The 71,194-nt window shown below is 43.8% G+C and overlaps 5 protein-coding genes and 1 long non-coding RNA gene across 7 annotated transcripts in view; 5 read left to right on the top strand and 1 right to left on the bottom strand.

The window, feature by feature from the left end:
- LOC309693442 (uncharacterized protein) overlaps positions 1 to 7,225 on the top strand; it is a 7,385-nt gene extending 160 nt beyond the window's left edge. Inside the window, exons 1-4 of the mRNA XM_082512644.1 lie at positions 1 to 271; positions 512 to 671; positions 5,213 to 5,388; positions 5,573 to 7,225. The exon at positions 1 to 271 is cut by the window's left edge and continues 160 nt beyond it. Coding sequence (XP_082368770.1) covers positions 122 to 271; positions 512 to 671; positions 5,213 to 5,388; positions 5,573 to 5,956 — 870 coding nt within the window. The 5' untranslated portion in view covers positions 1 to 121 and the 3' untranslated portion in view covers positions 5,957 to 7,225. The remainder of the gene's footprint in view (positions 272 to 511; positions 672 to 5,212; positions 5,389 to 5,572) is intronic.
- Positions 7,226 to 10,024: 2,799 nt separating this feature from the next.
- selenop2 (selenoprotein P2) lies at positions 10,025 to 14,595 on the top strand. Of its 2 annotated transcripts, none has more exons than XM_082514809.1 (5): positions 10,025 to 10,109; positions 10,719 to 10,977; positions 11,679 to 11,891; positions 12,210 to 12,318; positions 13,377 to 14,595. In XM_082514809.1, exons 2-5 carry the CDS (start codon positions 10,751 to 10,753, stop codon positions 13,653 to 13,655), a joined length of 828 nt encoding a protein of 275 aa, XP_082370935.1. In that variant the 5' UTR covers positions 10,025 to 10,109; positions 10,719 to 10,750; the 3' UTR covers positions 13,656 to 14,595. The 2 variants fall into 2 exon arrangements, with proteins under 2 accessions (XP_082370935.1, XP_082370936.1); XM_082514810.1 differs by having other exon boundaries at positions 10,723 to 10,977.
- Positions 14,596 to 14,706: 111 nt separating this feature from the next.
- elovl8a (ELOVL fatty acid elongase 8a) lies at positions 14,707 to 22,299 on the top strand. The gene is made up of 8 exons (XM_082512646.1): positions 14,707 to 14,785; positions 17,883 to 17,949; positions 18,059 to 18,234; positions 19,005 to 19,085; positions 19,771 to 19,827; positions 19,917 to 20,031; positions 20,149 to 20,276; positions 22,009 to 22,299. The coding sequence occupies exons 1-8, from the start codon at positions 14,780 to 14,782 to the stop codon at positions 22,174 to 22,176; spliced, it is 798 nt and encodes a 265-aa protein (XP_082368772.1). The 5' UTR covers positions 14,707 to 14,779; the 3' UTR covers positions 22,177 to 22,299.
- On the top strand, positions 20,204 to 49,094 carry LOC309693446 (gastrotropin-like). The gene is made up of 5 exons (XM_082512648.1): positions 20,204 to 20,276; positions 47,807 to 47,922; positions 48,031 to 48,206; positions 48,311 to 48,400; positions 49,017 to 49,094. Exons 2-5 carry the CDS (start codon positions 47,856 to 47,858, stop codon positions 49,065 to 49,067), a joined length of 384 nt encoding a protein of 127 aa, XP_082368774.1. The 5' UTR covers positions 20,204 to 20,276; positions 47,807 to 47,855; the 3' UTR covers positions 49,068 to 49,094.
- LOC309693450 lies at positions 37,976 to 42,161 on the bottom strand. Its single transcript, XR_014272648.1, has 4 exons — positions 42,005 to 42,161; positions 39,705 to 39,852; positions 38,167 to 38,257; positions 37,976 to 38,002 (listed from the first exon to the last, which is right to left on the bottom strand). It is a non-coding gene; the product is annotated as an uncharacterized lncRNA (long non-coding RNA).
- Positions 49,095 to 68,238: 19,144 nt separating the features above from the next.
- LOC309693332 (uncharacterized protein) lies at positions 68,239 to 70,184 on the top strand. The gene is made up of 2 exons (XM_082512439.1): positions 68,239 to 69,622; positions 69,711 to 70,184. The coding sequence occupies exons 1-2, from the start codon at positions 68,918 to 68,920 to the stop codon at positions 69,834 to 69,836; spliced, it is 831 nt and encodes a 276-aa protein (XP_082368565.1). The 5' UTR covers positions 68,239 to 68,917; the 3' UTR covers positions 69,837 to 70,184.
- The last annotated feature ends 1,010 nt before the right edge of the window (positions 70,185 to 71,194 follow it).

Raw genomic sequence — 71,194 nt, forward strand, 5'->3', positions numbered from 1 at the left:
TCTCGTTTTTAGAGCGTGCACGCAGTTAGTAATGATTAAAAGTCACAGCTGAGCTGTACTGTAAGCCAAGCTAACTTAACATTTAGCTGTGCTGTTGCTGTTTGTTGTGACTGTGTGTGCAATGGGTGGCTGCTCCGCTCCAAACTGCTCCAATTCAACCAGCATAGGCAAGCAGCTGTTTCGGTTCCCCAAAGACCCTGTGCGGAAGAAGAAATGGGTGGTGAACTGTCGACGGGACTTTGAACCAACTCCTCACTCCAGACTCTGTCAAGTAAGTTTACAACATAGTAATAGAAAAAAAGTAGAACCAAATCTAAACAGACTAGAATCATGGATTAATTGAATAAATAGAATTAGGATTTATATATTTATTCACCGGATAATTATCTTCTGAGTTCAGCTAATTGTCAATCTTTAACCTTTTGTCATAATATCTATAATTCATGTCTTTTGGTTTTTCATTATTTTGATTCAGTGTATGTCTTCTTTGCACTTGCTTCATTTCTTTAAGGACCATTTTGAGCAGAGCCAGTTTGAGGAAATAGCCAGGTCTCCAGCTGGGGGGAAGAAGCTGAAACCTAATGCTATCCCCACTCTGTTCAATGTTGGAGAACCTCCCTACCCCGCATTCACGGTTCCCTACATCCTGCACCCTTTGAAACCTGAGCCAGGTACTGGAAATCTAAGGTGTAAAGTTGCTCTGGATCCTTTTTACTCTGATTAGAATTGAATTCAATGGATGGATTTTTGGTGAACTACAAAATGCTTGCTGTGTATGAAAGGTCACGACACTTACTGTATAGTTGTCTGTTATCTCTTACTTTTCACATCATGAACTGCTGTAGAAAGCATTTCTATTGGAAAATACAGTAAAAACAGCCCAACAACACATTGCACATAAGCAGTGTTGTCTGGTTGCTCGTAAATGTAGATGAGCATTTTGCAGAAAAAATAGAAATGTCTCTCCTAAGCTTTCAGACTTAACTAAACTAAACCACATCCCACTTCTAAAGAAAGTAGAAGGCGATCTGACTAGATGGAAATCTTTACCCATATCACTCATGGGAAGGGTCGCCACTATAAAAATGATGATCTTGCCAAAAATAAATTACTTATTTTTGATGATCCCTAACAAACCATCACAAGATTGGTTCAGATCTCTGGATTCATATATTTCCAAATTCCTTTGGAAAGATAAACCCCCGCGTATTAGCTTAAAAACGCTACAAAGAACCAAGGATAGAGGAGGATTAGACCTGCCTAATTTTCACCAATACTTCTTAGCCAACAGGCTTCAGTTCATCTCAGAATGGTTAAAACATACCTTCTTAGTTGAGCCCTGGCTAGATGTTGAACAGGCACTATGCAAGGATCTAGAGATTTCAGACCTACCATTTATTAGCTCAAACATCAAAAGACATGAATGCTTTAAAAGTATCAACATCAGCTTTTCTCTAACAGCATGGTGGGAGTTTCTAAAAATAACGGAGTCTTCATTAATCCCATGCAAACGTACACCTATCTGGAATAACCCTGACATATTACAAAACAATAATATGATTAATTTCCCAGAATGGAGTTGTAAAGGAATTAAATACTTAGAACATATATTAGAGGGAACAGAATTTATTCCATTTGACAGACTAGTTGAACAATATGGGATCAACAAGAAAAGATTTTTAGAATATCAACAAATTAAATCCATAGTAAAAAAGAAATTTAACCTCAGTCAAGTTGAATTACAAACACCACTAAGTGCGGCACATTTTCTTACTCTTAAATCCCCCAAATTATTATCTAAAATATACAGAACACTTTCTAAATTAGATGAATCAATATCCCTTCCTACTGCAAAGTGGGAAGCAGATTTATCAGTCAACCTAGACCAAAACTTCTGGTCTCAGATTTGCTTAAAAACTTTTAAATTAATTAAAAATCCCAGTCTGCAATTAATACAATACAAAATACTTCATAGAGTGCACTATACAGGTCATCGGATGTTCAAGATGGGCTTTACATCTTCCAACAACTGCTCACACTGTCAAGGCAATACACCAGACAATTACATCCACGCTCTTTGGTTCTGTCCACCAGTGCAAAAGTTTTGGCGCGAGATATGTGAAGACTTATCAAAGTGTCTGAAATGTAACATTCCAACTTCCCCCTTAGTGTGTCTACTGGGCAGCTTAGATAATGTCACTTCAGAAAAGAATATAGCCCATATGATCTTCACTGCCCTATGCATAGCCAAGAAAACAGTCCTCATGAACTGGAAAAATAAAAATAATCTTAATTCTAACCAATATAGAAATTATCTATTAGATTACATTAGTCTTGACACAGCCTCTGCCACCACATTAGATCAATTGCTCTGGGCCCCTTTTATCAGCTCCATCACCTAGTGGGGGTGGGGGGTCATAGTTTGGTCCCGCCTTCACTGTTGTGATTGGTGAGGGGGTAGGGACAGGCTTAGGGCGTCGGGGGGTTCCCCGGAGGCATCTTCCTTGGGGGGCTCAACCCGGGGTAGCGGTCACGTCCGGTTGGGGGCTCTGTTGGCTCTCAGGTGACTGTTTCCTCACGGCTGCGTGCAGCGGGGCTAGGGGAGGGTCTGTGCTGACGGACGTGGGTTACTGACCTGGCAACCTGGCTGCCCCTGGGTGGGTCCGGGATGGGCGTGAGGTTCTGGGGGCGCTCCGTCTCTGGGCTGGGGCCCGGGCCGGGCCTCGGGGGCTTGGGTCCTGGTTGGTGTGTTGCCGGGGTTGTGGGCGGGTGGGTGCATGGGGGCCCGGCCCTGGAGCAGGGTGCCGCCGGTGCGTCGAGCCGCCTGGGGGGCTCTTCAACTGGTGGGGGGGATGGTCACATCTTGCAGGAGCTTTCTTCTCTTCAGGAACTCTCTGCAGGAGGGGGAGATACAGGAGAGGTGGAGGAAGATCTCAGCCTGGGCGTTTACCGTCTTATGTAGTCTGGAAGATGTGTGGATGGTGGGGTGGGTGCAGTTTTCTCTGTGGTGGGGTTGGGTGGACTGTCCAGGGCTCTGTGGAGCCGGGGGGCGCTACTGCACTGGGCCCCGGTCTGATGGGCCTGGGCCCCCCTTCCCTGGCGGGTCGCGGAGGGTGGGAGTGCCTACTGGGGTCAGCGGGGGAGCTGGCCCCAGGGAGGGGTTACCTGCCCCTCCCTTCCTTCCCTCCCCATCTCCAGCTGCCTCCCTCTTCCCGCTCCTCCACAACCACCCACACATGCAGGGCCTTGGAGTGGGGGTATGTCACCAGGGTGCAGAGGAGGCTACCCCCCCCCCCCCCCCCCCCCCCCCCGTCCCCTTCTGGCTGCCTCTGCCTCAATTTTATCCCACAACTTAGACATTCACATTATTCACACTCTCATTACACATACATATAGGATCTTGGGGGTGGGCACAATCACGGAGTCCAAATCACCATCAGGGTGTATACCTCACCCCTGACGTCGTTGCCCACCTCTCAATTTTAAATACACTTAGTCATTGAGGGCTAGCAGGAGGGACTATGCGCTTACCTGCTGCTCCTTGGCAGGTAGCTCCATGCCCTCCTGGGTTTTAATTGCACCTTAGAACACATATGCATCAACACTACAATGAGCGGGTGGAGGGAGGTTTGGAGTCTTCTCCCACCCCCATTCTCTGCGGCCTGCTGGAGCGGGAGGGCTAGTAGGAGGAGTTGGCCGTCCGACTGCGGTCTGGGGTGTGGGGCCTCCCTGCTGCTGCGGAGTCGGGGTGGTCTGCCTCTCCCCACCGCAGGGAAAAGGGTAACACCACCTGGGTCTGGGTGCAATTCCCCCCTCCAGGGGCAAGGGTACCTAGACCCGGTTTGTAGAGTACGCTTGGGGAGTGTGATTGTGTGTACAGCGTCTCTTTATGTCTGTCTCCACGTTGGTTGAGTGTGGAGTGAGTGCATATGAGAGCATGAGGGTGGGAATGGATGTTTGTGTCTGTGTGTGCCTGTATGTCTGTGTCTATATGTCAGGTTGGGTATCAGACGCCACCTCTCTGGGGACACCTCAGGCCCTCCAAGGTTTGGAGGCCTATCTCCACCCACCACCACTTCCCCTGCCGGTGGCGGACTCCCTCAGGTGTCGGTGTGTTGGTGGTTCTTTGTGTCTGGGGGTGGGCGTCCGGGTACACACCGGCTCACTCCTTGGCGGCCGCTTGTCGGGGCCTGGGGCCTGGGGCTCGCTCGGGCCCCTTTGGAGGTGGGGTGCCCCCGGCCTCTCGGCCTGGGGCTCGGTCACTCAGGCACAGCTGGGGGCCGGCGGAGCTCACGGGCGCGTCACTGCAACTCCCCCTGACTTCTGCTCCGCGGCTGCTGGGCGAGCCCTCATCTGGGACTCTCCTCAGCTCTTACTGGAACAGTGGCGCGGCTGCCCCTCTGTTGGTCTTCCATGGTCTCTTGTGTTCTGGGGGCCTCTGGATGTCTGGAGTTTTGATCTCCTCCATACCCGCTTCACACCCTGGAGGACGGGGCTGTGGCCCCCCCACACTCCCTAGCAGATCATTACATGGAGAAACCTTTGGAATGCAAGCATGCTGATCCACACAGGTATGCACACATGGGTATTCACAGACGCGGACTAAAGCTTTCTTGGCTGCTGCCTCAAAGCACACTGTGCGCTGTCTATCTTGCGTGCTGCACAATATCGTTTATTATTTAGTAAATATTGATATCTATGACTAGCTAGTTTATTGTGATGGTGCTTTGTTTTCTCTATTATTATGTTGCTCTTTGTTGTTTGCTGTCTCCTCTGTTTGTTTTTTTTGTTTGTTTGTTTTTTTTTTTCTCCATACAGGTGACCCAGGAGTTCTTTTTTTTTTCTCTCTCTTCCCCCCCCTTCTCACCGTCTCTTCTCCCCTTTGGTTTTCTTTCTTTCTCTCCCCCTCTTTCTCTCATTCATTCCCCCTGTCCTATTTATTAAAAAAAAAAAAAAAAATGACAAAGGATGAACTGAAGCTCTGCCATCACGTAATGTCGCATACTGCTGTTTCTGATGTCATTTATATAAAAAAAAAAAAAAAAAAAAAAAATAGAAATGTTTGTCTCAACAGAAAAACCCAGAAGTTCTATGTACAGTTATTGCTCCATGTCTGCAGAAATATTTAAGAAGATATCTTCTTGTTTGGATGTTTTTCTACTCTAGTTCTCAGAAATTTAATTGCACTTTTTTCCCTTGTGTTTTGGTGTAGTGGAGAAGGAGCTGAATTTCGGGGATCATGGCTATGCCAGACGCACCCCTTTGCCTGGCTTAGAGGAGGAAGATGCGGACAGAACATCTGAAGATCAGCAGCCCTGCACACATTGCCAGCTGCTTAGGAAACAGCTGGAGCAGGAGATGCAACACACTGCAAGGCTACAGAAAGAGGTAGGACAGCTGATGACTTCCCCTGCAAATCAAAGCCTGGTCTGTTGGGCTTCTTTTTTTTTTTTTGGAGAGCATTGTAAGGTTTTATTGCGTTATGCAAATTATTATGAAAGTTGTTACAAAATAATGAGTGTTATGTGCAATAAAATGGCCCAAACTAACCATACACTCCTGTTTCTGTCAGGCTGAAGAGATGAAGAAGCGTCTTTATCGACTTGACCGGCTTGAAAAGGGTCTTCAGAATTTTCTGTATGAGGATCAGATCCGAGCCCTGTCACTCACCAAACGCTCCCGACGTGCTGTCTGGTCTCCGGAGACAATCCTGAAAGCCCGGAATATCCGCTGTGCAGTTGGCACCAAGGGGTACGAGTACCTGAGAGAGATTGGTTACCCGTTACCCTCCTATAGGACTCTGTGTAACCGTTTGGAGACTAAGATCATGGTGACGACTGATATGAGCTGCGAGGAGCTGGCAGAGCTAGGCCTGGGGCTCATGGCCACCTGCGACAGTCCCCCTGAAGTTGGAGATAATGATGAGGAAGAACTGATAGGTGTTTTGTCTTCTTAGCAGTTTGTGTGAATTGCTAAAGACTAAAGCTGAATTATTGTGCTTTGTATCTCCTCCTTGAATGACTTGACGTGAATTTGCTTTTGTTATGTCAACTGGTTGCACTCTCAAATGCTTATATGCGTGTGATCAGCTGATAAGAGATGCTCAGGCTAGCCTACAGTTTTACTTGTAGTATTTTCTCCCCACCCTGCTGTTATCCCATCTAGAATCAGATACAGATTTTTTTTTTCAGGTCCCTGATGCCAAAGAGGTATTGATAAAAATATAAGCTTTGGTGTTGGTGCGTGGCATTAAGAGAATCTATTTGAAACAGCTTAAATCTCAGCTTCCTTTAGCTTGACTAAAATGCAGAATAGGTGCTCGGCAAAATCCAACTACCATCATGAGACCAGAGGTGGTAGGGGAAACAGTGAAGCTTATTACAAGTGAAACAAGACTTTCCACCAGAAGACTGCATTTCCTGCTTTGGAGCTAGATGTTTACTAATGAGTTCAACATAGGGGAAGATTGGGTTAAAATCAAGTGAGCCCTTAACAATGATAAGCATACACATTGAGACGTGGGGCTAAGAGTATAGTGTGCATTAAAATCTGATATGTCATGAGTTGTTAAACAATTCTCGATATAAAAGCAACTGAGAGCAACGAGCACCAAAAGCAAAGGACACTGATACGGCAGAACAGCAGGAAACAGGGATGGACCTCTGAAAATGCTGACCCACTGTGAGCTTGAACATGTGCAGAGCATGTGTACCATGTAGCTTGTTACTGATTGTAGTTGAGAATTGTTTAGAGGAGTCATTTGCGCAAACCCTGACAAGTTTGATGCTTGTGTTTTTAAAGTCAAGTGTCTCTGAGCTTGGCTGATATTTCCTGGCTCTGTTTACATGTATAATAAAATTAGCATTTGGAATATTTAACTTTATTTAAGTTTCATATAGACACATCTCATTACAGAGTGTTCCCTCGACATTGTGATTTTTTTTTTTTCTTATTTATTTTCAATCTTTTTGTTTTGGTTTGTTTTTTGTTTTTTTGGGTGGGATGTAAAGCACATGATTTATGTCTTTAACCATAACATGGGTTTAGTATCAAACTATATTGTTCAATCATACCTCTCCAGTTTAAGCATTAATAAAACTGAATTTCTGTACCTTATTTTGGTCACATGTACACAACTGAGACCCTCGCTGTTTTTCAAGAAGGTTCCAAAAACGATGTATGGAAAAGGAAATAAGAGTAAATCCTGCACTGGTGAATAACCTAATTTTGCACTACAGTGTAAATTTCACTCTGAGAATTTCCCCTTTGCTCTGTTTTGAAGTGTTCAAATTTTCTGGATAGTTTAAGTCAACCTCAAAATTTATACAGAAGCTTGAATATATACATACTTCAACTAATATTTTATTAAATGTCCCTTAGCAAGTTGTACCTCAACCAGACAGCTTTGGTAGCTGTTTCCATTGGTACGGACATGACTTTTAATCCACAAATTGTCGATACTGTTGAGTGTTTTGGGAAGGCCATTCTGGCAGCTTAATGTTGGCCTGCTTTGTGTGTTTGAGATCATGTCATGTTGGAACAACCAATTATGTCCATGTTTCAACCGTCTAGCTGTTAATTTGTGATGTTGAGACTCCAATACATTTGGGTCCATTTGGAGGCAGTCCTCTCTCATTATTCGGTCCACTTTGTGCAAAGTACCAGTACCACTGGCAGTAAAACAAACCCAGAGGATGATGCTACCATCACCATACTTCACCACTGGTACAATGTTCTTAAGTTGAAAGTCTCTCCTTTACTCCTCCAAACATACCTCTTGTCACTGAGGCCAACAGGCTCAGCCTTTGTCTTGTCTTACCATAAAACCTTTCTGCAGAAAGCCTCCATTTCTCATTCATGAGTGAGGCTCAAGTTGCTGATTTTGAAGCAGAGGCTTCTTTCTTGGTTGGCATCCACTCCCATGGCAATGTAAAAATCTCTCCTCTGTGCACAGTGACCCCGGTGTTCCAGCAGTTCCCAGTTCATAGCAAATGCGAACATTAGTGGTTCTTAACCAGTTTCCTCTCATTTGAGGGGGACAGTTTAGGTCTACTATCAGACCTTAACAAAGCAGTCGACCAACTTCTACTTTTGATAGTTGTTTGCGAGGTTATTATAGTTCACTTAAACTAGATGTGGAAACACACTTAACAATTTTATTAACTGAAACAGAAATAAAAACTTGCAAAAAAAGATTAAAGTAACATGATTTTGTGAATTTGGAAAACTAGCTAAAATATAAATAAAAAAAACAGGAAAATACTTAGTTTTGGTACGTTACTGGTAAAACTCGACTATTGAGGTATTGGATGGAGGTCTGTGGGTTTTTTTGTGATACTCATTTTCCTAAATCTTGCCTCTGATATATACCCTTTATACAATAATAACAAAAAAGACTACAAAAACTAATAAAAACTCAATTAAATTAAAAGCGAAAAGTTAAAATAAAAATAAAACCTAATTTATAAAATACATAACTATAATACCTGAGTTCCTGAGACCTTCTGGCCAATACAGTAAACATTACCTTTGTACACCGGCAAAGAGAAACTCCCAGTTGTGCTCAATTATGATCCCCAACAAGAAGTCGAAAGACATTGTAGAACCTTGAGCAATACTTATTAAAAGATTTAAATGAATGCATGTATCTATTTGAGCCTGTATGTATAATTTTGATCCTGTGTGGATCAGAGAAAATCCAATAAATTTAAACTTGTGCACCGGAATCTTTTTTTTCTAAAAGTCATTAAGGTAATGCTGTAACTGTAAGATCATCCGTATAACAGTTCAAAGAAGTCGTTAAAAGCCCCAAATGACTATGACATTCATGCTCATGAGTGGATGGAAACTTCTGACTGCAGCTATACACGTTCTCCATGTCAGGCAGCTCACAGTAACAGTTAACATTGGATGCTAGAATAAAAATGAAAGCATATTAATTTACTAGTGATAAAACTTAAACCCAAGTCTCATTAAATCCCACTGTTGTAACTTAATCTCAGGTCATGTGTGTTACTTTTCCCCACATAAAACAAACAGCTACCCAGGTTGGACTTTGAGCAAATCGGTAACATAAAAGCCAATATATTTATTTACATTGCAACTGGCTTGTTAACCTTCAATGGCAAGAAAACTTTAAGTCAGTGTAAACAGATGATCTTGTATTTTTCTACATTTTTGAAGATTAACCATCAACTTTGCAAAGTTCACACAAAGCATGGTCTTCGTGCTCATCCCTATTTATTGATCAAACAGCTCTTTTTAGTAAATTTTTTCAAGTTGAGTCTTTCATGTTGATTATCACTGATTTTTGGCCTTTGAGCTCTTTCTTAAATGGTGCCCTGTGTTTGTTTGTCATGGTGGCATTCACCTTTGCACACTCTAAAGCTTGGCTCGCATAGGTAGGTAACTATGATTGAGCAGCTGAAAAACTGCATGTTTACTGTGTTCACCAGCTTTTTATAGTGTAATGTGGAGTTAACATCTGATATTTAACACCACACACAAAGTACAACAGAGGTGGGTGGTAATGTTTTCGGTTTTAAAGAGTAAGAGTGGGCTCAGTAAAAACCTTTGGATACCCTTGTAGCACCAAGGGTAGATTTCATTCTCAAGGAAAGTCTGCACTAAATCTCACTCATCGTAACTAAATCTAAATTATCCAAATATTATTTTTACATTTTTTCTCAAAACCACATGATCTTCACATAGTGCTACAGCCTAGATGAGTCCGTGCTATAGCCTAGAAGTCGAATTACCAAAAATGTGCAGGGAATCGAGGAACCATGAATATCATGTTTCATATCGGTCCACTCAATAGTTATAACCACCTAATCAATAACTGCTTGTTCAGTCAACAAGGTAACCAGAATTTTGTGGTAGTCCATTAAATTAATAAAGAGTGTGATTTTACTCAAATTTACTTGCATTCAAATAAAGTCCTTGTTTAGTTTCTCTCTCTCACACATACACTCTCTCTCTCTCCCCCCTCTCCTTCTGTCTCTGTCTCTGTTTGATTTGGGGGAAGTGCTAGTCAGCCTCAAAGGCTTTAAAAACAACAGGGGTTTACTGTCTGCATGTGTGGGTCGCAGAACAGAGAAAGAGAAAAGGTAAGATCATCTTTTTGGGCTTAAAGTGTTTGTTTTTAAGGCTTTAAGTCTTTTGTTCTGAAGGTCAAACATATTAACTATTGTAGGGGTGTATTTTGTGGAATTCCAACTAATGCAGTTTAACCACAGAGATCTGTTCCTGTCTTGTACACTTTAATACTTGTTATACATCTAAACATTTAAATTAGGAGAGGAAAAGAAATGGCGACCCGAAAAGGCTTTAATTATCTAACAAAAGTGATCCAGATCACGTTGAAACAGAGAGACAGTACACTCTGAGTCTGTCTCTGTCTGTCTTTGCTTTGATGCTTGCATGTTCTCCATGTGCCCCAAAATACCTCTGTGCCCGCTGTTTACCCCGGCTCTTTTTGCAGATTATCTTCCCATGTAAAGACAGACACAATGATTTGCTCTTTTAATTATTTTTGGATCAGACTGAGCGCTACTGATTGAACCCCAGACTGCCTAGTCTGCATGTGCTATCTCCTTTTCCCTGACTTTGTGCCACAAAGCCTTGGAAAAGATTTTTTCTCTTCACTTCTTCACATCAGGTGCAAAAAAATTGTTGTTTTTGTTTTTTCAATTATTGCACAATGTCTTTCTTGTCAGGTAGATACAGTCCAGGCTGCCAGGGAGAGACAATGGGCTCTCTCTTGATGTTGTGGCTGTTCGCAGCATTGCCAGGCCTGCTGTGGGCCTCACACAGCACTCTGATTGTGGAGGGGGACAATGATGCCTCCAGGATCTGCAAACCTGCCCCCCAGTGGGACATTAAGGGATATGCACCCATGCGAGACCTGTTGGGAAACGTGGCTGTGGTGGCGCTGCTGAAGGCTGCCTGACAGTTCTGCCTCAGGCAGGCATCCAAGTAAGAAAGTTGTAATAGTTAAAACTCCTATTTTTAAGTTTTATTTTGAAGAGTAAACCCATTAACCAGTTGTATGTATTTTTTTACTGGCTTCTTAATAATACAATTTTCTCTATAGTCTTGTTATTTTCTGAAACACTATTTCCCGATAGTCCTCAAATTTGTATTTTAGTTTAAAAAAAGTCATTTTAAATAGACTTCTAGATAGCATGTTGTTAAAGGAAAAACAGAAAAGGAATCCACACCATCTTTATACAGACCTTAAATCTCTCATGTGTTTACTGAAATTGCTCGGATACAACATTACAGTATACCAATATTAACAATATAAGAAGAATTATGTATTATTAGACCATATAATCCAAGCTGATTTTTTTGTCTTATTTTGAAGAGTAAAATTAAGAAAAATGTAAAACAAACATGATCTTTGTACAAAAGGTGTTCTTGTGGAGAGACAGTTGCTCAGAATTCCTCTTATAAGCCTCTGAACATGATTCTGCTGCACAATTAGTGTAGTAAAGATTTATCATCCTTTTATTTTTTTTCTCTTAAAACTTGAAGACAGACAAGCCCTCCGTGTTCCTTGAGTCGAGGCTTTGACGTCCTGTGATTCTAGAAAAACCTTTTCCAACTGTCCAGATTAACAGCGATGTGAGATTATACCCAGCTCTCTATCTTCTCTTCCATCTGTTCATCCGTAGAATTGGAGGCCTGCGTGATAGGCTGAATCGCAGCAACATGACTGAGGTGTCTTTCATAATAGTAAATGAGCGTGACGCTCATTCCAGAGCAATGTATTGGGAGCTGAAGAGAAGTGCTCCCACCGGGGTCCCCGTGTTTCAGCAGCAACCTCTTCAAAATGACGTGTGGGAGGCTCTGGACGGAGACAAAGATGACTTCCTGGTTTATGACAGGTGAGATGAACCTGCCCTCATGACATTTACCTCATATTTTTGATTTTATTTAGGGCAAAACACTTTAAATGTTTGAACTTTGCTTTAAATCATGCATGTGAACGGTTACATAGATAGCAGGACTTAAAACAGGGTAATGTAGATAATGGTATGATGTGTACATGAAGGAGTAGAGGAGAGAACATGTATAAAACCCCATGCAGACGGAAAAAGTTGTTCTTCCTTTAGTTCCACACACATTTCATATTTATATGCATCATGTGGACGTTATGAATTTGAGTTTCAATTCTCCCTCTCTTTCTGCTTCATTTTCTCCAGGTGTGGTCTCCTCACCTTTCATATAGTGATGCCTTACAGTTTTCTGCATCACCCATTCGTAGAGGCTGCAATCAGAGCAACTTATCAGAAAAATATCTGTAACTGCACTGTGAGTGATCAGTGGAAAAATGTGTGCGAAATGAATGAAGTCCAATGTTATAGTTCACAGAACTAATCAACAGACCCGGGCGTACCCCGTCATTTATCCTATGACATCTGGGATGAATGGATGCATGGAAGGATAGATGGATGAAGGAATGGAAGGATGGATGGATGGAAAGATGGGTAGATGGTTGGATGAATGGATGGATGAATGAATTCATGGAACGATAGATAGATGTATGAATGAAAGTATGGATGGATGGATGGATGGATGGATGGATGGATGGATGGATGAATGCATGGATGGATGGATGGATGGATGGATGGATGGATGGTTTAATGAATGAATGGATGGATGGATGGTTTAATGAATGAATGGATGGATGGATGGATGGATGGATGAACTGAAGGATGAATGGATGGATGGTTGGACGGATGGATGGATCGTTGGATGAATGGAGGAATGAATGAATGAATGAATGAATGGAAGGATAGATAGATGGATCAATGGATGGATAGATGGATGACTGGATGGGTGGATGACTAGATGGATGGATGAATGGATGGAAGGATGAATGAATGGATGGAGGGATGGATAAACTACACAATATTTTTATGTTCTGTAATGTTTCCTTTTCATAGTGAGGAACTGGCAAGGAATTGTTGGTCAGCTTCACATTAACTTGACTGGGATTTATTGGTAGATTGGCCTCTTGTAGTTAGTTGAGTTGTCTTGAGTTGGCCCTAAATATTGGGAATAAAACTGGTTTGATTGAAAAAAAAAAACAGGAAAAAGTAGAAATTGGGTTTTAAGAACAGCAGAGCATTTCACAGAAATGAGGCTGACTAAAAACAAGGTAGAGATTATTAATCAGAAACATTAGCTAATGTTAATGATAGCTAATAGCAAGTTGATAACATTTTACTACATCAGTGTTGTGCCATTACTTCAATATGCTGCCGCCAAGTGGCCGAAATAAATGTGACAATTGTGAGTGTGATGCAGCTTTAACTCAAGAATAATGAGTTAAAGCGTGTGTGTGACTGTGTATTCCTCTTTTCCAGCATAATTCTACTTCATCTGTCGGTGGTAACAACATCAGAAAGAATAGCACAGCTCAGCTTGTTGACGAAGGTTCAGAAGTGGCAGACACAGCTTCTGGAGGGACTCACCACCACCACCACCACGACCATCATCATGATGACCCCCCCTCTCATCAACACCACCACGATCAACATTCCAGTCACCAGAATCAGTCGCTACATCAGCAGGATCAGGGTGATTCTACTTCTCATCACCACCACCACCATTCCCCCCATCAGCAGCACCAACATGATCATTAATCTGGCAGCAGCACTGATAACTAACATTTGTAATTTGCTTTAGTGTAGTTTGATTAGAATCTGAATGTTTTTTGTGCATTTTTATTTTATTGTATTGTCTAATTAAGCAGTGATTATACTGTGGTTTGTCTCCTGGCATTTCCACACTCCACATCTCTGTGTGGATAAAGTAACCATTCTCCACCATCTCCTCACATTAATGAAGTCCGCAGTGTAAAAGCTGCTTGCAGAAAACTGTGGATGGATGTGTGTGGTGAGATGGGATGGATCAAGAGTTACTGTCACCCACACAGAGCCAGGGGAGGGTGTGCAATGCTGCTGAGCAAACCTCTGTCAGATTACTGTTTAAAGGGGATATTACTACCATTAATAGCATGATTCATGATGAATATTTGTAGTGATTTGTGTGTGCTAATTGTTCTTTGCTGCAACTTTTCATTTAAGGAATACAGGAGGTTATTTAAAACTGAGTATACTAATCATATGTAATTATTAGACACTGTGTTGCATGTAGAAGACATTCATAGTATTCGCTTCTGTTTGACCCACCTTATCCACTACAGGCTTAGCCCACACTGTTATTCACTGCATGTTTGCTGTGTGACTCATGTTTCTTCTTATGAATTCAGAGTGTGGAAAGAAACTATAAATTGTTTTGTTTAAAAAAGCAGATATAGAGACCAAGTGATTTTTATTAAAAATTAACATTAAAATTGACTCTTCTGTCTTACGTCTATGGTATGTGTCCTTTTTAACTTTAGTAATTACAAAAACCTGGCAGTAGCAAGGCAGTGTTAAATGGATTCAATTAATTTAGTTTAACTTCTTCTTTTCCCTTAAACCAATGGTCTGTTGCTAGTTATGTAGACACAGAGTGATTTATTATTTTATCTATTAAGTGAAAATTCAAGCTGTATATTGAATTTATTTGACATTTTGTATCATATGATTTTGAATTTTCTTCAGTCACACTTGCAGTAGCATTTTCAGATAGGATTTAGCTGGCAGTTACACACCGTAGTACACACACTGATTGACTCAGTCCTGCTTAGGACTTGACTGAGATGCCGCATGCTCTGACAGGACAGAGCTGAAGAGAGAAATCACAGCTATAGACCATCACAATGAAGGTAAAGTTAATGTTATTTTGAATGTGAATGTTATTTTCAGCTGTGTTTACTGTAGATTCTCCTCACATTGTTGGAGGCTGCTGTGGTTAAAAGCTGTTATCTTAATGATAACTGCTGCATAAATGAAGATGCATAGGCTCATGCTGTTATTTTGAAATACTGTATATTTCTGGTCTTGAAAGTATCTTCTTGTAACTTTCCCTTCAGTACTACTCTACACGTTAAACCTTAGCACATAGGAGTTCTGTTCAGCTCTGTTAGGGATTGTTTTCCGTAAATCCTTATGAGGACACAGGTAAGGCTTAACTGCTTAGCCTAGCTTTGGCCACACAGCCTGCTGCTTCTAAATAGTGCTTTAACTTACATGAAGTAGCAGAGTGCATTTAATATTAACAGACTGTTAAAGAACAAATTTATCTCCTCACCGCTGCATATTATTGGTTATTGATGAACAGTGTTGGTCAAGTTACTTGAAAAAAGTAATCAGTAACTAATTACTGATTACTTCCCCAAAAAAGTAATCCTGTTACTTTACTGATTACTTATTTTCAAAAGTACTTACTTAGTTACTTAGTTACTTTTTAAAAGCAGGATTTACAACCTGAAGAGGTGATAAAGCGATAGATCTTTCAGTCCAATTCTACTTTTTCTGCATAATCCATCATACAAAATGTAATCAAATGGAAAAGTCTCTTTTTTTAACTTGTTTTATCAGTTCTAATCTTTTAACTTTATGCATCAAGCAAAAATTTAATTATATGCAACATTCTCTGGCTTGAAGAAATTAGTTTAACATTTAAACCTATTTTCTGCACATTCCAGCACATAAAATAAAATATTTTTTGTGTTTACACTCAGTCTTTCAAATAGATGCAAGTAAAACACAGCAGAAAATAAATAAAATCAAAGACTAGCGGTCCTTTTGCTCTATTTTCACCTGTAAAGCAGGAGTAGGGTAGGCGGAGGTTTACCCTGGTGCAGGTGTGCTACAGCGGTCAGTGGAAGAATCCGCGAGTTTCTCTGTGAATTTCCCATTACGTCGTTGCGCACTCGGTGCTTGTTTAGGGGTTTTTTTCGCTGTAAAAATAAGTTTTCTTCCCACGCACAACGGACACTAATCGTTTTGTCACTTTTTATGGAATCAAACTCAAAGTAAGGTCAGTACTTCCACGCTTTAAACGCTGCATGCTCATACTCTCTCCCGTACTCCATATATCATCCATTGTTGATCTTCACACAGCTGTTGTCACAAACGTTGCACTCACTTATGTCACTGTCATGAGACATTCTCGCAAAAAATCACGGTTTTAGTAACGCAGTAACGCAGCGTTCCTACGGGAAAGTAACGGTAATCTAATTAAGGTTCAAGGTTCAAGGTTCTTTATTATTTGTCACATGCATAGTTATACAAGTATAACACACAGTGAAATGTAGCCTGACACGCTCCTCGACATGTGCAAAAATTGAGGGGGGGGGGGGGGGGGGGGGGTGTAGAGGAAGAACATTATATATATATATATATATATATATATATATATATATATATATATATATACACACACACATATAGTATATACACTGGGTGAATGTGCAGTAGTAGCAGCAGCAGGTGAATTCTGTACATTAATATGAATAGATATCTGACTATTTTACAGGATAGACAATATAAACATATTTAAAATTAAAGGAATTGAAATGTACATGGTGCCTTGCTCCTGTGTTGATGGTGATGCTGTTGGAGAAGCACCTGCCCACCCATTACCGTTTTTGCAATAGTAATCCCTTACTCCCCACTCCCATGAGAGTGCCATGCAAAGTCATCAGCTAAGGCTAGCAAGCTTGGCTAACAAGCTGCATCCATCAGCAGTATAGGTGCAACACAAAGACATGAAAACTGGAGCACCAACTTGCTGTAGCCACATTATTTAGCTTAGAATTCCAGTAAAAATACTATTAAAGGCACCAACACTACATACATGCTCAAATTCAATACCAGTATAGTTGCCAGGCTGGATACCTGTTATTTTAATGAGTGACATTTTAACATGGTAGTCTAATGGGACTGATACTCTTTGGAAGTCATTAGAAGAACTGCACTTTCGGACTCTTCGGCATTGGCTTCATTGATGGTGGATGAAGCATGTGTTAGCCTGGAAAAAGAAGGGTTGTTAATTTATTTCCATTCTTTGATCCCATGGCAAAGTCCAGTAGGAGGTTTATACAGATTTCCCCCTTCTTGTATTTTTTTTCCCTTTTTTATATATATAATAGTGAAACTAATGAATCAACTCTTCTGAGACATAGCAGTTCAGAGTAGTAGTGATCCAGTTTATCTGTAAAAAGACTGTATATTTCTTAAGTTCTACCCAAGCCTGAGGCAAACATGCGCAACACCACAAGAGGAGTCTGATGGTGAAGTAAAGAGAAACACACCTGCTGTGCACGCAACTTTCATCTTCAGACACTAGATGGCAGCACTGTAATACACACCAGGACACGTGTCACCCTGTCATCCACATCAGTCAGCCAGTCATCAAGAGGATTATTAGTCAAGAGGATCCATTATCAAAAGAGATACGTTTGGATTAGTGCACATAATCCTTAAATTGTAATCCAGATTATCTCCTGGTAGTTTAATCAATTTTGCAGCGAGGTGTTGTTTGTTGCAAAGTACTTTTTGAGAAGAGTACTATTTATGAGCGTGCAAAGTGCTGGGAACAGTTAGTTGTACTGATATAAAAAAGTTTATATGAGTACATTTTGTGGTTTGTACCAAAAAACCGGCAAATGACTTTATGTGTAGTCATCATCTTATGATGAGGGTTTTGAAACCAGACCTCGTCCAGTCCAATACAACAAAATGAAACTTTAATGCAGTGACAAATCATGTTTGGCCTTTGCAGAATGAACAAAATATTAGAAAAATCAATAATGTAGAACATTATAAATGCCATATAAGCAGGTGTGATCATTATACCAAAAAAGGTGTTTGATGTTTTCTGTTTTTTTGTGAGAGACTTATATTATTTCATTTTAAAACGTTAGTGTTTGCTTCAGCTTTGCAAATCAAAGTTTCTCTCGTTTTTTTCTGTTTCAGGATTTTCAAGCGCTCACTGTGTGGCAGAAAGTCCAGTTATTTTACCATGGGATTTTGGAAAAAGGAGGCATGTAAATTAATTTACCCATTTTTTTTCTCAGAGATTAGCAGTTTATTTTTTTCTAAAGGTCTTTCTGCTTTTCTCTCACCTTCTTGTCATTTAGACAAAAGGACAGACAACTGGCTTCTGGTCTATTCTCCTGTGCCAATTAGCTGTGTCTTCCTGTGTTACTTGATCATTATATGGGTGGGGTCAAAGCTAATGGCAAGGAGGCAGCCAGTCAACCTCAGACCTGTCTTGATAGTTTACAACTTTGCCATGGTCTGCCTGTCTGCCTACATGTTCTATGAGGTAAATACCATACTGCTTGAAGGAACTATCGGAAAAGACAACGGGGAGCGGGAATTCAGAGCAGCTAAAAGGAAGTCAGTATAGGATAATACAACTTCCAATGACACTAAAACCACCTGCTTAATGTTGTTTAGATGTTACTCATGGGACCAAAAGAGCTCTGATGTTTTGGGGGATGGACATAGAACCACTGGGGGTGTCCTTCAATCCCTGCTGTATCTCTTCTGGGTCCAGTTATACATAAATGCCAACAGAACCTTCCACTCTTCTGAGATAATCACTGTAACTCACTTCACTTCCCAGTGGTTTCAGTTTGTAGCAGTTTGTAGCTGGTGGATTCTAGTACTTGCATGTCAACTCTCTTAAAACAGTTATTGGCATATAAAACACACAGAGCAAATAGATCATAAAAAAAAATAAACCGTCCAAATGGCTGTCAAAGTTTGTGAATCTGTAAAATCCTAATGTGAGCTATAAAATAGTTTAATATAGGTAATTTTGGACAGAAACACCGCCTAAAGCAATCCACATCTGTCGGAGTGTAAACAGACATGTTACCATCGGCTCTGTTTGGGAGTCTGTGCTGCGCATCAGTGGCTACATTTTCACCGTGTACAGCATGATTTAAAGATCAAATAGTCCCGCATGGTTCATGTGTCCTATTCCTTCACGGAATATTTGGTAAAGGATTTTTACCTATTTAATGAAACGTCATTTTGCTAAATGAAAGAAAAAACAAGCAGTGATGAGAGCATCTTTTCTCTTTACAGTTTACAACCTCTTCCTGGTTGGCAGGATACAGTCTGCTGTGCCAGCCAGTGGACTACAGTGACAGCCCATTGGCCATGAGGGTAAATGTTTTTCACTAAATTAATTTTGACATGTACACTACTGTGAAAAAACTGTCGAGCCATTTCTTTGGATTTTGTTTCTGAGCAGCCAGACTGTTTTGCAGAGCAATAGCTCTCCAGGCTTTCTGAAGTTTATCTTTGAACATTGGCTGCTTTTTCACTTATTTTCAGTCCAGTCCTTGTACCTGACCATTTTCAAAAGAAAATTTGTTTTTTTAACCCACTTAACGCCAACTGATGAGACAGTGTTTTGTCTACACATAATAGACAATTTAGCAAAGAGCCAATTTTAAATTGGATCCTTTGTTACTGACATCATGTCATAATAGAAGAGGTGGCAGGCCTAAAAAGCTGTCTACATCAGATAAACAGCATTTGACAGTCCTGTCTTTGAGAAGTAGGAAACATTATAAGAAAGTATCCTGAGAGAGTTGAGGCTGTGTTTAAGAATAAAGGTGTTCATAAAGTTGGACTTTGCAGCTCATTGGAATTGTACAGAATTGTTTCCATTTATGTTTGCATATTTCAGTAAATCTCTAAATTTCCAATTTTCATAGAGAACTGTAAAGAATGCTCATGGCTCAATATATTTTACAGAACTGTGTATATATATATATATATATTTAAAATTGTTTGAACTGCAGTGCACGAAGGTTAATAATGTACTTTTTATAATTTTGGACAGATGGCCAGAGTGTGCTGGTGGTTCTACTTCTCCAAAGTTATAGAGCTCTGTGACACTGTGAGTTTCAAGCAAGCTTATACGAGCATGTGTTTTCATGGCTGCAAGATGCTTCTGCCTAACTGTCTTTGTGTGATTCTGTGATTCAGATATTTTTTATCCTAAGGAAGAAGAACAGTCAACTGACCTTCCTCCATGTCTACCACCACGCCACAATGATCTTCAACTGGTGGGCTGGGGTTAAATATGTGGCTGGTGGACAGTGTGAGTACAACCCACTAGTCCAGTTTTACAAAATGTTGTGAATAAGAGTCTTTGAGCAGCAAACAGAAATATTCAAGAAGATAATATATGGTTCTCATTCAGAGTGTCTGTCTACAGCTTTCCTGATAGGTCTGATTAACTCCCTCGTCCATATAGTGATGTACATGTATTACGGCCTGGCAGCTGTGGGACCAAGCATGACCAAATACTTGTGGTGGAAACGTTACCTCACCACCCTACAGCTGGTCTGTATGCATCTCATTCACATTCATTTTACAGTGATCATCCTCTAACTTATAAATGATCTCCTCTTAATTTTTAGCTCCCTTTTATGTTTTTGGATAGTTCATTATGATTCATTAAGCCGTCAGTCTGTATTTCTATCTGTAGCATAAAGGCAGTCACCTTCCTGATTCTGCTATTTGTACTTTAGAAGCTTGTACAATAACAACAACTACTAAGCCATCAAAGTTGATAATCCTGAAAAAGCCAGAACTGGCTTTATGGGGAAAAAATATAAAAAGTGGTGGATGTTTGTCAGTTAGAAATATTTTCTTTGTTCTCTCACACTTAAATAAGACCAAAAAGTCCTTATTCTGATAGGCTTAGTCATCACCAACGACGACTTAGATCTCAGAGGCTTAATAATTTGGTTTTGATGAGCTTAACGTGTAGGCTTCCTGATTGGTTTGTCATTGTTCTGACTGACTGCTGGCAAAACGAGACAGATTAGCAGCACTGATGCTCCTCAGCTAACTACTGGACCATCTGTTTTCTACTTATAGTCTAATGAAAAGACAATGCATCCTGTATTTTTTTCTTTCCCTTATGGCTTCAGCTTATATAGGTCAGTATGGTGCCTGACTGCCATTCTGTGACATGAATTGCACTGACCTTCAAAACGACCCCCAAGCCATCATTAACACTTGTCTTTACAATTTAGTTAACTGAAGCTGAGGTAGTTCACTCGTGACTAGCTTTATGAATCCAATGGACACCTTCACATGGTGACTTATTTTCTTTTTTTAATGAGTACTTTTGCCCGTGTTACTCTCTGCTGACAACCCTACTCTGTTTTTATAAAAGAGAAAGAAAAAAACAGTCATATTGCATAGTATCTAAATGATATGTATATGGTTACACAAGAAATATCAACATATGTTACTGAGAAACGACCAAAAAATCACCACATACTGCAAGATAACTAATCTTTACTATTTTTGTTTCCATGTGAGCATCACTGGGTGTAAGATTAATAATGACATTATCAATATTACATATAATTTCATTCCTTTTTACGAGTAACTAAAGAATAACTTTGGAGTCATTTCCATAGACTGTATGTAAAAGATGGGCTTAAGTAAGCATTCTTTTTAATGGCCAGCAGAGGGCAAACTTCTCTGGTTTCTGTAAAGGTCAGTGGGAAAATAACTCTTGCTTGTCTTTTCTGGGACAGTTTATGGTCTTAACCACTGATTTCCAGTCACACTGAAGACAACTCAATTTTAACTCAGGTTTTTTTTTATATAAAATATAATATTATATATAAAATTGTAACTTATGGTCCAGTGAGAGAGTAAGCTTGCCCATGTGTCTGGCATGTCACTACCCTATAAGCAAGTAGTGCCCCTCTGTTTCACTCCTTTCTTGTCGTTTGAAAACAGAAAGGTAAAAGAGCCCCTTCAAGACAACCATTCACTAATTCATTATTCATTATTCACTAATAACTTGGTAACATCAACATGGCTTTGTCCATTTTCTATATACAAGACTGTGGATATTTCTCCAACCACTCTACACCAAATATACAGAGGAACTTGCTGAAAGTGTTCAAGCCTTATAGCTCATATAGCAAGTATGAAAATTGCCTAACTGTTATCCCCTACTGCTTTCATCTCTTACGTGACCATCCTCTTGTAATTTTCTTGTACTCAGTGCCCTGGAAGTCTACCATCATGCTATTGTTTCTCTTTACAGCTCCAGTTTTTCATAGTGACTATCCATACCAGCTACAATCTGTTTGCTGACTGTGACTTCCCTGACTATATGAACATCACTGTTTTGGCATATTCTCTCAGCCTCATCATTCTCTTCAGTAACTTCTACTACAGAAGCTACCTCGTCAAAAAGAACAAGAAAACTTAACTCAAACTCAAAACTGTTATGAGAGAGGGAAAAAAGTAAATAAAAAGAAACAAAAATCCATCTCTGTTTGTTTGCTATCCTGATCATTTAATTTTAGCGACTGTTTGGATGGTAATTCTTATTATGTATGAAAAACGGGATATAAACTTACAATATAATGTAACACCAGACAGGTGAAGCATATTTACCCCCATAAAGAGATGTTTGCTTCACAACAGTGCTGGTTACATTCATGTGCAGTGAATAGTCCTATTTTTTCATCTAGCAAGATCCCAAACACACTTAATACACGTTAACTGTGTTTCCTCCCCCAGCTGCTATTAGAAAAATACTTTTAATCTCCATTCGAGGTTTTACACCCACTGGATGGCAGTCCATACAGTTGTTGTCCATACAGAATGGCACTCCATGCTCTCTATATATTTATTCTACTTGTGTTTGCCTCCAAAGTTCCCAGCACATAATCCTCTCTTACCGATGGGGAGACACCACACCCACCACCTACTTATCCACCCCATCTGTCATGATGTAAAAATATAACTGGGCAGACAAGCGAGAGAGTTCCATTCTCCAACCTTTGCAGACAGTAATGAAAGGACCATTAAAGGAAGAAATAGATTAGCCAAATATGCAATACCTTATAATAAATTCTCAGACTAGCATATCAGTTTTGACTCTCCTATGTTTAAACTCAATAGAGATGACAATGAACATGAAAAAGTTGCTAAATCAACATTACAAAGGCAACATCTTAGCTTGTTATTAGTGATATAGAATCTCACATTTTTTGTGTTTTTCAAAGGAATATAACAGAAAAGAAGCAGAAGGGAAACAATTGCTTGCTACAAAGGAGAGTTTTAAAATGCAAAGCGGATCCCCGATCAATATTAAAAATTAGAAATTATTATAGCCACAAAATTGCATTAGGCAGCAATTGATCACAGGCTTTTTAAAAATGATCTAGCCGCAGCTCTAAACACTTTAATGAAAGAACAAATGATGCTTTTAGTTGCACCATCGTTTCTCCACATGCCTCTGTTATCAGCTTTACATTTTCACAATTAAACGCCTATTTATGTCCAAGTATGGTGCAGTTTCAGTACATATATTACCATCTGATGATGGTATTGTAACCCAACCAGTGCAGGGGCCTCCCTACACCCCGGACTCTGCGTTGTGTTAAATTGTGTTGGATTGGGGTGCACCGCAGAGAGACCAGTCGGACACAGGTGTTCAATTTGTGGCTCGGACCGCGCCGTTTATTCGGAAGCAGGGGCAAACACCACTCCAATTCTGCTGCTGGCCCTTCGCAAATCACAGCAAACACTCCATGACTATCAACATTGCAAAATACAACAACACATATACGCAGAATACACATTAAGTAACAATAACCGTGCCTTCTACAACATTCCACGGTCTCCGCGATGAATACAACACAAAACTGATGCAGTTCGCCACTGGCAGTGCTTACCTTCGCAAATCACAGCAAACACTGACCCAAGATGGCGCCCGCGCGAACAAGAAATCTAAAGTACGGTGTCCTGCAGAGGACGAATGGCCAAAATTGCTAACATTTACACCATATATGCAGCTCAACAGCGACACCTTGTGACTTATTCCAGTCACTACCTTACATCCGCCTCTCCTTTAAGTGATGGCGTCCCAGTCATCAAACAAAACAAAATAAAACAGAACAGTCTCACTATGTACACAAGAATAATGGTGGTGGAAGATGTGCAGTGTAATGTGAAAATGTCTATGTGTGTATCCTATGTGTTTCCTGCAGCCCTTCTTGCTTTGGCCCTCTGCCACAGCTTCCATCCCCTTTCTATCTTCTCCTGATCCTCCCCTGGTTCGTTAACTCTCAACCCATAAGTCAGTCTCTTTGGGGGATGCCGACTCCTCGGCAAGTTCCTCCTTGGTTCTCTTGGTCTGGGAGGTGAGTGGGTGACCCTGGCAGTCTCATTCCCCCTCCAATCTTCACTCTCTTGTGCTGCCCCTGGGTCCCTTTCCTCCGGTCCTGTGGGGGCAAGTGATCCATTTGCTGCTTCAGGTGAAATTCCCTCCACACCTCCTTCCAGGCTATCAGTCTCCCCGTCCTCGATCATGTCCGACTCTTCATCCTGTCTGATTACTTCACCAGCCTGCTCTCCACTGTCCTCAATCCCTCCTCCATGAACCTCCTCCACGTCAAGCTCCATTTCCTCTCTTGCCTCCTCTCCCACCTGCTCCACGGGAAGAAACATACACTGCGTGAGTAGGTTGTGGTGGACCACTCTCTCTGTATCACCATTTTCCGATCGCACCACATACACCGGCATGTCTGGCTGTTTCTTCACCACAATGTATGGACGTGACTCCCACTTGTCTCCTAGTTTGCTTCGCCCCTCCACATGACACACTTTAACCAGGACTCTGTCACCCGGGCTGAAGCTTTGACTCTTTGCTTGTCGGTCATAGTATCTTTTCTGGTGACCCTTAGCCTGGCGAGAGGCCTGATTAGCCTGTGCGTAAGCCTGTGACAAGCAGTCATGCAGGGTCTGGACATAATCGCTATATCCCCCCGACCCATTAGTGGTTGACAGCCCAAAGACCAAGTCGACAGGGAGCCGTGGATGCCTGCCAAACATCAGGTAGTATGGTGTGTACCCTGTCGAATCATGGCGGGTGCAGTTGTAGGCGTGTGTCATTGCATCCACATATTCGTGCCACCGGGGTTTCAGGTGAGGTTCTAGCGTCCCCAGCATGTTCATGAGGGTGCGGTTAAACCGTTCAGTTGTCCCGTTGCCCTGTGGGTGATAGGGCGTGGTGTGGGTCTTAGTGATGCCGGTGCATTTACACAGCTCCTTCACCACAGCACTTTCAAAATTGCGCCCTTGGTCTGCATGCAGTTTTGCTGGGAAGCCAAACCGACAGAAAAAGTTTCTATACAGCACCCTAGCCACTGTGCTGGCTTTTTGGTCTTTAGTGGGGTATGCTTGCGCATAGCGTGAGAAATGGTCAGTGACCACGAGGACATTTTCGATACCACCTTTTGATTTCTCAAGAGTCAAAAAATCCACACAAACTAGCTCCAAGGGGGCACTGCTGTGGATACTGACCAGGGGGGCCCTGACCCCTGCGGTTGGAGTTTTCCTAAGGCAGCACCTCTCACATTGTTCGCACCAAGCCTTGATTTCCTGGAACATCCGTGGCCAATAAAACCTCTCCCTTATCATGTGCAATGTCCTCTCAAAACCAAGGTGGCCTGAGTCATCGTGGAGAGCAGTCTTCACTGATATACGCAAATCCTCTGGTAGCACCAATTGCTCAACTACTCCCCTTTGGCTGTCTTGGACGCAGCGGTACAGGATGCCATCCCTTACCGCTAACCTTCTCCACTCCTTTAAGAGAAGGCGCACGTGTCCTTCGGCACTCATTCGCTCACTGCGGCTCGGCTTCTGGTTCATACTCTTATAGTGCAAGACAGGGCCAATAACGAGGTCTTTTTTCTGCCCTGCACGGATCTCCTGTTTGGTCATGGTGGGCAGGGATTCCATCCCCACATCCCTGTAAGGCTCAGTGGATGTAGGTGGCCCGAGTTCCAGTTCCTCCCCTGTAGGCGTGCCATGGCCAGTGAGGCTTTGAGTATCCTGGGTAGCCTGTGTCGCACCATGCCCCTGTTCGTCGACACCCACCCACTGAGGGCATGTCTGTAGGATGTGCATGACCTCCTGGTTAGACATGCGAGAGAGGGCGTCAGCGTTCGTGTTGCTCTGTCCCCTCCGATACTGGACATCGAAATCGAAAGCAGCCAGCCTAGACACCCACCGCTGGCCTGCGGCATCCAGCTTCGCTGATGACATAACATACTTGAGAGGGTTGTTGTCTGTCTGGACAGAGAATCTACGCCCATAGAGGTGGTCGTAGAATTTGTCGGTGACCGCCCATTTAAGAGCAAGGAACTCGAGTTTGTGTGCAGGATACCTTGTCTCTGCTGGGCTCAAACCTCTACTGGCGAAGGCTATGACCCTCTCAGCTCCACCTTGGATCTGAGCTAGAACGGCGCCCAGACCCTCCCCTGAGGCGTCCGTCTGCAGAACGAAGGGCAAGCTATAGTCAGGATATCCCAGCACTGGAGCGCTTGTCAGCCTTTCTTTTAGGGTCTTAAATGCCTTCTCGCATTCATCTGTCCACAAAAAGGGTGGGTCGGTAGCCAGACTTTTCTTTCCCCCTCTCCTTTTCTTTCTGGGGTCACCAGCAGTTAGGCAGTACAGGGGAGCAGCTAGGGTAGAGTACCCACTTACATACCGCCTATAGTATCCAGCGAATCCCAGGAATTGCAACACTTCTTTGCGATTTGTGGGCCTCACCCAGTTTTTCACCTTGCTGATCTTCTCTGGGTCTGTCCGGATCCCCTCAGCAGACACTAAGTGACCCAAATACTGAACCTCCTTTCTCACTAGGTGGCATTTAGAAGGCTTTAACTTCAAGCCATGCTCCCGAAGCCGATCGAACACCAGCTGCAGTCTTTCCAGATGCTCATCAAAGGTTTTGGAGAATATGATGAGATCATCAAGATAGATTAGGAGGTGGGTGAAGTTCAAGTCGCCAAAGCAGCAGGTCATGAGTCTCTGAAAGGTGGAGGGAGCATTCTGCAGTCCAAAGGGCATACGATTTGCTTCAAACAGCCCCATAGGGGTGCTGAATGCCGTCTTGTGTTTGTCATGCTCCGCCACCTCCACCTGCCAATAACCAGAGGTGAGGTCAAGGGTGGAGAAGTATCTTGCCTGCCCTAGAGCCTCCAGGGCTTCTTCTATTCTGGGGAGAGGGAAAGCATCTCTCGTGCTACAGGAGTTCAGTTTCCTGTAGTCAATACACAGCCTTAGTGATCCATCTTTCTTGGTTACGATCACGACAGGTGAAGCATATGGACTTTTGCTGGGCCTGATAACTCCTGTTGCCTCCATTTCTGTCAGTAACCTTCTCACGTCCTGCCACTGTGATGGGGGGATCTTACGGTAAGGCAGTCGAAATGGCTTAGGGTCGACCAGAGGGATTTCATGTTGCACAGTCTTTGTATGGCCATAATCCAGGGGGTGCTGTGAGAACACACCCATGTTCCTTTCCACAAGCTCTTTAAGAAGGGAACGCTGGTGCTCGTTTTCAACATCTGCTCCACTTAAATCCACTTCCTGGCTTGCCACAACGTGGTCCATACCCAGGCATGCTTCTCTGCCTCCGCTAATGTGATGACTGCCCCGCACCCTGTCTGAAAAGTCCACAATACTTTCCACCAGAGATGCTTTGGCCAGATGCGTGTGAGGCTTGATAGTGATAGCATGCTGGGAGAGGTTCATCACTCTTACCGGGGCACATCCTTTCTTTACATCAGCAAGAACTCTGGCGACCAGGATGTCTTGGCTGAGCCGCAGGGAGGGGTGGCCTTCAATTAGGGCTGTATAAGTCTTTCTTTGTGGTCCAGCTTTTATTTTGCACATTAAATCCATCTCTTTCCCTGCTTGAATGTGCACCTTGCGACCAGTATAAACAACAGGGCCCACTGTGTCATCCATATCACACTGGTCAGTGCTCTCAATCTCTAGCAGGGAGGCGTGCCACTCCGGATGAGTCTCCTTGACCTGGAGGAGGAACTGCTGGCCGTAGGTTGCCTGGAGGTGACTTCTGGAGGCACGGAGGACATTAGTTCCCACAAGCAGAGGAACAGAGGAGCGGTACTCTGTGTTAGTGACAACAAAAGCAGGCACACCCTTAAACTCTCTCCCCAACAATTTTAGGTTGATGCGTAGCACACCATGGTAGGTGACACTCTGGCCCCCTGCACCTTCTATGGGTATCTTAGAAGGCTGCAGTTTTTGTTTATGGAGGGTGGGGTGGCTGCGCCAGTACTGGTGCGTAATACTGGTTATCTGGGAGCCAGAGTCGATGAGTGCCCTGCACTTCATTCCGTTGACTTCCACCTCCCCCTCGTTCCTGGGACCAACTAGGGGAGTGCTCTCCCCTCCGTCACCTTTGTTCACCTGCAGTGTGGGGACTTGCTGCTCGCCCATGGTTGCCCCGGCGACCATGGGCTTTATCTGTTTAAAGGCTGAGCTGAGTAAGTGTTTCCCTCCATGGGGGTCACAGGCTGAGGATCGTGTGCCCATGTCTGTTCAGGCCCCGGGAGCACTGCTCTGCAAACCCGGGCTATGTGTCCTTGCTTCCCACACCGGTAGCATGTGACCACTGACATTGGGGTTGTAGCCCCAGGGGGTGTTCGGACTCTCAGTGGAGTGGCAGAGGATGGAGCATAAATTCTCGATTCAAGGTGGGTCAACTTGGCCATCTGCTCCTCCTGGCTCAGTGCTAATTTCTTGACCATCTCTGCTAGCTCTGACCACTCTGAGGGATGTTTAGCCTTTTCTGCCTTCACATTCACACTACACTCTGATGCCACTTGTACCTGGGCATAAGTTTTCTTTGATTTGTTTTGAGGCTGGAATCTCTTTGTTTCTTTTGCTAGATTTCGGAGCTCAGCCTGCAGCTCACGGAAACTCAAAAGCCGGGGCTTCATTGGCGAGATCCTCGCATACACATCCTCATCATTAATCCCCCGTATGAACTGCCGGGTGAGTTTACTGTCACGGTCAGGAAAAGGCTTGCCTCCTCTTTGGTTTTCTTCCACAGCTCGCAGTGTTGCCTCCAGTGCTATAGCATATGAACAGGCAGACTCCCCAGACCTCTGAACACGCTCATAGAAGTCCGCTAGTAGATCTGAGGAGCTCTGTGTGTCGCCGTACTCTGCTCTCAGTTCTTCGAATGCCCTTTCAGGTGTTTGGTCATGGAGAGGTAGATTCAGGACCAGCTTTCGGGCTTCACCAGTTAGGTGACGCACCACCGTGGAAAAGCGGAGGTGAATGGGGAGCTCTATTGCCTCAAGAAGATACTGCATGTCACGAATCCAGTCCTCTACAAGCACCTTGCTGTCAGCACTGCCAGTGAAGACTTGGACATTTTTCACTTGATGAGTCTGTATAAAACCACCGTAGGCAGCTAATGGGGGGTTAGCGTTGGCTGCAGCCCGGCCCGGAGCGCTTAAAGATGTATGCACCTGCTGGGGGGGTATGCCAGGGTGTCCACTAACTTGGGGGTCTAAAGCAGAGGTTGGTACGTGCATTGAGGCATGGGTGCCGGGTGGGGCTATAGAACCTCCATGGGTCATATTCACGATAGGGGGCATGACAGTGTTGGGGCTTATAGCAGATGAGTGGAGGGGGGCTCGAGAGTCGTGGACAGCAGCTAGTGGCATGTGGGGCAAACGGGGCGTCAGCCCATGCTTTGAACTTTCAAGGGTCTGCTCGGCTGCAGAGGGATTATTCATTATGCCCACTCCCTGCACTGTTAGGGGGCTTGGCATGGCGGCTTGGGGGGCAGGTGTGGAATACAGATGGCTGGTGTATGCTTGGGGGCTGAATGGAACGGTCATCGTTGGGTAAGGAGTGTTAAGTGATTGGTTCAGGGTGGGATGCTGGGTACTGTGCACCGCTGGGTAGTTGGGATATGAGGCAACGTGGGGTGCCGGTGTAGCAGTGGGCCCATGGACACTGGCCTGAGGGGAAAAAGCAGGGGGCATAGTTATCTGTATATCTGGCCGAAACACTGGAGGGGCTGTAGTTAGAGGGCTGTGGTTGGACTGGCTTGTCTGGTTGGTTGGCACTGACCTTGGGCGAATTTCAGATAGGTGTGAGGGCACCTGCATTTGGCCTCCATAGGGTGGCAGTGGTGGGGCATGAGCTGGAGCCACGCCAAGATCAGTCTGGGGTGAAAGCATGGTTGGTGGTGGGGTCTGTTGTGTGCCCAGCCCAGAGTCGGTGAGGTCCCTGATTGGGGTGTGATACTGTAACCGCTGGCCAGTGAAGCTGGGGAACTGGGTGACCAGCTTCGACTTCACTGATGACTGTTGGTCCACTGTACTGGCGCTAGCTGTAGCCCCTTCATTCAAAAGGTGAGGCTGTGCCCTCTTTGGAGTGTCTGCAACGTCTCTCAACATTTTCACTGTCCTGTATCTCTAATTTAGCTGCACCAGAAAATGTGTGTGGGCTACTTGTAGTATGCTTAACTGTGAGTAAGTACAATATATTTCTAGTAAAATAGAACACAACACAGATGTATGACAACTATCATTCTATAACGCAGAAAAAAAAGAATTCACAAAAAAACAGCATTAAACTCAGAGCGTAGTTAAACAACTATCTTCAGCACAGAGGTTGTGAATGACACAAATCAGCAGCAATTACTTAACCGTATTCAATGATTATCATTATAGACAGGGAACATCATTTAGCATTCTTTCTACAATTCAAGTCTCTGAGTCTTTTTTTTTTTTTTTCAGGGACAGAAACCCTCAAATGAAACCACCCCAAGATTTCACTTTCAAAGGATATGCCTGGGGAGATGAAAGTCCCAGTAATACAGCTGCACAGGCAGTTATATACTTAGTTCAGCACCCCATCAGATGGCGACACCTCTTACTATGGCTGCGTAGCTGGGGGGTGTCGGCATTGCTTTCTCTTCGGTCTCGAAGTGCCACAAATCCGGGGTCACGGCACCAAAGATGTAACCCAACCAGTGCAGGGGCCTCCCTACACCCCGGACTCTGCGTTGTGTTAAATTGTGTTGGATTGGGGTGCACCGCAGAGAGACCAGTCGGACACAGGTGTTCAATTTGTGGCTCGGACCGCGCCGTTTATTCGGAAGCAGGGGCAAACACCACTCCAATTCTGCTGCTGGCCCTTCGCAAATCACAGCAAACACTCCATGACTATCAACATTGCAAAATACAACAACACATATACGCAGAATACACATTAAGTAACAATAACCGTGCCTTCTACAACATTCCACGGTCTCCGCGATGAATACAACACAAAACTGATGCAGTTCGCCACTGGCAGTGCTTACCTTCGCAAATCACAGCAAACACTGACCCAAGATGGCGCCCGCGCGAACAAGAAATCTAAAGTACGGTGTCCTGCAGAGGACGAATGGCCAAAATTGCTAACATTTACACCATATATGCAGCTCAACAGCGACACCTTGTGACTTATTCCAGTCACTACCTTACAGTATCATTCCTACAAAAACTACCAAAAACTAAGGTGGTGATGCAGACTGTTGATCATACTCTTAACTGTACACCAGCAGCATGAATTCAAACTTTTCACTTGGCCCACTGAAACGTTGCTGCAGCATTATGGTAAGTGCTGCAGATAACCCCTTGATCCTTCAAAGAACAACAGGCTTTTCCATCTGATTAAACATGCATGCACACATTTCTAGAAGGATGGGGAGAGGTGGCTCCTTGGCAAGGTCCTGCACCTGTTACATTAATTGTGAATGCATGATTAGATTGCCAAAAGTATTAGTGTAAAGTGCATTAATGTGGAGCATTTTGCTGAAGTTCTTATGGTGTATTTCTACGGTTCCTCTGAGAGGCCAAACGGACTGCAACTTAAGAAAACACCAGCAATAAGAAAAACGCTGCCAGAGCACACAAAACACAACGGAAATAGGAAAAATGACAACGGAAATAGGAAAAAACAGATTCCCAAGAGCACAAGGGAAGTGTTTCTGGGGAGACAATAACCCAACGGATCAGTTGCAGGAACCAAAATATGCTAAGAATTGCGCTGGGAGACACTTAAAAGAAGTGGAGGATCTATCGGTTTTGTGAGGAAAGAAAAGATGGGAGGTAAGTGTGTTAGCCTAACTATTAGCCTAAAAATCCGTCATCAGTATTATATGAATCATGATAAAACACACCTAGGTCGTGTCCAAATTCATGGGCTGCATCCTCCTGAGGACCCAGCCTTCGCGGTCTACGTGGGTTCCTCAGAAGGTCGGGTAGACCGGAAGTAAACGGCTGTGAAATTGGACAGTCTAGCCTTCAGATTTGCGTCAGCGCTGTCTCGGTGGGGTTTAATAAACTCGGCTGTCTGCTCCTTGCTATCTAAAATATAACAGGACACTGGCGTAAATTCTCGACCCTCTCACACTTCTGTTTAATCAGTTTTCTGTTTGACGTTTATTCAGCTGTGTGAAAATCCCGGAGGAACCCACCCGATGGATTAATTAAATTCTATTTAATCTAATAATCTAATTATTTTAATCTCAGCCAAACTGATTTACTCACGAACAAATAAAACACTGAAAAAGCCAAACAATAACATTTTTAGGTTTGCAGCATTTTGCTTATTACTGGTGTTTTCTTAAGTTGCAGTCCGTTTGGCCTCTCAGGGCCACTGTATATTTCACTGGAACTGTCAAAAACCTGTGCTTATGTTCAAAGCAGAGCCCAATAAGTCAAGTTCAAATGTCAATAAGTTTACATGAAATTAAAACACTACATAATCGTTTCAGAAATCCTAAATAATCACAGTGGCGATCATTGTGTGCTTCAAAGGTAGGAGCTTTTAAAATGCAGAAGTCTTATGGGGCATTGTTTGTGTGATGCACGTGCAATGCATTTGTTCCTACACTGATTGACCGAAGCTGAAAAGAAGACTACAGACAGAAAGCACACATTCAAATTGGGTGGTATTAAAGACACTGGAAAAAAACAAAAACAAAACATAATTCTCACAATGGCACCAGTACCACCAGTGGTGAAAGTAAGTATGCTGCAAAGGGTAAATAACATTGCTGTTCATCCCTACAAGATGCAAACTGAAGCAGGTCGAGAGGATGTTTCACTTGTAAGTTAAGTCTGGCAAGAACCAGTCTCTTGACCTTCATGACCTTTGACATCAAGGTAACTGGTGGGGTGGTTTTCTTTGGTACCGGCACTAAACATGATGTCTTCCATAGCACCAGCACCTGTGCTGCCCAGCTGTCTGGCATCCTGCAGCATCTCTTCACCCTGAGTCTGCTGCAGGATGCCAGACAGCTGGGCAACTTCAGCACCCGGGGACTGATGTGACCAGGACCTCCAGACTTTGCCCTGATGTAGTTGCTCCATCTTCTTTGCTAGCTTAAGCGGTGACAAGACAAGTGGCGACTTCCATCACTCGTCTTGCAGTGGTATGCTTTTAATTTAGCCAAGAACATGAAAGTTAAAATAAGTCAGTGGAAAGTTTAGAACTAAGAGCTAATGGCAAATGGCTGTTAATAAATCACCTGCATTTAAACAATAAATTATGGAAAATTGGTTTTGCTATTGTTTGATCGGGAAGAAAATGTGTTTCAAGACATCTGAAGATATAACAGACTAATCTCACCTACTTAAGAGTGTATCACCAAAACTATTCTAATGACAAATGTTTTAAGTTTGTATAACCTTTCAACAGTTGTATGATTTCTAATATCTGACAAGCACAGTACTGAACTGAGTGTGGTTCTCCATTGGCAGTTGGCAGACTATAGTGGACTGCAGAGAGCATCTGTTGCCAGATAGAAACAGCGTCCAAAGTATATGGTACAACCGTTCTGTGGGCTACGTTTGCTTGTGTTGTCATTGGTCCTTCAGACAACCACAGAAAGAACACACAAAGAACTGAAGTGAAGCCAAGTGTGAAAAACAATGAAAAGTATCCACTGCAGCAACAGTCTGTGCCTTTCATGCTCTTCTGCTGTCACTGCCTTTCTGTTCCGGCCCACTTGTCAAGCAATCAGCATTCAGCCTATGCAGAGGGTCATCCATGTTGAGCTACATGCTGATGTATTTATTGGACGACTGCATAGAAGCACGTTTGTGTAGGCTGAAAAGCCCTCTCTGTAGGCCCTCTGAAGGCAAATACCTATGTAAAGTGACACAACCACGGTATCATAAAACACGCAGGTTTTGTTTTCTGAACAATCAAACCAATGCTTTAAGAAAAACTAATGAATCTACTGAAAATATAGACTGTGAAACAGAAACTTGATGCTGGAGGTCTGCAATAAGGTTTCATGTGGAAAAAGGTCTCCACAGGAATTTAAAAAAACTGGAAAAGGATAGGCAAAAGCTGCAGTACCACTAATCAGAGTCACAGCAGTTTTAAAATCACAACACTGGCAGTTCTCTACATGCACAATCTTGCAGATGGACGAGTGCTGCAGACTTGGCACAGGGGTTATCATTGGAAATCAGAGTTTGTCTGAGAGCTCAGATTGTCTGAAGGACATTGCAATATATCAATGATTTGGACGATGTCCAAGAAAAAAAAACCTGTGGTTGCTCCACAAAACCTGAAGGTTAAACTTTGCAAAATAACATGAAGAGAAGCCTGGTGAATATCAGGAGCACATTCTTGGGTCTTATGACCCAAATGAGAAATCAGGGAAAGAGAAATCCCCATTTCTTCCAGTGGTTAATGTTTTTGTTTCATATATGACTTATGTCTCATACAATCACTTACTCATGGAAGTGGGCCCAGGTCAGAGGGAGCTCAGCATGTTCAGCATGAACCTGAACAAGTCCATAGTGAAAGGGAATAGTCAAGAGCACAGTACCAATGAAAATGGGAAACTGGTGTGTAATGAGGCTTGAGAGCAGAAACTTCTGGGCAAATGACATTCATAACTGTTGCCTGTGGATATACCGAATACTGGGTGATGAGACGACTCCCAGTAGCAGATGCCTGGAAGAAGGGGAATAGTGAGACATTACAATGAGCCATAGCCAAAGCTACAGAAGAAAAAAGTGAAACTATGACCTGGCCAAGTATATCGCTGATTTGAATCCCATACAACACCTTCAGTGTAATTTAAAGAGAGCAGATATAAAAGGTTTTTGAAGAATTTGCACAATTTCTCTTCCATTCTGACAAAGATCGATTCTATCATTAAATTTGCACATATTAAGTATTGGGAGAAAAAGCATATTTGGATCTCACTATGAATAGGCTGCTTTTGCTGCATTGAAATGTTACTGTGGAGCCTGTGTATTGTATTTGGCAGACTTTACTGTAGATTCTTTATTCTTATTTCAGACAGTAGCAAATGCTCTGTTCTGTGACTTAGAAAGGACGGAGTAGCCTGCGAGCTAGTTCAGGCAGACAATTTGAGATGCATTACATCATGCACACTAACATGTCTCACTCTCCCAATTTGGCATTTTCTTTAAGCTGCAAAATCTCTTCCTCTGACATGCCAGTACTTCTGCTACCCAGCATTGCTGTCTGCTATTCCAGCCCCTCCACCACCACAACGTCCACTAGCAGGGTCCAAAGGGACGTTTACTCGCCGCTCCCTAATTTTACACGCATCATATTTGCGGTATGAAGTTGCAGGCTGGAGATCAAACTCTGTTTGCACACAGGTATGCTAACTTCTTGGTGTTATATGTTTGATTTAATTTTCATTGCACATTTTGTCTACTACGGTGTGACAGACTATAAGCATGTTATTGATGTGCATATGCACGTGAATATGAGTGTCACTGTATGACCAGTACTAAAATAACAACACACTTGTGTAACATTATAAGCCATATTTTGCTGCTAGCAAGCACTTAATCTGCTCTCCATCTCACCATAAGTGTGTTACAAGCACACACACACACACACACACACACACACACACACACACACGCACACACTCAGCTGATTGCCAGCAGCCCATTTAAAGACTGATGTCCCCCGGCCTCGCTGCAGGCATAGCTCCAGGTTGATTACTGCTGAGTGCTGTACAGCTCAGGCATGACTGACTTTCTGGCATGCAGTCGCTTTGATCAACTTGCAGTTTTGCGAGCAGATGATGGGTTTCATCTTGAGTGTTTCAGGAGTTATGGCACTTCTGAGATTATGCCAAACTAAAATAAGAGGTGTCAACTGGTCGTTAACACTTTTCACTTATATATGGCCTGATTGCATAACTTTTGATCGGCATGGCTCTTAATTAAAATACTTTAACCGCCACCGTTCAGAAAGACGCGAATAGACAGGAGGACTGTGAAACCGCATTGCCGTGAATGCACTCAAATGTGTTTTTGCTGAATCTTGTTTGTGAATGACTTTGTCTCCTTGGTAACTGTGCCAGACAGTGTTTGGGCCGCGGTCAGCTAGAGGCAGACTGTAATTAATAATCAGGTTACAGTGAGAGGATATTGAAGCGCTCTCAGAGTGGCTGCTGCTAACTTCCTAGCTAGTGAGAGGGACTAAGACACACACAGTCACAGACACACAAATACACTGTTGTGCACGCACACACATGCTGACATAATTGTTGGTAGCAAGAGTGGTTTGGGAAGAGGAGGCTGGTAAGTGTGCTTGAAGGTGGGCCACTGGGTAGTTTCATACAACGAGGGTTAACAAGAGGCTGTAGCAATCTCAGCTTGATGGGAACACACTCAGCTACAAGCAAGATAGCCTTAATCAGCCAACCAACCAGCTAATAGCCCTGTGTTAAGAGTGTGCATGTAATGAGCAACCGTGAAAATCTTAAAAAGTAGATTTTTGAGAAAAGAAGCTGTTTTTCCTCCAAATTTTGAACCTCTAGAATAAACCCTGTCTTTTAAAAGGCGCTGGATGGACAGCTTGTGTGTGTGTACACATCTTTTTTAACAACAAGAGAAACCCCACTTGTGGCGTTACGACTACAGTCGTGTTTGTTTCATTATGTGTTTCCTGCCATGAAGACGTCTGTATTGTGGGGAGAAAGCATGCTAATTGCACTGTGCAGGTGGCCGCCTGGATGGAAAGACTACAGCGTACACATGACTGGCTCCAGCTCAAGGACTACAGCCTATATAAGGAGCCAAGATGGCTCCTTATATACCTGCTGAGGATCATTTGCTTCCCTTTCAACCAAACAGCCACATAAGTGCTTGTATTAGCTGAATTTTGATCTGTATTTAGAATGAGTAAGTAGAGATGAGTTGCCGCTTCCTTCTGTAACCACTTTCTCCTGTTTTTTTATATGTTTAGGGAGGTAAACTCTTGTGTTGTGTGTCCATTACTTTTGGGCAGGTTATCTAAGCCTAACTGCCAAAAAGAACCCTCCTTTGTATACTGGGCCTTATTGAAACTGCTCATTTCATCCACAGTTGAACATGAGCTGCTTTAATGTCCATCCATATTTTTGTCTTTCACATTGGCTGCCCCTCAAAAACAAAAGGTTTGAACAGCAAGTGGATGGGGCATCTTGACTTTTATATACATGTATTATAGTTCTGGTCTATAAAATCAATGCATATACAAGTCCTTTAACATTTAAGATGAGGCAATACACACACACATGTACACACAACTAGGCGGCTGGGTCAAAACATCTCCAAAATGCAGCTCTTGTGGGGTGCACCAGGTCTGCAGTGATCAGGATTTATCAAAAGCAGTGCAAGGAAGGAACAGTGGTGAACCAGAGACAAGGTCATGGATGGCCGAGGATCACTGATGCACATGGGGAGTGAAGACTGCTCTGAGTGGTCCGATCCAACAGATGAGTTATTGAAGCTTAAGTTGTGGAATAAATGAATGCTGGTTCTGATAAAAAAAAGTCTCAAAACACACAGTGCATCACACTTTGTTGTGTATGGGGCTGAATAGCTGCAGACCAGCTAGGGTGCCCATGCTGAACCTCTGTCCACTGCAGAAAGCGCCAACAACGGGCAAGTGAGCATCAGAACTAAACCACAGGGAAAAGGAAGATGGTGGCCTGGTCAGAATCATGTTTTCTTTTGGATTGCATGGATGGCCAGGTGTGTGCATCCTGATGCACTATAGGAAGAATGCAAACCGAATGCAAAACTTTGAGTCCTGCCATTCATGTGGATGTTGCATCGACATGTACCACCTACCAAAGCATTTGAGTATCATATAGATCCTTTCATGGAAATGGTATTCCCTGATGTCTGTGGTCTCTTCCAGCCCTGCCACAAAGCAAAAATGTTTCAGGAAGGGTTTGAGGAGTGCAACAGTGAGTTAGAGGTGTTGACTTGGCCTCCAGATTCACACAAATCTCAGTTCAATCAAGCATCCGTGGGATTTCCAGACAAACAAGTCTGATTCACGGAGGCCCCGCCTCACAACTTACAGGATTTAAAGGATCTGTTGCTAACATCTTGGTGCAGATACACAGCACAGCTTCAGGAATCTAGTGGAGTCCATGCCTGGATGGGTCAGGGCTGTTATGGCAGCAAAAAGGGGACCAACACAATATTAGCTGGTGTTTATAATATTATGCCTGAGTGTGTGTGTGTCTACTCGTTACATGCTGTTTCCCATTTTCAAAACTGGAGAGAACAAACAGAAGGCATAATGGTGAAATGAATGACAGGTGATGTGAACTCACATTAATCATGGATAAGGGATTCAGCTCTGCAGTTTGATTGCAAATTCAAACTGATTTGAGCACCTTCACTGTTTACTCTGTTTCATTCATAGTTGATTATTTTAAGATGGGCAACACAATAGCCAAGGTTAGGGTGTGTACCACCTTAAGCACAAATTACATTTACATTTACGCCTGAGGTTTGATATTAGGTATTTGAAGCATTTCATATTTTATTTTTTTCTTTGTACTTTTTCAGTAAATGTTGGAGGTCAAACAAGTTAAATTTAGTACATATGACACTGAAAACTATGAAGTGCAAGACATTTTAGAAGAAAGCCTTGAATCAATCACCAGTCCAATTACTCTTCCAAACTTGTGATATGATTCTTTAATCACATCTATCCACATTCAAAAAAGGGGAGGTGGAAACAGGTGTCACACACAGTTGCAACACACAAACCATACTTACACAAACCATACTGACTATAAAACAAACTGTGGTTTGTCACCAACCAAAGAAGAGTTCACATCTCTGAGGCCTCTCGCATTAAACTTGAGTTAGATGATTCATTAAGCCATAATTCATTAATTCTGCAAGACACAAAAGCCAATGAGCTACATCATTGCTGCATTTGTCACAGCAATGGTGTGTAAAGGGTTTCAGTAATTATGGCAATAACTGAATCAAACCGTTAGGATGAAAATATTGTTTTTACTCAAAATTAGATTTTAAAATGAAATTTTTGGTTTGTACTGAAAAATGGCCCGCGTGCAACCACACTTCCATTGTAAAACTAGCTTCTTGGATCCATATCAACCCTCATCACGTGGTATTGTGTGAGATTTGCAAGAATCTAATTGGGAAATTTGAACATTTGAAAGGTATTTGCTGGATAAAACTATTATGAAGCAAATGAGGGGGGAGTTACTGTTGTAAACTTCCAAATTAATATTTTTAATACTCGTTTCTGTGCATGCTTGACATTGTATTTCAAAGGCATTCCTTCTACTATGGAGACAAAATGTCAAATTAGGCTCTTTGTCCATTGGCAAAGCCTGGCTTACTTCTTCACCTCTCTGCATTATTTAAAGCACAAAGGTATTTCCCTTACCCCCTTTCTTCTCCTCCCTTCTCCTCTTTCCCTTTACTTTTTCCTTCCTCTCCTGTACTTTCATCTATTCTCCTAATCCCTTATCTCCAGACTCTCCACCACTTTCATGTCTTCTTGCTCCTCTTCCTGCCTCATCTTTGTTGGCATCCACATATCCTCCCTTCCCCATCCCTTTGCTCATCTCACCTGGTCTCGCCTCATCTTTTCCCTCGGCTCTCCGCTTCTTGCCTGACTTGCCTCACTTCTTGTCCTCCTCCTTCTCCCTCATCTCCTCCTTTTCTCCTCCTCTTCCTCTCCTGCTCTCACCCCTCCTCCCTCCACGTCGGTTCGCCCTCTGATGATTGCCGAGCACATTTCATTTGACATAAAGACAAAGGGCTGAGTACACATGTGGTTTCTCTTGTGTAATATGAAATATTAATGCAGGCATAATTTGGCTCCCTGGGTGAGGGGTGGAGGTGGGGGTGGTGGGCTCTCCATAATCACCAGTGACTGCTGTTTCCTTCCCCAAAGGATGGTAAGGCTGTCAGGAAGGATTGAGAAACAGCAAAGATAACAACAACAGAATGCTAAGTGTTGGCGGCTACTGTGGCCTATTTCTGTCCTGGTGTTTAATGGTTATATTGGCTCATTGCCTGAGTTACTGAGGCAGCTCTCCCTCTCAGGCTTTTCAGAGTTAAAGGTGCCATGTGCAGCATTTTCAACCATCAGTGGTCATGCTCAAATTAGTGGTGATAGACTGGTATAATTACCATAAACAATTGGTAGTCTCTCTTGCGCACCAGTGATATTGCTAGTCCTGCTTCTCACAAACACGTTTGCTTCAGAGAAGCTGTTTCTGCTTGTTCCTCACTCCCTTCTGTTTGCTTCACTTGTTTTCCTGAGGATAAAAAAACTTTATTGACTAAATCTACCCTGTGTCCTTGTGAGATGCTGTTCTGTTATATAAAGCAGTAGAAGGTGGAAAACATATAAGTATATTTAGTGCTACACTAGAATATAAACTACTACACAAATGCATTTCAAATGGAAATATTGTACCTTTTTACCCCTCTATATTACATATAGTTATATATTAGGATTGCAACGATACACAAAATTCACGGTTCGGTTCGGTTCGATACTTTGGTGTCACGGTTCGATATTTTTTCGATACAAAAAAAATGTTCATGCCCTTTTAATTTGTCATTTATTAAAATTATAAATATATATTTTAACTCAAAAGTACAGTTTTTAAATTTAACCCTAACCCTTGTGCGTGTTTTTTATTTTGACAGCGAATGCGCACCTGCGGACCACTTATGTGCAGCCCTGGTTATTTAGCTCGTCATATTGCAGCCACAGAAATTATTTTGTCCATGAAACCATAAAGCTGCACTTTCTTTTTGCCTTATAGTCTGATTTGTCATAACTTCTCCGTTTTGTGGTAAGCTTATCTTTGGCTGTCACTTCTTCACCCTGACCTGTCTTATTTGGCTCAGCAGAACTAAAATATATATCTGTCTGTGAAGGTTCTCAGTCATCCAGGTCATCGTAGTCAAATATATATCCTGCTGCTTTTACACACGCACTCACATAAGCTCAGCGATTCTCTGCGCGATCAACCTCTCACATGTTTAAGCTTGCTGCGGGAGATTTCACTTGTCATGTTTGCATAGTAAGCTAACGATTAATAAGACGATGTCAGAGGAATTGGTGCGCAAATTATCATCACTCACAGATCAGTGCTGTCGCTCTCTATACACAGTTCGCACGATTGCAAAGTGAAAGCAAAAAAACAAGCGCAAATTCAAACGCGACTTCAATATGTCACATATTGACAGTGGCTCACCGATGCCAATGACATAATTACCCAGCTACATTTCTGAAAGAATGCAAAAGCATTGACATATATTTTTCCTTCCTACAATAGCCCGACGGGCAGGGCAGAGATCGATTTTGGTAGCCCGACTGGAAAAAATCACTAGCCCCAGGACGTCGGGCTAGCGATATTGCGAGCCCTGTATCTGATTGAGGAATCACTCATCTTTGGAAAAGAGAGTTCATTACAGAGAAATGTCTCTTTCCAAAATAAAAGCTATACTATCCGCTTCTTCTGGGCTATATTCTCAGCAGCATATTAAACATATAAGGAGAATCATGTGCTAACAGCTGTCTAAATGACTCGGCTAAAGTTAGTAGCATGCTTGCTTGTTTTTTTTTTCTGCTTCCACTTGTCTTTGCACTAGGATGATGTCGGCGTAAATGTGCAGTCATATTCGTTGTGTTCCCACTAGTGCTTTCAGGTTAATCTCGTTGAAATGACCTTAAAGCCACAACACGGCAAATCTCCGTTAACGAGCTACCGCCGATCGCCCCGTGCATGGGGCTAGACGGCCAACACGTTAACGAGCTAACTGCGCTAACACACTAGTTCCCACCCATGTAATTGAGCATTGCATGGCACATCCAACATACTGTTTTACTTTAGTCCATGACGCGCTTACCTTCAGGGTCATACGTCACATGAAAACCAAAATAATTCCAAACGCCAGATCTGAATGAGGGTGGGGGAGGTCCATGTTGCAAGGAGAGCTTAACTTCTGTCTCGCTAGCTTGCCCTGCGCTCTTCCTTCTGACGATGCTGTCTGTGTTGAGCGCTCAGTGAATCTGCATTCGACTACTGCGCCTACGAGCCTAGGCAGAGTAGTCGAACGCAGATTCACTGAGCGCTCAACACAGACAGCATCGTCAGAAGGAAAGTTGATAAAATAAATTACAAATTTTGTATTGTTCGATACATATGCGTACCGAACCGAAAGCACTGTATCGAACGGTTCAATATCGATACGAATATCGTTGCACCCCTATTATATATATATGATTTTAGCATGCAGTGATCAAACCACTGAACAGTATGTGATTCACCCCAGTTTTAGTTTATATTGTAATGTAAAGATTTTGACTGGATGATAGAAAGAAGTAAAACAGTTCCTTTAACAGGAAGAATCCTCCAACAGAACCAAGCTCACTGAGGCCAGCCCTCTGCCTCGGCTGGAGCAGGTTATTAGGCTATGTTTTAAAGCTAGGTGAAATTCTTCTAATTTAGTGGAACCCCACTATTATGCTTTTGCATTTCCAAACAGAAGTTTTCACTGATCCATTCAGCTTTCATTTTTAAAGGGTTGCCTTTTTAAAACTGTACAGTCGACGAGATGATCCTCTTTGTGTGGGTTTAGGCTGAAGCCATTCATTTTGTTAATTTTTGATACTGAAGAGATAAATATCACTTATGTAAATTTGATTACAAAAACAAACACTGTAAAACAGACATAAATTCACAATTCAACTGTTTTGCATTTTCCCCTCAGTTTTTGTAAATTCCAACGTAAGCAAATGTGTTTGTGTTATTTTCTGTCTCTACACCCTTAGTGATACCGGGTTTGATGATAACACTGAGCAGGATTGTTTACATCCCAAAATAAGAAAGAAATGTCTGCAAGGTGCATGTGGATTAGCACCCTTTTATTGACATATAAGACCATAATGACATTACATTTTTGGCTTCGGTCATGTTTTTGCACGACACGACACGACATCTCAAAAAGTTTTGCATAAATTCTGATAAAACTTTGTAGGGCTGTAGAGTGCAGTACAGTGCCAGGTTATAACCATTTAAATAAATAACAATTTGAACACGTGTGAAATGTTCCTCGATAACCTGAACACGAGTTATAATCACTAAACATTTGGACGAATTGAACTAAAAGATGAAATCAATGCTCCACATGTACTACACCATGTACACATTTAAAAAAATATTCAAGATTATTTCATGTATAATAAAATGGGTTTCAGTCCAAGTACTGCCCAGAGAGTGAGCTGCATTGGTGGAGTTTTGCACTCTCACAGCGCTTCTTGTTTATTGTGTAAATACCATATTGACATGTTACCATGTGATATCATACAAACAGCATCCTATTTGCACATCTATCAACTCAATATTCCCTCTCCAACTGGGCTGTTTTGATTTTCACCAACTCCTGGGAGAGCTTGTAAGCTTCCACATGCTCTACTAGTTAGAGACTGCTGGTTGGTAACTGCAAAACACATCTCACATTTTTGTTTATGTGCATTTTATAACCAAATATTCCTCCTGCTGCAGCAGTGAGCAAACCTTATGCTATAGTCACACTGTGGTTTGAGAAAGCAGACATTATTTTGGCAGTGTGTACGTTGGGATGGGATTCTGGGTAAAGCGTTGCACTCCTTCTTTGAGTAAATGTGTACCTGATCAAACCACGTGGCTCAGTGTTATCTGATAATGTGTGAGCATACACCAGTGTTCCTCTACAGAAGCATTTTTCACAGAGTTTTCATTTCCCTGTACAACATAGCACAAAACTTTAGCATCAAAGCCAAGCACACGCACGCACTCACACACTTTCTCCTCTCATGCCTGCCGCATTTACTCTTCCTATTCATCTCACACTGGATGACATGCAGACAAGTTCATGAATTGTCTTTCAAAAGTTTAATTCTCTCTCTCTATACATATATATATATATATATGCATATATATCTATATAACCATCTTTGTCTATTTTTCCTATTTTCACATCGAACAATTGCAGACCGCCACTTTACTCGCATTACACATAAACGCACACACTCACGCACATAGGCTCCAGTTGCATCACTAGTGAATTACCATGCCGTTCCGCGTTATTAAACATGACACTCGGCCCAGATAATGGAGCCTTTCTTCATCTCAATTTGGAAGGCTAATCTTATTGCTTTGATTAGCAGGGGCTTCATTTGCATATCAAGGCCTCCCCTCCTTTAATTCCTCCATCGCAAATCCCCTCTTTAGAGCTGTAGATAAAAGGAATCTATCTATATGTATCTTTCTTTAGAATCTTTTCTTCCTTTCCTCCTCTCCCCCTTCTTGTTCTTCATTAACTACTTGTTCGTTTGTTCATATCCTTGTTTTTTTCTCTTCTTGCATTTAGTATTCATCATTTCCTTTAAGACGCCTTTATATGTGCCCCTTTCTTGTGTATATCGAAAGATGCCTTTCATAAGACAAGAGGAGAGGGAAAAAGTAAAGCATGACTTCATCGACATGTGATTGGACATAATAACGTAATGGCCAGTAATCCTAGTTACTTATTATCTAGTTGGAATCGCACTTGGGGGAATTAGGGAGGAGAGTGGAAAAAAAAGTTTAGGCAAAAGTTGAAATTACAGCCAACTATTAAAATGTAACCAACACAATTGCAACACTGACAATAAACTCGAGAGACAAGTGCACTTTGCTCACTATTCACTGTGAATTGAGAATAAGTTTGACCTCGAGACAGACGGGCAGAAACCGGCTGAAATCTTTGTTTTGTCTGGCATGTTCTGCATAACATCAGATTTTAGTGGCAGGAAAAATTAGTACCTGACATTGCAGTTTCTCACTGCTCGCCACACTGAATCACTGCGATGACTCAAAAATATATTTAAGATTTATGTGTCTAGCACGGCGTCTGCAGATAATAAATGGCTATATCTAATGCTACACCATGTAATGTATTCAGTATAATAATGTGAACATCGTGATGGTTTATTTCTTTATTTGAATTTTTGTGTGTGAATTTAAATCCAAAGAAAATCCAGAGACTTTGATCTGATAGCAGTTATCCAAAATCAGAGAACTTAACAACTTCTCACAGATTTCTAGTCCTTTTCCACCAACGTGCTGCTGGTTCTCAATCTGGAACTATTTACACACATTTCCATCACTAGTGCGCCACCAAAAAAACTACTTTACCAAAGTTGGAACCATTCTTGCTAGTGGCTATTAGAGGGGCTAAAGTAGAGAAACTCATCGTGATTTTCTTTGTTTCTTAATAGTTGTCTAAAGAGCGACAGTTTCATGAAGACGTTTCACCTCTCATCCAAGAGGCTTCTTCAGTTCTAAAACTAAATGGTGGAGAGTCCCAGCAATTGGTAGAGTCCCCGGGACTCTTCACCGTTTGGTTTTAGAACTGAAGAAGCCTCTTCGGCGAGAGGTGAAACTTACTAAAGAAGTCCAGTTGCTTTCTTTCCAAGCTCCATAGACTACCATGACCTTGATGACTGAGAACCTACACAGACATATTTCTTAATAGTTGGTTCTTAAAGACTTGAGCTGGTTCTCAGAAAGCACCAGGGTAGAACTGGATCCACACCAGCACTTACACAGTGTTACATGGTGGTACATGTTCAGCTTATGACCAAGCCATATATTCTATATTGTAAAATCTTCCACACTGATACTAAAACCCCGAATTCAAGTGTATTGTAGGCTATTAAAACGCCTATCAAAGACCATGGAGTGCAGTCCCATTGTGCAGTGCTTAGGGTGCAGATTAGTGCAATCGGGCAGGGAGGGACTGAACTGCCACTTTCTCCGTTTCCTGAACTCATATTTTTTTTCTTTCTAATGTCACACTTATAAGTCAAAGCAAGCTCTCGATCATGCCTCCTCTTCAGTGTGTTTAAAGTGTGTAATGATGTTATACATTTATGATGACTATTCACTTATAAATATGCATTTGTAATGATAAAGATTCAGCAGGTTAAATTCTCATGACAAATATCGACACGTGTGTGTTTTCCCTTTTTTTTGATCTGGATTTGATCTGCTTTTGCACACTGATTTGTGTGTGTGTGTGTGTGTGTGTGTGTGTGTGTGTGTGTGTGTGTGTGTGTGTGTGTGTGTGTGTGTGTGTGTGTGTGTGTGTGTGAGAGAAAGGGCAGAGAGTGACAGTGAAATAAAAGAAAGAGATAGTGGGTGTCTTTTATAGGATGTTGGCCAATATGATGTTTTATGTATCTATAAAGAGCTCCAAGGCCAAGTTGACTTTTCATGGTTTAAAAAATGCTATCAGCGATCTGTGGAAATGGCTGCATTGTGTGAGATCAAAGTGCAGCGTCAAAAGCTTTTACCTATTCAGTTTGTCAGAACTGAAAGCCCAGTGTGCTTCAGTCATATAGTCACCATAATGGACAATTTTCAGCCACCAACAGCATAAGCAACACTTTACTGTAATTGTGTTAGCACTGTGGCTATGTACTTTTTTTTCTTTAAGAAAGATTCAGGAAGTGTTTTTTGTCACTGGTTTACTGCTTTCATCTGTTTTGCTGTCACACATCTGTCAGAAGCCTTTCAGTCATCTATATGGAGTAATATTCCACTAATAAATCAACATATCTCCTATAATGAGATTAAGTCACATCCTACACTGACAACGAGATGACATTTTTATGACTAAATATGTTTTTCTTTTTGTTTTTCTTATCCAAAAAAGCAAAGATGCATCACATATTTATCAATAATTCATCAAAAAAATAAAAACAAATTAAATGCACTTATTTACACAAAAGTATTTGATAACTACATGGAAATTAGCTTCCATACTGTACAGCTTCCTTATTAACACAAGATGATTCAAATCTTACCTTTAAGTCAAGATGCTATACTTGGTGACTAGGTTTTATTCACAAGAACAGGTTAATAACTACATCATTAACTGTGTTTATTGCGTGTTTTGTCTGTACTTTGGTAGCCCTGGGTTTGGGTCTGAATTACAAAGAAAGGAACTGAGGAAATGTGCTGATACATTTTACATTTGGTAAAGGAGCTGATCTGCTAGATGAAAGGATTACAGTATAAAGCATTTGAATTTACATGCAAGATGTTATAATTGATTGTGTATAAAATTCTGTCTTAATGTCTTCAGACTTTATACTAATGCGATGACTCTGTAAAAATGACACCTTTAAAATAGTGAAATGGCTCCAATTACATTAGATCATCTCGAGCCTTCCCGGTGCCAGACAATGATTATAGCCTTTTTATAGGTAAATGATGACCTGATTACACCCCAGACAGTTTCCATTTTGGACATAACAGTGTACTCTGAAAAAGATGGATCGTATCTTGAAATGGAGCCTTTATTGTCTTTTTATTTACTTTTCGAATCAGCAGCAGTAAAAGTGGAGGGTATGTCCGTAAAGCCATTGCAGGTGAGTTCACTGACCTAGAGGTGAGCTTGCAGCTCACCCAGAGAGCAGTCAGCGTTTTACTCCCTGCCTGTGAACTCCATGAACACCTGTTTATGCTTTTTATTGGCCTCTCCCTCGTAGCCTGTTGAACTCATCCTATTCAGTTGTAATTGCTCTCTTGTGTCATCACATGCAAATGAAGGAGGTGGCAAGAGATCTAAAGTATATAAACGGGGAATATTCTTGGTCTCAGTACCTTGCTCTTTCCTCAGCTTGCCTCAGCATCTCTGATCTCACTCCTCTACCCTCAACATTACCAAAATGGCATTCGCTGGAAGATGGGAAACCGAGACCCAGGAGGGATACGACGCCTTCTGCAAGGTGCTAGGTGAGAACGCAGGCTCAAATTTTCCACTTCCTCTGCTTCTGAACTCCATTGTTTTCTGCACATCTTTGGCCTTTTTTGACCTTGCATCCTCTTCCCGTCCCACTATAGGCATTCCAGATGATGTCATCGAGAGGGGCCGTGACTACAAGTTGATCACAGAGGTCACCCAGGATGACAAAGATTTCACCTGGACCCTCTTATATCCTGCCAATGCCAAGGTCACCAACAAGTTCACTATCGGAAAGGAGGCCGACATGGAGACCATTGGAGGAAAGAAATTCAAGGTTGGGAGGAAATGATCCAAAGCTTCACTTTAGCTATAGCTAGCAGAAGCATAAAGCTATGAATGCTACTCTCCTAACTGGTTATATCACAATTTTGTTTACAGGCTACAGTACAAATGGAAGGAGGCAAGCTAAGTGTGACCTTCCCCAACTACCACCACACCTCTGAGATCAGTGGTGGCAAACTCATCGAGGTAAACACACTCACTTAGGCTTTTAGAGGTGCGAACGTTGGGCAGTGACAGCAGTTATTACACTCAACTCCCCGCAGGGATCATTAGAGTCATCAAAGTTATACTTCTGCAGCTGGAGACCAGGAACAGCTAATAAGAAAAAAACTCTCTGAAACACAGAGTATTGCTACTGAATGCACTTTAACAACCAATTCATTCCCATATTTAACCTTTTAATCCTGAGAATTTATACGAGACACTTCTCTCTTTGCAGGTTATCTCTTTTTGGTTTCCATTTTATAGTCTGCTTTTCAGAAATTTTCAACACTTCACACTTTCATTTTGAGAAAAACAGCAAAAATGTATCCAGTTAAAAGGAAGCCAAACACAGTGGAAAATTCAAAATGAAGACTGTTTCAGCTGACTGACACAATTGCTTAATTTATAATTACTTAATTTGCTAAAGTCTGCAGTTTTCAGGTGTCAGGGTTGGTCAGAAGCGGACAAGTATAAAGTTACTGTTACAGTGGTATTTTTTCATTTGTCTGACACTTCAAAAAAAAATTTTTACAGCATAAAACCAGATGTAAAGAAGCACTGCAAAAGCTAATTGAAGTCATTTCCTGTCTTTCTGCAGACCTCCAAAGCCGGCTCTGTAGTGCTGAAGAGAATCAGCAAGAAGATCTAACTCTCATCTTTAACAGTTACAATGGAGACCTCGGAACAATATTTGTGTTAATTAATAAACTATGGTGATCGTGCCAACTTGAACCTGTGTTTCTGTCTATGTTTTCTACTCTGGGGATACGATGTGACTTCTAGATTATATAAGTTTAAACTCATGCTTTTTTTTTTCAAACTACAAGAGTTGATGACAAAGAATCAGGGTACGATAAAGACACAACTGTGGCTTCAGACTTTGCAGGGGATAGCAGCGGCGTGACCTTTAAACACATCTATTAGTTTGTTAGTTTTCTATAAGAAAAGAGCATTTGCCAGATTGACAGAGATGGGAGTTTAAGCAGAACAGTGACAGTTTGACAGCTGACTGACAAAAACACTAAAAAAGATCTGAACTTTTCTCAGCTACAGGTAGTAGATGTTTCTGTAAATTGCAAGTGCTTGCATTGAAATTGCTCTCATATAAGTGTTTCTAAGAAAAATACCTACTTGCTGTCATTTCTCTTAGAAACTGGAGGAAGGGGATAATTTAAACTTTTATCTCAGACAAAGAAAAACTGAAGTCTGACTAAGTGCCATGCCTCTCAGCTGCAATGTTTATATTGCAACCAGTGGTGGCTCAAAGCCAGGGTGCAGTAAACACTCATCTATCTTCTGCACACATGGCCTGGGCTGACTTTATCAATACACATGGTGATCAGTCATACTGGTCTGGACTGAAATATCTCAACAATTTGAATAAGTATTGGATCACTGTGAAATTCTTGGTTCCCAGAAGATGAATTATTTCATGTACAGTGATGCTGAGTTTTAATTTAACAAGTAACAAGTACAACTTTTCAGTAGCACAGTCAGAGAAGCACTGAAGCATTGAAAGAGGGCCTACAAAAAGAAGATGATGTACTCAAACAACACTCTCCTACATGTATCCCACCTCTTTAAATTCACTGAACTAGAATCAAGGTAAACAAGATTTGTAAAGCAAATGCAGGTCGCTCTGTGGGCAGTATTTACTTTGAAGGTAATTGTATTGCCCTGTGATCCTGATAAGGGTAAGTGGAGGAGAATGGATGAATGGCTGGATGGATGGAACAGTATTGTATTTTCTTTATACTGATTTTGTTTTCTTTGTTCGTTTAAAACATACTTAAGGAAGTTTGTAGTGCAGTAAAAATCAGATTAGAGTAGCATGACACATATTTACTTTGATTATACAAACAGTATGTAGGTGTATGTCTAACTAGGCAACTCATTCGCTTTTTCTTGACTACCTTTAATTATTTTCTATTTATAGGTTTTTGGTACATGTTAGCAATACACATCATGCTTGTATGAATCAGGCTTTTTGTCAATTCTCGATCTATAAATCATTAAACCCTGACCTTGAAGCCAAATTTGAATGGATTGTTAACATTACACCTTAAATCTGTGATGTGCTCATGGTGCAGATGTAAATATAGTTTGTGACAAAGTACATCGTTTTATCAGAATTTATCCATTTCCACCCAATAAATGATAACGTTGACCTTGAAGACCTTGGAGGATGTAAGGCAAAATTTAATGGCCTGTCAATCTGACCCCACTCTACAACCTACAAAGTTTTATTAGAATTAACTCAAAACTTTTTGAGCGATCGATTCACATACAGAATGACATGCACGCACACAAACGCTGCCAAAAACATAACCTCCTGTGCGGAGGTAATTGGGTGATTAGATGATGATTATTGACTTCCCAAGGCAGGGGCAAGTTTGTCCTGTATATCAGATTTAAATCTCTGACATCTCAGGTTTGCTTTTCTTTTTGTTATCTAAGCGTGCGGTGCCATCAATCTAAGATTAAAGAGCTCACCCATCAAAAATGATGAAGGATGCCTCTGAGTCTGGTGTGGTATATATAAGGTTCTCCACAAGTGGCCCATTTCATTGTAAGAATTCCATTGTTTCCAAATAACTGCATATTTTTTTAGGATAGTGTGGCAGGGCGTGGTCGGCGCCGCAGCTGAGCAGCATCTGCAATCACGCCTTGCCGGCGTTCTGACAAAACTGTCCTACATGTTGTTACTGCGCATGCGCACAACTCAAAATGGTGTGTTTTCGGTGTGAATAGTACACGCATATTATTTGATCCTACCCCGATCTTGTGCGTGCGAAAAAAGGTTAGTATTATATGTTTTACTTCTTTATTACAGTTGATACTTTTTTCCTTAAGCTGTTGTCAATTTGTTAACTTTTCAAGCTAACATGCGTTTTGTTTTTTTGTGCAAAGATACTCCAATTTGGTGTCTCAATTAAAGTCATATTTCAAGTCTTGATTTAGTACTCATAAACATCCGTTAACTGGTGTACAGCGTAAACCTTGTCAATTAATTTTAGTCCTCCTGAAGTTAGTGGACACCACGCTCCGTTGTTATGTTAAAGAAAGTAATATTGCACTACATACTTGTTAACTGAGTGATAACATTGTTTAATTTGTAAGAACCTTGACATTGGTCATTTTATTTACTGTATGTGCGTTGCATCTTACATAATGGATCCCATTTCTCCTTGTATTCTGTGTTAACATTAGATGAATGTGTGTTGGAAGCATGTTTTGATAGCGTGATTTGGCCATCAGAACATCCTACCTATAGATATGTATGATGATGGCATCCACTAAGTAAGGTAGTATATTCTGATAAGATCGCATGGATTGATAGACACGACTATAAATTTACGCTACGGTAGGATGTTTTGACAAAGTAGGACGTTTTGTCAGAACACCGGTTTTGTTGTTGAGCTTTGTTGTTGGTGGTGTGTGCTGGTGGCTGAAATGCTGCAGCCGCTTGTAAACAAGCAACGGTAATAAAGAAAGTATGCTGAAAAGCAGTGAGCTGTGGTTGGGTCTGTCGTGGGTTTGTTACACTGGTGCCAAAACCCAGTATGGGGGAACGGCAGACCCAGGACCGGGCCAGCCAGGGAAGGCGCTGGCCCAAATGGTGGCTGAGCTTGCGGCCACGCAGAAGGAGCAGGCAGCGGAGGCACGCCACCAATGGGGAGAACTGTGGGACCGGACCGACCACACAGCGCACCAGCCTCAGGTGGAAGTGAGGCCGGTGTGTGGTCCTGTCCGCGGGCCGCTTACCAAGCCGCCTGGGAGCCTCGGATCATGGGCTCGACTGCTACGCCACTGCGGCCTGCAGACCAGCATCATCGTCACTGCGGTACAAGTGGCCAACCCCCAGAACCAACACATCCCCACCACTGGGCCATGGGCTGGGGATGCCGACGGTCTGGTTTGATTCTGACGGGGTAGGTTCGTCCGGGGGGAGGGGGACGCACCTGAGTGACATCTGCAATCACTCCTCGCCAGCTAAACTGGGTCCTGAGCCGCATGTAAACAAGCAACCGTAATGAAGAAACAATGCTCAAAAGTGGTGAGATGTGGTCAGGTCTGTCGTGGGTTTGTTACAGATAGCTATTGAGCACAACATGTTCATGTAAAAAAATAAAAGTCTTGAAGAACCAAGAAATGATGACATAGGGTCTGCAGGTCTTTTAACTGTTTATGTGACACTTCATGCATATATCCACGATTAGAAAGAGAGTGCTGTCTGGAAAGAACAGCTCGCCAGCAAACAACAATAAAACCGCCATAACACTGGAACCATCTAAGGTTAGGTCACTATAAAAGCTCTGAACCATCAGGTCACGGACATGGGACTTCTGGGTGTCCAGTTTTTATGATTTTAAAGTTTTCATTTATAGAGAAGTTCTCGTCTTTAAAGATTTCAGTCTCAAAACACCCAAGAAGTTACTTCTGATAAAGGAGGTAATACTAGCATCTCCCGCTGAAGGTCTGTTTTTTGGAATGAATAATATTATTTTATTTATTTTTAATTTTTTAGAAAAGGTCCTTGTTTGAAACACCCAACCTTTGCCTACAGGCAACGTTTCAAAGAGGATCACATGTTTCCGAGGTCAGACGTGTGTTTTTGGTGTCTGGTAGTAAGCCCTCCTAACTTTGGTGATCCCCCAGTTTTTCCCATAGCATCACCATGAAATTGAAATGTAAAATGATTCACAGCCATGAAATTTGGTACAGACATTTGTATTAATGTTGTTTCTCTCAGCCTCAGCTGTACCTTCAATTAGCAATCGCAAGCACAAAAGACAGTTATTCAACTCAATTCAATTCAATTTTATTTATATAGCGCCAAATCACAACAAAAGTCGCCTCAAGGCGCTTATCTGTTCAGCATCCACATGTTAGTTGAAATATGAGATGCTGCCCTTGAAGCTTGTTTCCTGTGCTTTTCTATCCTCTCCCCCCGTTTTCTGTTCTATTCTTTGATTCTCTCTTACTGCCCCCTGACCACTTCTGTGCTCTCTTCTCCCTTTCACAGCCATTCTTTTCCATCCTCTCCCCTCATGCACCCTCTTTTCATCTCCTTGTCTCGCTCCACATCCACCCATTTTCTCTGTGGCTCCAAGCCAAGCAAACAATCAGTTAATTAACCAGCTCAGTCCCAGGATCATTGTAGCAGCTCTCAAAGGAGCAATGTAAAGGCCCTCACGTCTCTAAATTTACAGCTTCATTAAGTGGACTGGAGTAAGGTACAAATCTTTTGAGTAAAATTGCCAGACTACACCCTCGGTGCATGTACATGTGTGTGAGTGCGTGTGCGCCTTGACTCGAGAGCCGGTGACTCAATAGCTCCCTAATGAAAACAAAATCTCTGTTTTTTGCCTCTGAGGTGGCGATTGTTTTGGTGTAATAATGAGACGTCCTCTCTCGCCAGCACAGATGCAATCAAGATCTCGCACTCCTGTGAAATTAGGGTTGGAAGGCAACAAGCAAGGTGTCATTTGAGCGTGTTTGTGTAGCTCGGCGCTGGCGCAATCACTCTGCAATATCGCTTCCTTTGTCCTCACAGACAAACAGGCCTAATTGGCTATTTCCAAGGCTACTGTTTCTGATTGGCCATTCTGCCTTTTTCTGATTGGCCTCCATCTCTGCAACCAGAAGTGGAGAGAAAATGGCTTGTTAACATCTCCATATTGTGTTTCTCTTTCTGTTTTTGTGATCTGCACCTTCAAGTGCTCTTGGAGACAAGTCGCAATATGTACTTGCATGTCCGTGACGCAGACTGTCAACACAGTGTTGTGTTTCTACCTAAGCTGGCAACGTGTTATTCAAGTATGAACAAGCATCACCAAGCATTGTGGATGTTAGTAATTAGCACTGTGCCCCTAAAAATACTGCAGAGAGTAAACATATTCAGTTTTCAGGCCCAGAGACAGTTTACTAGTTAAGGATCGTGACATATTGCGACTTGTCTCTAAGGAGCACGTTCATCTTATTCTCTACACACAGACGGATGGACAGCCTCTCAACAGCGAGTTTTTGGATAACATCCTGAAAAACAGGTCAGCACGGTGGCACGGCGGTTAACACTGTTGCTGCACAGCAAGAGTTCAATTCCACCATCAGGATGGGGTCTTTCTGTGTGGAGTATGCATGTTCTCCCCGTGTTTGCGTGGGTTCTCTCCGGGTACTCCGGCTTCTGCCCACAGTCCAAAGACATGCACTTTGTGGGGATAGTTTAATTGAAAAATCTTAATTGCCCACAGGTGTGAATGCAGGAGTGAATGTGAGTGCGAATGGTTGTCTGTCCCTGTGTGTTAGCCCTGCGACAGACTGGCGACCTGTCCAGCGTGTACCCCGCCTCTCGCCCTTTGACAGCTGGGATAGGCTCCAGCACCCCCCATGACCCTGAAAAGGATAAGCGGAAGCGAATGGATGGATGGATCCTGAAAAACACCGAGACCAAACAAGCTGACGTGTATTCTGTGCTGTTGTGTCCCAGGATGTGCATTTGTGAAAATCACGTGGTAGGATTAACTTGTGACAAACTGGAGGAGGCATTTGCACAAATGCAAAGGCGAAAAACAAAACAAAAAAACCCCCTTTGCTATCACTGCTATTACTGGTTGTGGTGGCATTAAACATCAGAGTCGTAATTAAAAAGCCACGTGTACAACCTGATTTTCACTTACTTCTTTTTTACCAAGTATAGACGTAGACACTCCCTAATTTCATCTTTTGCATACAGATGTTGAGCTTGCTCCCGCCCTTCGACTGCTAAGATAGCCTCTAGCCCAATTCACCCCTGAATTGACTAAGCAGAAGGAAACTAATGGCTGGTTGGATGGGAAAAAGAAAAAGAGAATTTTTGGTTCCTCCATAACAGAAGAACCTGGCATAAAATGAAAGGAGCAGTTGAACTACAAACAAGAAGCAAATGAGTGACTCAAGAAGCACTTCTACTTCTTCTGCTTTGTTCACGTGTGCTACACATGTCTTCACAGCTGCACTGGTAATCTGCCATACCCAGTGGGCTGACCCACTCATGTTGCCCAATCAAATCTCATGATACAACCAGCCCTGCCCTACCTTTCCTGCACCTTGTAGAACAAATTCATTCATGTGGAGGAACTGTTTGATAGCGACGTGCGATACCCCTGATTTCCATTCCGATCTAAAACCAAGTAAAACTCAGGCTGGTGTCGGCGATACGTGGTACAAAAACGTGTTTGGAAAATCTAAATTAAAAGCTGTGTATTTCAGATTATACTTTCATAATGAATACAAGACATCAGACTACTTGTTGTAATTGCTTAATTATGAAGAATTATCATGCAAGAAATAAAAAAGAAACCCTTAAAAGTCAATACCTACATTTTATTTTTAATATTCTATTAACCATCACTCAAAACAAATGTGACTGATTAAAAATAATAATACAGCTGCGAAACATTTTATAGATAGTACTGCAAGTACACTATATATTTTAATGATTCCTAGCCTATGTTAATCTACTTCAAATGCTCTGCTGTACAACCTTACCTGACTAAATCAGGCCAACTGAATTGCTGTCAGGTGATCTCGGGGACACACACATTACTTAAAGCTAAACTCATACATACATACTATTTAACGTAGCATGTATTTATTTCATTACTTATTTTATAAACATATTTACGTATGTAAATTTAAACAAATGGGATAACATAGTTTTAAGGATGCAGGGAATTCCTGACCTTTAAACATCAACACAAAAACCAAGTAACTTTCCAAAGTTTAGCAACAGTGCTACATGTCGCTAACAGCTTGGCATTTTCACCCTCTGTACCAGGATAGTGCCTGCATGCAGCACCAAAGAACTCCATGAGCGACACCTGTCACTCCTCTTTACAAGAAAAATCCAACAACAGGAATAGTAGAAATCCCATAAGCAACAAGAGAAGCTAACGAGGAACTGATAAAGGCAAAGGAGAGTAGGAGCTCCACATCATAAACTCCTCATCATAAACTCATCACATTCTGTGTAATGATTTACTTTTGTTTATGTTTGACAAGGTTTGTAGCCTTGGCGCATGTGTCACAAACTGCGTCTTAGCTGTTTATGTAGCTGAAATAGCTCAACTAAGTGAGTGAGCACACGTGACGTATTTATACATTTCATATATCCCCATGGCAGGCGAAAGAAGAAGTAGTTCCTACCAATCATTTAGACAGTCTCAGTAGTAGTAGTAGTAGTAGTAGTATAGTAGTAGTATAGTTACTCTCCACTGTGTTCCTGGAAATGACAAACTACAAATTGATCCAAAATGACTAAAATATTGATATTCTTTTCTATGAGAATTGATTCTAGAACATAAATACCTGGTATCAGCTTGGGCACGTTGAAATTTGGGTAGCCTCACAGGATTTAACCCTTTCAGGCTACTTTGCATAAGTTTTTGTCCTTTGTATTATTTCTACATTGACTCCAGAGAAGCGAAATTTCATCCCTGCTATAAAAATGGCTTCACATTAAGGTTTACTTGGATCCCCTAAGACACAAAGAATCAAACAATTTTTATTTTTTTCTTTGTAGGATTTGTGTAGAATTTTTGAAGGGAGGCTACATTACACACACACACACACATGCATATATCACAAACAGCAAAACCAACATTGGATGGTTTGTTGTCATGGCTACTTTTGGCAGAACATAAAGCACCCTTTGTATTCCTTTTTTTTTTCTTTTTTGTGTCCCGTTTGGATCTTTACCCATCAGAATTGTTGTCTTAAGGCCAAGAAAGATGCCAAGCGGATTTATTTTACCAAGTGGATCATCATGGCCTTGCCATATTGGTCCATTTGACTGACCTTTGTATTCCTGAGATTAACCCTAACTAGTAAACTTAAAGCAAGGTGGATCCAAATATGTTTGTGTTTCTTTTTCAGTCTCTTCAACAAGATTTTCTGTTTGCTGCCAATGAACTGTTTCTATCTTACCTCAGTTCCAGTTTCAATTGCAACTGCTGAAATCACAGTGTTTTACAGAACTGAATAACAAGATGCAGAAAAAGAAAAACTAATTTAGTTTGGATGAGATGGGATTGAGACAATAAGAAAAACTAGCAACAACCAGAGAGCGAAAGTACTCAGGAAAGGATAATGAATGGGTGACATACCACAATGTGATTGGCAACCTAGGTGTTAATGACCCAGAATTACCTGAAACAACTGTGGTAACCCTGGTATTTTGCTGGAATTTCCCTCTGTGTTGGTGAAATCTGGTTGGTCCTACCTGATAATGAAGAAACCCACGTAGTTCTGTCTACATATCAAATTAGTATCAACTGCACTTCTTTCCAAAAGCACTTTGTTATAGCATATGTCACAAAATCCAGCCATTTCCTGCTGTTCTTGATGATAGTGTTGATTAACGCCACACCAATTTGGAAAATCCGTGTCTAGTTCTAAGAGAATCTTCCAAAATTCACTTATTGCATAATACCTGACCAACGCAAACATGACATTCTTCAAGATGAATTTGTCAGCTATATGTTCATGCAACTGACAAAAAATACAAACACATTTGTAAAACATAACCAAAGGTGTTCTGTCTTTTTTTTTTTTTTTGTCCCGTTTGGATCTTTAGCCATCAGAATTGTTGTCTTAACGCCAAGAAAGATGCCAAGCGGATTTATTTTACCAAGTGGATCATCATGGCCTTGCCATATTGGTCCATTTGATTGACCTTTATTATAATTATGAATTTATTTTATTTTCAGTTGCTACAAACGGGACAGGACAGGGAGAAAGAATGAAAGAAAGAGAGGGAGAGAAAGAAAACCAAAGGGGAGAAGAGACGGTGAGAAGGGGGGGAAGAAAGAAAAAAAAAACAAAAAAAAAACACCTGGGTCACCTGTATGGAGAAAAAAAACAGAAGAGAAAGCAAACAACAAAGAGCAACATAATAAAAAAAAACAGCACCATCACAATAAACTAGCTAGCAGTAGATATCAGTAGATACTAAATAATAAACGATATTATGCAGCACGCAAGATAGACAGCGCACAATGTGCTTTGAGGCAGCAGCGAAGAAAGCTGTAGTCCGCGTCTGTGAATACCCGTGTGTACACCTGTGTGCACACCTGTGTGGATCAGCATGCTTGCATTCCAAAGGTTTCTCCATGTAACGATCTGCTAGGGAGTGTGGGGAGCCACAGCCCCGTCCTCCAGGGTATGAAGCAGGTATGGAGGAGATCAAAACTCCAGACATCCAGAGGCCCCCAGAACACAAGAGACCAAGGAAGACCCACAGAGGGGCAGCTGCGCCACTGTCCCAGTAAGAGCTGAGGAGAGTCCCAGATGAGGGCTCACTCAGCAGCCGCGGAGCAGAAGCCAGGGGGAGTTGCAGTGACGCGCCCGTGAGCTCCGCCGGCAGCCAGCCGTGCCTGAGTGACCGAGCCCCAGGCCGAAGGCCGGGGGCACCCCACCTCCGAAGTGGCCCGAGCGAGCCCCAGGCTCCAGGCCCCGATAAGCGGCCGTCAAGGAGTGAGCCGGTGTGTACCCGGACGCCCACCCCCACACACAAAGAACCACCAACGCACCGATACCTGAGGGAGTCCGCCACTGGCAGGGGAAGTGGTGGTGGGTGGAGATAGGCCTCCAAACCTTGGAGGGCCTGAGATGTCCCCAGAGAGGTGGCGTCTGATACCCAACCTGACATATAGACACAGACATACAGGCACACTAAGACAGAAACATCCATTCCCACCCTCATGCTCTCATATGCACTTACTCCACACTCAACCAACGTGGAGACAGACATAAAGAGACGCTGTACACACGATCACACTCCCCAAGCGTACTCTACAAACCGGGTCTAGGTACCCTTGCCCCTGGAGGGGGGAACTGCACCCAGACCCAGGTGGTGTTACCCTTTTGGGGAGAGGCAGACCGCCCCGACTCCGCAGCAGCAGGGAGGCCCCACACTCCAGACCGCAGTCGGACGGCCAACTCCTCCTAGCCCCCCCCGCTCCAGCAGGCCGCAGAGAACGGGGGTGAGAGAAGACTCCAAACCTCCCTCCACCCGCTCATTGTAGTGTTGATGCATGTGTGTTCTAAGGTGCAATTAAAACCCAGGAGGGCATGGAGCTACCTGCCAGAGAGCAGCAGGTAAGCGCATGGTCCCTCCTGCTAGCCCTCAATGTCTACGTGTATTTAACCTTGAGAGGTGGGCAATGACGCCAGGGGTGAGGTGTACACCCTGATGGTAATTTGGACTCCATGTATCGTGCCCACCCCCAAGATCCTATATGTATGTTGTAACAGTTGCTATCGTAATGCAGTGTATCACCACATGGCGGCGCCTCCTGTCTCACGACTGGTGTCACCCCCTTTTTTGTTCTTCTTCGCACTCCTCCTGTAATGGATGCTCCCGTGTGTACGCGGACTAGTGTGCTCTTCAGTAATGTGTGGTAGAGGTAGCACTTATTTTTGATATTGTAAATAAATGAGTACTTTTTGGAAAGTCAGAAGCTGTTGCTCATTCGCTATCCACCTGCACACCTCCGCGGCTGGCTTCATCTCCACCGCACGTTACAACTGGCGCCCGAACTTTTTCCCCTTGGACTTCAGACGATTTTTGCATCCCGCCGAGGATTCTTCTCTTCTAGCACGTGAACTGTCTCGGAAATCCCCCAAGTTTTGCGGACGCTCGGACGTTTTCTCCAGCCATGGCCGCAGCCTCAGCTCAGGTGGGACCCGACTAATTTCTGGATACCGCGGTGTGCCGCTGCTCTGCTTGGGAGAAAGAAAAAGAGAGAAGCTGACTCCGCGACGCGAATGGACTCCGTGGATTTGTTATTTGGACGTGCTGTTGGTTTCGTCTTCTAAGGATTAATTCTTCTGTGGAGAGCCTGGACATGAACATTTCTGCTGGCTTTCCATTCCCCTTTCCCTCTGCTGAGACTGACTGTAGCACATGTAAGTGAGAACTTGGCCGACTACAACCGTTGGTGCTGGTCTTCGGCTCAGTATAACGAAACGATTTAAAATTAATCTTTGCATTTTTGTCTTTCTAGTCTGATCTGACTCTTTTACTACTATATCAATAACTACACTGTGCCCTGGAGCGGCTTAATTTTTTTGAAATCACAATGGCACACTGCCCAGACGACTCTGACTCAGACATGGAACTTACCTCGTTACCTATGTGCCAGATAGCTGAAAATGTGACTCCTAGCCTTAGCCAACAAGTGGTGGAGTTAAGAACTGAGGTGAATAAGCTTAGTGATTGTTTACGTGACTCACTGAACACACAGCAGAGTTTACTAAGGCAGTGGGACCAACTCACAATGGGGAGCTCTCCCCCTCCTGCAGTCCCACAGTCTCCTGTTTTCCCAATGGCCACATTGACACCTCATGTTCCTGCGAGAGACAAAACTGAACCCACCAACAGTACCAATCCGTTCCTGCCCAGCAACCCATTTCAACCTACAAATCCTTTTCTCCCATCTCACTCACTTGAGCTCAGCAGCACTTCCAGAGTGATTGCGGCAGCTTTACATCACGCAAAACTGGAGCCTCCTGTGTATGCTGGGGACGGCAAAGTGCAACCTGAGGACTGGTTAAATGCAGTTGGCACATACAAAGCCTCATTGAACCTAACCGATGGGCAATTGCTAAACGAACTGCCACACTTTCTTGCAAAAGAGCCCGGGAAATGGTTCAAGGCATTGAGCTCCCACATCACATCATGGGCTCAATTCTGTCAACTGTTTAAGACAGTTTTTCTGCCCTCCGACAACCAAGAACGCATCCTGAGAGGAATTTTAGATCGTGTTCAGGCTCAGGACGAACCACTCCCAACCTTTGTTGCCCACATGTTGAGTGAGTTTGACAAACTGAAGAGTCCTCCACCTGAAAAAGACAGAATCGACCTAATTAGTAAACATGCTCTTGAAAAATACAGAGTTGCCCTGTATGGCGCTAATGTCACTTCTGTAATGGACCTGCTGCTACGTGCTCATGAGCTTCACTCAGTGCTTGGACCACAAAGACCACAGCCTGCTTTATGTAGCAAAGACAACTATAAGCCTGAACCTTACTGCTTCAAATGCTCTCAGCCAGGGTTCACCACATGCACCTGCCCAAACTGTAACACCCAACCTCATTTGCCACAACGAGCCTCGAACACCGCTAGGCATGGCCCAGTCCAGCCATTGCCGGCACCTGGCCCCTCTGACCCTGGCCATGAAAAGGTGGAATTAAGCAGCACCACATCCCAGCCACAATACAGGCAGTCGGGAAACTACAGGGGGGGGAGGACATTTCACAGAGGCCAACCTTCCCCCAGTTACTAACAGAGCCTCACACGCCCGATTCACTACAGGGTGGACACAGTCTTGGACACTTGGAAGACAATTTTTCACAAGTCCACTGGAATACCCCACTAAGAACGAAAGTGAACTTCAATGCTTCATCTGTGGATGCTACCCTCGACACGGGTGCTTCCCTCTCGGCTGTACGAACAGATCTCATTCAAGTAAATGACTCTCACCCTAGAAACACAAGTGAGTGGAATGGTCCTGCAGTTAACCTTGCCAATAATGCTCCCTGTATCCCTGACGGTGTTATTTGGCTCAATATTGGATTCATGAACAAGAACTTTTACCAGCGTTTTGCAATAATACCAGATTTGTCCTCTCCTTTCATTCTGGGAATGGATTTTATGGCAAGAGCTTCTGTTTCTATTCACATTCCCACTAGAACCGTCTACATTGAGGACATCCCCTGCCCACTCGCAGACGATGAAGAGGACCTTCAAAATGATTACTCACATTCACCTGGAACACTGATGTCTTTGGATGTCGCTCAGACTTAACAGCCAAACTGTCTGAAGCAAGTCTCTCAGAGAACAACAAGGATGCTTTACTCAATCTGCTCAGCAAGTTTAGCTCCTTGTTTGATGGTCAACTTGGTCGAACGGCTCTCACTGAGCACGCCATAGAGACTGGCAATGCAACACCTGTCAATCTCCCACCCTATCGCACGTCACCTGCTAAGAAACGTGTGATTGAAGAACAAGTACAACAAATGTTGAAGGACAACATCATTGAACCTTCCACAAGCCCTTGGGCAGCTCCTGTAGTCATTGTAAATAGAGCGGCCACGGAACCAAGGTTTTGTGTGGACTTTCGAGGGCTCAACCAAGTTACCCGAAAAGACTCTTATCCCCTGCCTCGTGTAGATGAGTCTTTGGACTTTCTGGCAAGAGGAAAGTTTGTCTCGACATTGGACTTAGTGCGAGGCTATTGGCAGGTTGCTGTAGCAGAGGACTCGAAGCCTAAAACTGCCTTCATCTCTCACTGCGGTCTCTTCCAGTTTCGGGTGCTGCCCTTTGGGCTCTGCAACGCACCTGCAACTTTTCAGAGACTCATGAACTCTGTGCTTGCTGGCCTCATTTACAAAACGTGCGCAGTCTACCTGGATGACATTGTTATCGCCTCACCTACCTTTGAACAGCACTTAGTGGATCTTGAGGAGGTGCTGGGCAGACTCCAGGCTGCTGGCTTGTCATTGAAGCTCAAAAAGTGCCAATTCTGCCTCGATGAATTCACCTTTCTCGGGTACCGCATCACATCATCAGGTGTTAAGCCCGATCCAGACAAAGTAAAGGCGGTTAAGGAGTTTGATACCCCAACCTCAGTGAAACACGTCCGTCAGTTCCTTGGCTTGACTGGCTATTATCGACGCTTCATTCAGAATTATGCCCGCCATGCCGAACCTCTTCACGCCATCACCAGAAAGGACAATGCTTTCCACTGGGACGACAGCTGTCGAAGGGCCATGGACACTTTGAAGGATCATGTCACATCAGCCCCGATCCTGTCATTTCCAGACTTCAACCGTCCCTTTTCCATTCACGCCGATGCATGTGACATTGGTCTTGGGGCAGTGTTGATGCAAAAGGATGACAAGGGTCGTGAGTACGTTGTGGCTTTTGCTAGTCGCTCCCTTCACAAAGCTGAACTCCCCTACTGCACTTCAGAGAAGGAGTGCCTCGCTGTGATATGGGCTCTGGAACACTTCCGCCCGTATGTTGAAGGTGTTCATGTTACTATCTTCACTGACCACAACAGTCTCAGGTGGCTCATGTCTCGTCAAAACCCAACGGGCCGACTCGCCCGCTGGTCACTTCGTTTGCAGGACTTTGATTTCACAATAGTGCACAAACCTGGTGCACAGAACTAAGCTCCCGACGCACTGTCACGCAACCCTTTGCCTTTGACCTGTGACAGGCCGACTGATCTTTTACCAGATCATGCTGTTATGGGCAGCCTGGACATTCGTACTCTGCCCCCCGTCATTCTGGCTGACCGTTCACAATTGAGACAGCTGCAGTTAGACGATCATGTCACAGGTCCACTCCTCAGAGACATTGAAGCAGACTCTCTGAACAGCTCGGACAATGCCACCTTGTTACAGTATGTTGTGTATGACTCTCTTTTGTATCACAGAGAACCCAAGTCCACATGTGCTTTGCACCCTTTGAAAGAGCTGAAACTGTTTGCCCCTACTTCCATTAGAGGCACCTTGCTGGACTATTACCACGACCACCCCACAGCAGGTCACTTGGGTGTTTCTAAGACATTGGCTAGACTGCGTTTTAGGTTTTTCTGGCCCAAAATGGCAGCTGATGTGAAACACTATGTGATTTCATGCTCAGTGTGCCAACTCACCAAGCCAAGTCAAAAAAAAGCAGCCGGTCTTATGGTTCCCATTGTCCCCCAGAAACCCTGGGAGTATGTGGGTGTGGATTTTGTTGGGCCACTTCCCCGCACCCCCACCGGTAATGCTTATTTGATCGTGTTTGTTGACTATTTGACTAAATGGGTTGAAGCCAGTGCTGTCAAAGAAGCTACATCTCAGGTAGCAGCTGGTAAATTCGTCACTGACATTTTTGCTAGACATGGTACACCCACTTACCTGATTTCTGACAGAGGGTCTCCTTTTGTGAGTGAGCTTTTTGAACATGTTGTTTCTGCATTAGGCTCGGTGCACAGACTCACTACGGCATATCACCCTCAGACAAATGCTACTGAACGCGTCAACCGGACTCTGAAAACTGCAATCCGCGCTTATGTAGGTGATAAGCACACATCATGGGACAAGTTTCTCCCTCAGATTTGCTTTGCTCTGCGCACCGCCCCTCATGACAGTACAGGTTTGACTCCTGCCATGATGCTTTATGGTCGTGAGTTAGACACCCCGCTTGACCTTATCACTCAGCCTTCTACAGCAGGTGTTGATGAACCGGGTGTGCCTTACCCTGAGACTCTGAGAGCCTCCCTGCAGGAAGCTCACGACCACGCCAAAGCAGCTTTGGACTATAGCCATGACAGACAAAAACATTACTATGACTTGAGACATCGACATGCCACGTTTCGTGTTGGTGACCTTGTGAGAGTTAAGACACACCCCAGGTCAGATGCTCAGTCTAACTTTACTGCTAAACTTGCACCACTGTTTCAGGGACCATTGTGTGTATCTCAGAGACTCAGTGATGTTAATTACAGGCTCACTTGGGTGGACTCCGGTGTGGATGCAGGTGTTTATCATGTTGTGAACATGCAACCGTTCCATACCTGGGACTCTCTCACTTCCAAAGAACATTCTGTTTCATCGCCTGCCGAGAGAGAGACCGCAGAGGGTCTGAACTCTGACTCTCAGGCCCACCCTGGCCCCCCTGCAGACACTGACATTGGCTCTGAGCCATTCCCCTTTGATTTACCGGACATTGACTCTTCTTCTGGTGTGGGCGCTGTTCCAGAGAGTGTTTCACCCAGATCTGTCCAGCACCCAGCTGCTGGTGGACATTACAATCTCAGGCTCAGACGTTGCCCCAGAGTTACGTCTGGCTGGAGCAACAAAAGATGGACTAATGATTTTCACACAACCAGGCTTGATCTGAAGTGAAATGTTCTGGTTAAACCTGTTTGATGCTGTCTTGTTGCATTGCTACTTTGAGTCATGATATGTAGATGTTTCTGTTTGCTCTACTTAATCCAGTTTTATGGCTCTTTAGTGCGTTAAGGTTCATTCTTGGCATTTACTTTAAAAACAAAAAAAAGGAAAAAGTGAAAAAACTAAGAAGACTGATTTTCCACTGTACATGTTCGTCTTATTTTCACCAATTTCATTTTTAAATGGTCTTTTGCCCTGTGTGTGCACTAATCTTAGCTGTAACCTCTATGTATAGGGTACTGTTAGGTGTGGTGTGTGCTTTTCCAGCTGTGTATGGCTGAGGACAGCCTTTTTCTCACCAGGGGGGGACTATGTAACAGTTGCTATCGTAATGCAGTGTATCACCACATGGCGGCGCCTCCTGTCTCACGACTGGTGTCACCCCCTTTTTTGTTCTTCTTCGCACTCCTCCTGTAATGGATGCTCCCGTGTGTACGCGGACTAGTGTGCTCTTCAGTAATGTGTGGTAGAGGTAGCACTTATTTTTGATATTGTAAATAAATGAGTACTTTTTGGAAAGTCAGAAGCTGTTGCTCATTCGCTATCCACCTGCACACCTCCGCGGCTGGCTTCATCTCCACCGCACGTTACAATGTGTAATGAGAGTGTGAGTAATGTGAATGCCTAAGTTGTGGGATAAAATTGAGGCAGAGGCAGCCAGAAGGGGAAAGGGGGGGGGGGGGGGGGGTAGCCTCCTCTGCACCCTGGTGACATACCCCTACTCCAAGGCCCTGCATGTGTGGGTGGTTGTGGTGGAGTGGGAAGAGGGAGGCAGCTGGAGATGGGGAGGGAAGGAAGGGCGGGGCAGGTGACCCCTCCCTTGAGCCAGCTCCCCCGCTGCCCCCAGTAGGCACTCCCATACTCCGCGACCCGCCAGGGAAAGGGGGCCCAGGCCCATCCAGACCGGGACCCAGCGCAGCAGCGCCCCCCGGCCCCACAGAGCCCGCGACAGTCCACCCAACCCCACCACAGAGAAAACTGCACCCACCCCACCATCCACTCATCTTCCAGACTACATGAGACAATAGACGCCCAGGCTGAGATCTTCCTCCACCTCTCCTGTATCTCCCCCTCCTGCAGAGAGAGTTCCTGAGGAGAGGAAAGCTCCTGCAAGGTGTGACAATCTCCCCCACCAGTTGAAGAGCCCCCAGGTGGCTCGACGCACCCTGCGCCAGGGATGGGCCCCCATGCATTTGGCCAAACTGTGGTTGGAGATCACAGCAAGACCAAAACTATTCAGCCATGTGTAATGAACTTGTGAGTTCACATGTACGGAGGAGGAAAATAGTAGAAGGATGTACAGTTTTTTAGGAAATGAGATATGGGCTATACTCAGGGGTGCACATAAGTGGTCCGCAGGTGCACATGCGGTGTCAAAATAAAAGACGCGCACCAGATAAGAAGTTGCAACGCACGTTTGCGTACATGTTTGTTGGCATCAAACAAATGCCAGCTCTCTTCCTGCAACCAGTTTTCCGACAATATTTTGCGGTTCGGACTCCTGACATTTCTTTGAGGGTGGAGGAACACCAAAGTAATTGCTTAAAGGAGCTTGCTTCTTCTACATCTCTGAGAGTTCTAAACAAAAATCTTATGTACGCAAACACGCGTTGCAACTTCTTATCTGGTGCGCGTCTTTTATTTTGACAGCGCATGCGCACCTGCAGACCACTTATGTGCACCCATGGCTATACTTGTTATTGCACATAACAATGTGAGTATGACGGTGAGATTTCAAGACGGAAACAACTACATATTTCTGCTAAAACAACTCTGCTTGTTTTCAAACATCTTCACTGACAGCATGCTAACACAAAGCTAGCCAAAAACCCAGAATGATGTTAAAGCATAGTGTATAGCAACACCAGTCCAGCAGCCAGAGCCTGAACTTCAGCAGGTAACAAAGGCAGTGATGAGCAGTCAGGCTTGCAGCACAGTGGCCATCACTCTGAAGTCTCTAAAGTGGGTAATTAAGTGATCTACTGAATTACTTTTTGTGAAAAATAATGAATAATGTACTTTTTTTTCTTTGAGCAACGGCACCAGCACTGATTAAGAAAGTGGTGAAACAATGAGACAGAGTCAGTTTGCTATCAATCTGTGTTCAGTGTACAACTGGAGTGAAGTTACACACAGTCTGTTTGTGATAAATACAGTAATTAACAGCGATAAATAAGTGAAACTTAACTCCAGATCTGCTGCTGTCTCCATTCACAAAAATTCACATTAACTGCTGCCTCTTGATTGGTGAAAGCATGCTGGTTACTTCACCTTTCAGTGGCGCTACAAAGAACAACGCTGTCATGAAAAATAACTCTCTTGTAATCCAAGCATGCTAACACATACCAAAAATACATATCAGTTTAAAGGTGGGTAAGGGGTGAGGGCTGCTTAGGAATAATAAAAACTTATGAACATGATAATATAAATTTTTAGCATTTACTTATTTCCGTGTCTTTCCATGTGTTACAATATTATCATCTGAGGCATGTTTGGAACCATGTTTACTACAGTCATTGGTCTCTGCCTATTTATGAGGGAAATGTTGTGTTTTTTGGTGTTTTTATCTGTTATGTGCATTGTTATTTTCATCAGCTTGTCCCTAACTGTGACTGTTTAGTTTAGTAGTGAACTGGTTTGATCCTTTCATCTTGTTTTGCATTGGAAACAGCTGCCAGCTGTGGCCGAAAGTGATGAAATACCAGCTAAAATAATCATGAGAATAAACAGCTAAAGAAAAAGAGCTCCATAATTTTGCTGCAAATTTGGGTGTTAGCGAATCAGCAGATTCATCGGCACAGATAATGTCATGAATCGCTGTGCGGCAGGCGGGAGTTGGACCCAAAATGCAGGACTCACAGACTCGAGGGAATGAACTCAAAACACAGCTTTATTTGCCGGTAGAACAACCATACAAACTAAACTAAACTGGGAAGCCACAAACTAAGAACTCACAGCGAGACACAGGGAGATCCACACACAGCATGAGGGACGACGTCACGCCGAACAGAGGGAGACGCAGACAGAAATACACAGAGGGTTAACGAGGAAAGTGGGAACACACGGGGAACACAGGTGACACTGATAATCATAACGAGACAGGGCGGGGTGAACTGAACATGACATGTACGGGCGTGAGAGTCACAAAGTAAACAGGAAGTGCACAGAGGTTCAGACAGGAGGAGAGAGAGCACGGGGAAAACACAGACATAACGGGCTGGGGAAACATGAAACAACCACAAAGGGAGACGAGGACTCATAAATACACAGGGCACACGGGGGGGGGGAGAGAGAGCACGGGGAGAACTTGGACATAATGGGCAGGGGAAACATGGAATAAAACATAAGGAGAGACGAGGGCTCACAGATACACAGAGGGGCACACAGGGGGTAAAAGCCATGAAGGGAAAACACTTAGGGAACAACACAACAGGGCAACTCAGAAAACATGGCCTAAATAAGGAACAAAATACAAACATACAAGAAAACTAAGAACACTGGGCCAACATGGCCCAGGACCATGACAGTACCCCCCCCTCAAGGGCTGGCTCCCGACAGCCCAAACCCGAAAAAACAAAAACAGAAAACAACCCAACCAGGGCTGGAGGCGGGGGACCAGGACGGAGGGACCAGAACGGGAAACAAAAACAAACAACAGAAAACACAGGAGCACATGACTATAGTCCAAATAAGGTTCAGGGGGCCGACCCAGAGCCCACAGGCACAAGAGTTCACGGGTCACACGGTCGGGGGGCCGACCAGGTGGGTGGCACAGGTGACAGAGCCGGTCCGGAGGCCGGCCGTGCGGAAGGCAGCGGCGATGGCGAAGGGGACGACGACGACGGAGCAGTTCAGGGGGCCGACCGCGCGGAAGGCAGCGGCGGCGGCGAAGGAGACGACGGAGCAGTTCAGGGGGCCAACCGCGCGGAAGGCAGCGGCGGCCCTCCAGTCTCAGGCGTGCTGGCCATGGCCTGGTGGGCACAGGACCAGTCGAGGCAGGACCAGACGAGGCAGGACCAGACGGGGCCGGACCAGGCGAAGCACAGGCTGAGGCTGGACCAGACGAGGACGAAGACTCGGAGGCTGGACCAGACGAGGACGAAGACTCGGAGGCCGGACCAGACGAGGACGAAGACTCGGAGGCCGGACCAGACGAGGACGAAGACTCGGAGGCCGGACCAGACGAGGACGAAGACTCGGAGGCCGGACCAGGCGGAGCTGCGGAGCTGCAGAGGCCGGACCAGGCGGAGCTGCGGAGCTGCAGAGGCTGGACCAGGCGGAGCTGCAGAGGCTGGACCAGGCGGAGCTGCAGAGGCTGAGGCTGGACCAGGGGGAGCACAGGCTGAAGCCGAAGCTGGGCCAGGCGGAGCAGAAGCAGAAGCCAAAGCTGGACCAGAAGCAGAGGCTGAGACCGGACCAGGCGTAGCAGAAGCAGAGGCTGAGACTGGCCCAGGCGTAGCAGAAGCACAGGCAGAGGCTGGACCAGGCGACGACGAGGCGGTCGCAGGTGGCGGCTGGACAGGCTCCTCGGGCCCTCCAGCTGATGCGGCGTGAGGCTGAACGGGCCCCTCGGACCCTCCAGCGGAGACAGGAGGCTGAACGGGCCCCTCGGACCCTCCAGCTGACGAGGCGTGAGGCTGGACGGGCCCCTCGGACCCTCCAGCGGAGACAGGAGGCTGAACGGGCCCCTCGGACCCTCCAGCGGAGACAGGAGGCTGAACGGGCCCCTCGGACCCTCCAGCTGACGAGGCGTGAGGCTGGACGGGCCCCTCGGACCCTCCAGCGGAGACGGGCGGCTGAACGGGCCCCTCGGACCCCCCAGCGGAGACGGGCGGCTGAACGGGCCCCTCGGACCCTCCAGCGGAGACGGGCGGCTGAACGGGCCCCTCGGACCCCCCAGCGGAGACGGGTGGCTGAACGGGCCCCTCGGACCCTCCAGCGGAGACGGGCGGCTGAACGGGCCCCTCGGACCCTCCAGCGGAGACGGGAGGCTGAACGGGCCCCTCGGACCCTCCAGCGGAGACGAGGAGGTGCTGGCTGGGCTCACTGGAACCCCCAGCGGACGAGGTAGATGGCGACACGGGAGCCGCGGAGTGCTGGATGAGCTCATCCGAGCTTCCAGCAGGAGCCGATGTAGAGCCAGAGAGAATTGGGACCCCGGGCTCAACGTTAAGCTGGCTAGAAAACTGCACTGCTACGGGGAACTGGGCCAAAGGTTCAGGTGCAAGCTGAGCTGCTGGACACACGGGGACCTGAGCTGCTGGACACACGGGGACCTGAGCTGCTGGACACACGGGGACCTGAGCTGCTAACGGTGGAGAAGTAAATGACTGCACAGGGGACTGAACTGATGTCTGTAGTAACGGTGGTGGTGAGAGTGGAGTAGGTGGTGGAGTTAATGACTTCACAGGGGAATGAACTAGAGGTAGTGACGGTTGTGGTGCTGGTGGTTGAGTGGGTGACTGTGCTAAAGGAGGCTGCACTGGGGACACTGGAGACTGCACTGGGGAAAGCAGGGCTGCAGGAGGCTGCACTGGGGACACTGGAGACTGCACTGGGGACACTGGAGACTGCACTGGGGAAAGCAGAGCTGCAGGAGACTGCGCTAGAGACTGCAGTGATGGTTGTAGTGGAGGTGTGACGGGTGGAGGAGTGGCTGAAGTGGCTGCGGGTCGGGCGGCTAGTGGCTCAGCTACAGAGCATATTAACGGCAGGGCTATGGGTTGAATGTCTGACTGAGTAGCAGCCTGAATGGCTGGGTGTAGTGATGGTGGTGGTGGAAGG

This window comes from Aulonocara stuartgranti (assembly GCF_965226115.1).
Source record: "Aulonocara stuartgranti genome assembly, chromosome: 18".
In the NCBI taxonomy this organism is placed as follows: domain Eukaryota; kingdom Metazoa; phylum Chordata; class Actinopteri; order Cichliformes; family Cichlidae; genus Aulonocara; species Aulonocara stuartgranti.

What these genes read in the sequence shown, in the direction of transcription:
- LOC309693332 (XM_082512439.1), top strand. Translation starts at nt 68,918, where the DNA reads ATGGCCCAGGACCATGACAGTACCCCCCCCTCAAGGGCTGGCTCCCGA. An exon ending in AGACTCGGAGGCCGGACCAG is followed by an intron (nt 69,623 to 69,710) that starts GCGGAGCTGCGG and finishes AGGCTGGACCAG; the next exon opens with GCGGAGCTGCAGAGGCTGAG.
- elovl8a (XM_082512646.1), top strand. An exon ending in TGGGATTTTGGAAAAAGGAG is followed by an intron (nt 17,950 to 18,058) that starts GCATGTAAATTA and finishes ACAAAAGGACAG; the next exon opens with ACAACTGGCTTCTGGTCTAT. An exon ending in ACCTCACCACCCTACAGCTG is followed by an intron (nt 20,277 to 22,008) that starts GTCTGTATGCAT and finishes TTCTCTTTACAG; the next exon opens with CTCCAGTTTTTCATAGTGAC.
- LOC309693446 (XM_082512648.1), top strand. Translation starts at nt 47,856, where the DNA reads ATGGCATTCGCTGGAAGATGGGAAACCGAGACCCAGGAGGGATACGAC. An exon ending in CGCCTTCTGCAAGGTGCTAG is followed by an intron (nt 47,923 to 48,030) that starts GTGAGAACGCAG and finishes GTCCCACTATAG; the next exon opens with GCATTCCAGATGATGTCATC. An exon ending in GTGGTGGCAAACTCATCGAG is followed by an intron (nt 48,401 to 49,016) that starts GTAAACACACTC and finishes GTCTTTCTGCAG; the next exon opens with ACCTCCAAAGCCGGCTCTGT.